General features: G+C 34.7%; 3 protein-coding genes and 1 pseudogene across 4 annotated transcripts in view; 2 read left to right on the top strand and 2 right to left on the bottom strand.

Annotated features, from left to right (window-relative positions):
* Positions 1-12215: 12215 nt before the first annotated feature.
* On the bottom strand, positions 12216-18201 carry LOC134249104 (uncharacterized). The gene is made up of 5 exons (XM_062731458.1): positions 17994-18201; positions 17166-17224; positions 14077-14235; positions 12831-13206; positions 12216-12643 (listed from the first exon to the last, which is right to left on the bottom strand). The coding sequence occupies exons 3-5, from the start codon at positions 14213-14215 to the stop codon at positions 12271-12273; spliced, it is 888 nt and encodes a 295-aa protein (XP_062587442.1). The 5' UTR covers positions 14216-14235; positions 17166-17224; positions 17994-18201; the 3' UTR covers positions 12216-12270.
* A 27239-nt stretch (positions 18202-45440) lies between these two features.
* On the top strand, positions 45441-48575 carry LOC134249102 (uncharacterized; annotated as a pseudogene).
* Positions 48576-49748: 1173 nt separating this feature from the next.
* LOC134249103 (RIIa domain-containing protein 1-like) lies at positions 49749-51476 on the top strand. Its single transcript, XM_062731457.1, has 4 exons — positions 49749-49900; positions 50057-50133; positions 51135-51181; positions 51277-51476. Exons 1-4 carry the CDS (start codon positions 49784-49786, stop codon positions 51372-51374), a joined length of 339 nt encoding a protein of 112 aa, XP_062587441.1. The 5' UTR covers positions 49749-49783; the 3' UTR covers positions 51375-51476.
* Positions 51477-56164: 4688 nt separating this feature from the next.
* Positions 56165-68799, bottom strand: part of LOC134249100 (uncharacterized) — a 13627-nt gene continuing 992 nt past the window's right edge. The window contains exons 1-8 of one of the 2 annotated variants that reach the window (XM_062731455.1): positions 68143-68286; positions 66494-66773; positions 65999-66109; positions 62132-62313; positions 58077-58149; positions 57568-57805; positions 57201-57330; positions 56165-57054 (exon numbers count right to left, since the gene is read on the bottom strand). In XM_062731455.1, the coding sequence (XP_062587439.1) occupies positions 56917-57054; positions 57201-57330; positions 57568-57805; positions 58077-58149; positions 62132-62313; positions 65999-66109; positions 66494-66773; positions 68143-68148 (1158 nt within the window). In that variant the 5' untranslated portion in view covers positions 68149-68286 and the 3' untranslated portion in view covers positions 56165-56916. Of the gene's footprint in view, positions 57055-57200; positions 57331-57567; positions 57806-58076; positions 58150-62131; positions 62314-65998; positions 66110-66493; positions 66774-68142; positions 68287-68799 lie in introns of those variants that run through there. The other variant, XM_062731454.1, reaches the window with a different exon arrangement.

Genomic DNA, 68799 nt, shown 5'->3' with positions numbered 1-68799 from the left:
AAGACAAACAACCACAGGACAAACAACCACAGGGAGCGAGAGGAAGATCAAGACAAACAAGCACAGGAAAAACAACAACAAGGAGACAGAGGAAGATCAAGACAAACAACCACAGGGAGAGAGAGGGCGATCAAGACAAACAACCCAAGTGAAATAGAGGGCGATCAAGACAAACGACCCCAGGACAAACAAACACAAGAAAAGAGAGGAAGATCAAGACAAACAACCCCAGGACAAACAACCACAAGGAGAGAGAGGAAGATCAAGACAAACAACCACAGGACAAACAACCACAGGGTGAGAGAGGAAGATCAAGACAAACAACCACAGGACAAACAACCACAGGGAGCGAGATAATCAAGACAAACAACCCCAGGACAAACAACCACAGGGAGAGAGAGGGTGATCAAGACAAACAAACACAAGGAAATAGAGGGCGATCAAGACAAACATCCCCAGGACAAACAACCACAAGGAAAGAGAGGAAGATCAAGACAAACAACCACAGGGAGAGAGAGGGCGATCAAGACAAACAACCCAAGGGAGAGAGAGGGCGATCAAGACAAACAACCCAAGGGAGAGAGAGGGCGATCAAGACAGGGAAAGAGAGAAGAAGACCAAGACAAACACTTTTAATATAATCTCCAATTTACATTCCAGAATCAAGAATTAAAATTTTCACCGATTTTGAACCTTTATATTATCATGTATCTAATTTTCAGGGGAAAATCCTATCTTTTTATAAAGTAACAAACAAATAGAAATATCTTTTTAAATTTAATTAGTCTGAACTTATCAAAAATATGCCATATATGACTTTAAAGCAACAAAAAAATCACTATTGATCTCGTCAAAATTAATGGAGTTTATCAAACATGAGCTTAGCTTTTTCTATCAGAGTCATACACGTTCTAAAGTCAGAAATAGTGACATTCAAGTTTGAAACCTTTGATTTTTAGACTAGCTTATCAGAAAATCTCTATAATATTTATTATGGTATTAATTTTCATTTTTTGTCTTTAGATTAAATATTGATTTTCTTCTTCTTAAACTAATCTTTTAATTTTCTCTTTCAGTCGTAGTCAGATACAAGTTCGCTTGCTCCTGATCACTTCCAAGCTTATAGTTACCGGGTATAAAGAACAAAAACAGTTCATGATTATAATTCGACACTAATCGCCAAAAAAGTACATACAAATCATCAAACAGAAGAGCTTTCAAACATATAGGAAGTTTATCAAGAATTTGACTAAAATGTACATGTACATGTAAAATGCACACACATCCTCACACACACCCCACACACACCACCACCACCACTAGCAACTATGTTTAACCAACCCAACATTTGAATAGAAGCCACCACCAAGATCGGACTTACCTGATTGCATGGTAAAGATGATAAATGAACTGGTTAAGATCCACGTGGCATCGTCCCACGTGATTGGTCCCACACTGCTCGCACCAATCATACTGTACACAGTGTTTGGAACGGAATTCGTTTTATTGACGCCGAATGCCATATTACCTGTATAAAAAGTGAAGCTGTGAAAAAAGTTCAGAATCCTATAAAACATAGACGTATCCATATTTGAAGAATATAACAAATGGGCCTCCTCGCACATAACGAGAAAGTTGAAAGCAGAACAAAGTCCGTGATCTCTGAAAGACGCGAAAAAGTCCGTGTCAGTTTAAATGTTCTGGTACACCATAGAGACGAAAAAAGGATTATACCTAAATTTTTCATCAATCAGAAAGCGCTTCATGATCTTCGTAAAAGTTTACACAGAAACAGACTCTGAGAGGCTTCTATGGGGTAGAGTCAATACTTTGAAGAGATATTCGGGATGTGGAGATTTAGCTGGTTTTGCAACGATCGCATGCACAATTTCTAAAACGAGGTAAAAAGGTACTGACAAACAAGTTGATGAAACAAGAATTTCAGCAGTCTCGTTTAAAGTCATCATTTCGTAACCTATATGGTATACAATGACCTTGTCAGCAGATACAATTTATCACTGAATCAAATGCTGAATGACGTTTCCATACTATTTTGTATTGTATTATGGACTTTTGAGCTTGAATACTGTTCGCTGTCTTCATACATTTCAGCAGTCTTTCAACAATCGCCATCTGATTGTTAAGGTGGGTATTATTGATCGTGTTCGACTGGTTGTCCGGGCATGACAAGGTCTTAATTTTGATAGGCAGATAAAGTTTGAAAAATTAGGGTAGCTGTATAGGTGAAATTTCATTGGGGGGTGTCTACGAATACATTTTCCATATTGAATATAAAACGTACTCACATTTCTATTGGTGAACAGTATGGCTGATATAGAGGCAATTTATTATTTACTTTTTTAAGCTACCAAAAGAAAGAATAATTATGTATTTAATTAATGAATGTTTTGGATTTTTTTTAGGAATGAATCCTATCTGTCATTTATTTAAAATGCGAATCCAGTGTCTTTTGCTTTAAGATGGGCAAATCATCATCGTCGAGGTAAACAAGCTGTAAATAATAAAAAGCTGCAATGTAGACAGGCCAGTTACCAATTACATTTGTTTTCAATGTAATACAATTATTTGAAAGAATGTATAAAATTATAAGGAACAAATTAATTGCAAACCATTGGTTGTTTTTTTAAAAGGACTGAGAGTCAACGAATACTGAGTTGATGAGTGATTTATTTGTTTGTTTTTGTTAATCTTAGGTACAATTACATAAGAAAAATAGTATCTATGCGTATGTCGATGAAGGTTTGAAAATGTTTAAATAATGTGAATTAACGAAATCAGAAGATAAGAGATACACAGCCAGATCTAGTTTGCAAAATACATAGATAAGGAAGTCGGGCGGGAATGGAGGAATTCTAGGTTCCCTCGGGTCAAGGACAGCGTCTTATTGTTGTTCACGGAGGAGTTGGGATTCGTCCATTCAGCAGGGGAATGGGAACAAGCAGCATCTAAATGAAAATTCACAAGTAAAAATCACAACAAAAGACTATTCTAAAAAGCACCCACCCCCACCCCACCGTAACCTGCTTACTATGGGCCCGATAGGTTCTAACATTCAAAGATGGATCTTATAACTTGTTCTTGATAATTTTAATTAAGGTCTGCTTTTGGAGGACAGCCGTGAATTTTAGCTAGCCTTCTAAAACTTTTTTTAATTTTTCAAAAGGAATTCAATAAATGTATTATTTTGTACAGAACTGTTTGAGAGAATTTTTTGAATATATGTTTCATGCATGATGGTTTGAACATATAATTTTTTTTATTAATCATATCCATGTATAACTCACAAAAATAATTCTGCCAATTTACGAGTGTTTTCCTTGTATTATTCATTGATTTTTTTTATTTGCAAAGAACTTTAAAAAATCTTTCAACGATCATCGTGGAATACACTTTTAATTAGAAATCGTACAGAAGAAATTAAATCATTGCTTAGAAAATCACCATGGCTTTAATCTTTATAACAATGATACATTTAGGATGTAAAAAAGATTAGGGATTTTCCAGAATTAATGAACCTTTTTTTGTTCAAAGTAAACGATCACTTTTCACTAATCTAGGTATCGAACAGGCAAACAATCTGAGACTTCCTAGAGTCAGTCATTGTTAATTTTTAAAAATATAGTATAAAGAGTTTTAAACAAATGAAAAAGGTCCTCAAATCAAGCTCATGACTCTTAAACAACACATAAGAAAATGATATAAAGACGCATGTATTTTTCATCAGAATCTTGCATTGAATATAGGCTTATCGATATAGTCAATTTTGCATGTTCTTGTGAATGTCCATATATTTTTTTGTTTAAAACGTGATCAAGTTCCTACCCATGGATTGAGGAATAGAAAATCTTGAAAACATTAGAATGAATTTCTGTTATATTAATTATAATCCTGGTGTTCCCTAGAATGAAACATACGGAGATAACGAACAGTATTCATGTTGCTTAGTTCTCCTGTCAAACGACTGAGCTTGTATTTTTGTTAAAAGCAGGGAACAGTAATCAAGATCCAAAGTCCATAAAACAATACAAAATAGGAGCAGAGCAAACATGGACCTCCAAAACATCAGAGGTGGGATCAGGCAGAAGCTTTGATAATTTTTTTCCATTAAAATTTCAACATTTAATTTTGATTCTTTATTCAAGCCCTCACTCTTAAATGCTCCGTGGACCATAATTATATCATACAATCACAGGCCTTTAGATCGCTTAGAAAAAAATCGAAGTGTTGAAAAAAATTATTTTTTTTTACACATAAATTTTTTTAAGCGATCTAAAGGCCAGTGCACACAATGAAAAGGACATTGCTTGCATATTACATGTATTAACATACATGAAAAGTGGTCCAAATTATGACTCCCGTTTGTGGTTTCATCCTAGCCACGGGTTATGATCTGAACAAACTTGAATGAGCACTATACATGGAGATGCTTTTATACCAGTATGAATAATTGAAACCCTGCTGTTTCCAGGCACGATTTTTACAGACATTTCCTTACTCCGATATTAGACTATTTCCGCCTCATCCTAGCCCCATGATCCATGAAATGAACATATTGAAATTTACATTATTCATATAAGATTTTTCCTCTGTCTTTGAGATGATTTTTTAATAAAGCCAACAATTTTCTCGATCTTATTCAAGCTGAAAATGTAAAAAAAAAAAGTTTACAGACGAAGGACAAACACTTTTCTACAATCAGAAAAGCTTATTTTAGCCTTTGGCTCAGGCCAACTTAAACATTGTCATTTTTATATCATTCTAATATAATATCTAGTTAATCAAGTAGAGTTAATTAAAAATTTGCTTATTTTCGTTGAACAAACTTTGATAAATTTCATTTTATACTTTAAATGATGATGTTCATTTTGGTTCTTTCGAAAAATTTGCAAGAAAAATCTACAAGTAGTAAGAAAAACATATAGAGATGTAATTTTTGAATTTATTTTATTTCAATAACCACAGAAAATGAAGCATTTTTTCAGACTCTTGTCAATGTTTACTCTCTTGAATTTATTTAAATACTAATAACATATACTATAGTATATGAACTGCTAACTTTTATTTATGCTTTGTAATCATACGCTCTGGTATCTTTGTTTTTCCTGCAAGTGTTGCTAACCAATCCACTAAACTTTAAATAAAATGAAGAAACATTTCTTTTATTCGTATTTTTTATTTAGATCTCCATCAAGTAAATTAAAAACTAGCAAATTTAGCTTTGTTCAGGATAAAAGTGATGTTTTACCCAAACATTATAGAAATTTGTGCGTACACATTCATGCAATATAAGTGAAAAAAATATTGTCACTTTTATCTTGAACACAGCTAAATTTGCTATTTTTGAATTTACTTGATGGAGATCTAGATTAAAAATTTTTAAACCTCTATAGCAAAAGTAAGATGATGATGACTCACTTGCCGTCCCCCGTTCGCTTCTCTAACTTCATCGCTCTCTCCATTAAAAGACAGGAAATCATGGACAATCTGAAATCGATCAAGGTGCTCTTGGTGTTTAATGAAGCACAGAGATGGAACGACTTAAGTAAAATCTAATATGATACAAGTAATCTAAAATATACGTGACAGATTCATGAACTGGAAAAATATCTTAATCCAGTATGGTGGCAGGGCTTCACAATTATTGCAAATACGTGTTCGAAAAGCATCCAGAGATTTCTGTTGAAATTTGACTAATACTGCATGCTTGAATATTCAAGTTTTCTTGCACTGAAGAATAATCTATCCACTAACTGTTATATAAATGTATATTGAAGGCTTTATATAAAAATATTTTCTACAACCTTCTACACATATACAGAATTAAGAACAACAATACAATGCAAAACGTAGTTTATTTTGAATTTTTTGACTATCAAAATCGGCGAGGTCCTTCTCCAGGGTACTTCATATCAGTATAGTGTCTGATTATAAAATTTGTTTCTAAAAGAATCTCACTCACAGACCCACAAACTGGTTTGGGGGTGGGGTGGGGAATATTGGTTTCCTTTCACATCCTCACCGTGACATCAAAAGAGATCCGGTGAAAATAAAAAAAAAATGTCTCAAGTATTATTTACTTTTTTTCGTATAATAGAATTCAAATTCTATACCCTGCAGTTGTCTCTATATCATTATCATATTTTAATTAACAAAAAGCTATGTATCACAAACTATTATTAAGACGAATTAAAGTAACTGTTTGAAAAAAAAAGATATACGCCGACATAATATCTTTAAATAACAAAGTTATCAGTTCTATAAGAGAGAGAGAGAGAGAAAGAGAGAGAGTAAAATCCAATTATACGACTACATTCTACAAAACATAGACCTAAAACGTGTCATTTAAGTACAACATAAAAAGTTTTTATTCATTTTTGAATTCCTATTCCTAGTACGTTATATGGTAATTTATAAATAAAGACAAAAGTATCCTCGAAAGTTTTTGTGACAATATCTTCTTTTTCTGTATAATAATACATGTGCTTCCAAACTGAACTGGTAACGAATTCTGATTTATATGCCAGCAAAGAATCTATGGTTTGTATTCGAGTCATAAGTACAAAAGTGTTAAATGTTTTTTTCAGTATACAGTGTATTTCAAATTCAATTTTTACAACGAATAATGCTATTTTTTACGTTTTTGCTTTGCTTGTGAAGAAGATTTTTACAGATTTTTCCTATACAATGTACATGTACATATTCCTGTTTTAACTTTGAACGTCCCTTGTGGCTCTACCCTACCGCCGTGGTCATGATTTGAATCTACATTGCCTGAAGATTTTCCCCTACAAGTTTCATCTTTCCTGTCACAGTAGTTCTTGAGAATAAGGTTTTTAAAACATGCCACCAAATTTTCACTATTTATGACTTACGAGAGTTGTCCCAGAACACGTATATCTCCCCCTGAATGAGCACGCCCTCCATTTGAACAAATTTGAATCCCCTTCACCCAAGGACACTCTATGCCAAGTTTGGTTGAAATGACCCTGTAGTTCTGAAGAAGATGAAAATGTGAAAAAGTTTACGACAATGACGACGACAGACAACGGACAAATTTTAATCAGAAAAGCTCACTTGAGCCTTCATCTCAGGTGGGCTGAAAAGCAAAGTATAAAGGGAAATCTTTAAAAATCAATTCCTCGTTCAGGAGGAAGCATTGTAAAGTGAATGTCTCTCTCTTTCTATATTCATATTTCTTCTTTTCGGGCAGCTGTTAGTTTGTCACAATAGATTAGATGCGCTTAAAATATAATAATTTTATTGCAATATGTATCAGTGATGATCCTCAAATATAAAAGAAGTAGTCAGGCAAAAATGGAACAATACAAACTGGGAGAAGAATAAACAAGGGACCCGAAAAAAAAATCAGAGGTAGTATCAGGTGCTAGATAAAAATAATGGCACAACAATTTAAAAGAAAAACACCAGCCAGCATTTGAAATAACGGTAAAATACTTCTGTATGTTACGTTAATATCATAAATATACCGTCCATAGATTTTGCAAAATGTTGACTTAAAATAAGACTGTTGATTTCCTTGTTTTATCACATTATTTGTCAATAGCTTTTTTCGTTTTAGATATTGCATGTACTTGCTAATTGATTCATAAACTTTTCAAATACAGGTGCTCTTCGTATGTTGCTAATAAAATATGGGAATTTGACGATAGAAAAGTTGAAGTCATTACATTTATCGATCATAAAGTTTTGTTGTTAGGTTATCATTTGGTTCTTTTTCTTGTAAAATATCCAAATATGTAATGTATGTCAGTCTCCATCATGTCTTTTAATTTGAATTCAAAGATATATATTGGATCAAGGTAGATATGAAAATGAGTATTGTTAATTGATAAAAGTCTTCGATATATGTACTAGTATCTAAACTAGAGGTACTGCGAGCAATGAGCTAACTAATTGAACCCCCGCCTCCAATATGGTTATAATGGCAAAGTCCATGTTTTGTTCTAAGAAACCTGAAATAAGTGCCAGATCAAAAAGTAAAATAGGAGGTGCACAGTGGCAGTATGTAACTAAGAATCTGTGGAAGTATCATTTAATTTCATTTATTGGCATAGGAGTAGTTGCGATAAGAGATGGTACCCTTCAATACTACAGAAAGATTGGCCGTGTCCATGTTTTGCTCTAGGAAACCCAAAATATGTGTTCTATCTAAAAGTAAAATAGGAGGTGAACAATGGCACCATGTACAATGAAGCGCATTGAAGTGGTAAAATTTACTGTTTGGATGGAACGTTTTGAGCTATCTTTAGACACGCCCATTTCTTTTGAAAGGAAAACTCGGTGAAATGATTCAATCGAATACCTGTAGAACAGGTATTTCATAAATATAACATCCAATGAAATTGACGTTTACATAAACACCGAGTAAGCACGTGTTCGACTGATACATGTGCTATGTTAACTCCAATAAACATGATAAAATCATAATTATGGACAAATTCGTTGCAATGCGCGTTTTACATAAGCGGGAACTCTATACATAGCTCTTTCTTATTTAAAACTCTTAATTTCAATGTAACTCATGTTGCTTGTCGCGGGAAGTGTAGTGTCCTAAAACATTACGACGGATATTCCTTTCTCGTTTCTAAAGAAATGGGCGTGTCGTTATGTTATAATTGACGTTCAAAACATGACTCAGAACGTTTCGTCCAAATGGAAAATTTTACCACTTCAATGCGCTTCATTGTAACAAAGATTCTAAATGATAAAGTTTGTTGACTCATATTTAAATTCAGTTATTTTTGCTTGTTAAAGCTTTTCTGAAAGGTTGTGTCCTTCAACTGAAATTGAAACTGGATTATAACCCCCTAACACCCCCACCCAAGAAAAAAAACATACATAGAATAAAATATATATGAATTAGAATTGGTTAATAAACGCTAAAATTTCACAAGATATTTTATCAATGGCAAAGTTATTTGCTATTTCATTCAGCTCATTTTCTTCGCTTTTCCCAGTTACTGTAAACTAGTAACGTATCTCCCTCGAAAACATTCTTGGATCCGCACTTGCAATCCTATACCTATAGCTAAAGGAGTAGCATTAGTCCACATTCCTTCACTTTTAACCTTCTTGTCCTTACTGATAGATTTTATTATAAAAAATCTTCTGCAAAATGACTACTTTAAATCAGTCACGTTGCAGGGTTTATTCGACGAAATAAAATCTTCCAGAAAGGACATATTTATGGTTAAATGCAGCATCATGCACGCAAACCGTGACACTCACGTGGTTGTCAAATTAATTTGCATTTACCGCCATGATAATTACAGCAGGCGATAATTTATTGAATTGATTTATCAAACTTATTAAACTGACCGGAAGGTTTTTACGATGAGCGATCTTTGGCGTGATTTCATAAATTTTAAATAAGCCACTTTAATGAATCGAATATTAAGAGAATGTCCATGCAAACAGAACTCCTCTTAATCCTGTAACAATTCAATGTCAGGTATAGATGTATATTATATAGTCGAGGACATATTTTAAAATACAAGTTTTCCTCGGAACGCAAGTATAGACTGATTTCATTTAATAATATTTCCTTTGAATATCTTAGGACCATTATCAATATGACCAAAAGAAAATTCCATGGAGATTCAGCGGAATAATATTTTCTCATAGAAGTCATAGTCAGTATATATTTAAGCTAAAATTAAATGTCCCATTTTATCGTCGAGATTCATGAGCCTTTGTCGATGTGACAATAATGAACTAACGGAACAACTGAACATCACAAAAGCCGAGAACAACATTGGCCTTCTTGTCAAGTCGAGAAAAAAAAAATTTGCTTACTTATACAATTTTAACTCAACAGTATCCCAATGACTATAGGACAGACGGACGGATGGACAAAGGAACTGCTATAAAATCATTAGATATATAAAGTTTTTAACAAAATGGCATAGACTCTGTCTCTACCTATTTTCAACTTTATGCTTAGATATACGCACAACTTTAAAGAATATTAAAACTAAATATACTGTGAGCACTGAGCTCACTATATGATACCCCCGGGCCTCCCATATGATTATGATGGGAAGGTTCATTTTGCTCTGGAACACCCGAAATAAGTGTCAAATCAAAAAGTAAAGTAGGAGGTGCACAATTGCATTATGTAATTAAAAAACTGTGAAAGTATCATTAAATTTCAAATTGTGGTATGGGGGAGTTGCGGATAAGAGATGGATACCCCAGAGCGTAACAGACGGACGGAATGGCGGTCGGACATACCAATCACGATATACCCTCTCACTTTTTAAGCGGGGGGGGGGGGGGAGGTATAATAAATACAACCATGGGTCTTGTCTACTGCAGAAAGGCAAGAATGATAAAAGAAGGAGAAGAAGAAGAAAGGAATGTTTAAAAAAGACAACCCTATGACGTTTCTCGTGATCACTAATTTTGAAAGTGGAGGATCAAAGATTTACTCAAAAAGGAATGAATTTATATATAGCATCTGGACAAAGTTCACAAGTTATTTTAAATCCTCACAACTTCGGGGGTCTTGTATCAACTTGTTGCTGTTGGACCATTGACAAAATACGTTTGATGTCTTATGGACTGACTGCTGTGATATTTTTCGGAATTTTTTTTTTTTGATTTTTGTATCTTTAAAACATTCAAATTTAAAGTTTTGGTTGATCAACATTGTGTATTCATGCGCATTTTTAGGTGTAAATTGATTCTTCTCTGTGTATATCGACTACTTCAGTTTGATTATTACTTTTCATTAAAAGAAGAAATAAATGAATTTTAGCAGAAGTCCAAAGGCAAAGTTAACACAGGGCACCTGACATTGTGAGGAGGAACATTTGTATGCTACAAATCAAATCAAGGCGGATTAAAGTAAAGTACTAGTAATATTTTATAAGAACGGAGCACGCGAGAGGTTATCAAAGATATACGCATAAACTGAAAATGATTGTCTGAAAGTACGATAGCATTCTTATTTTGCGGTGGTAGAAAAATCCTAAGTATGTATTTATCTCAATTAAATTTAAAAAGTACTTTATATAAAATGTTAGAGCAAAAATCTTTAAAAAGGGGGACATAGTAAGTCAAATTTTGTTGATAATATTTGATAATTTAAGTGACATACCTTTTCGATCAGCCTTCGTTTAAAAAAGAGATTTCTAAAAAAGGTATTCTTTAATAAGATTTAGATAATTTGCTCAACTATTGACCATACTTTGACTAAATTTTAAGGAACCTACAGATATTTAGCGATAGAAAAAGTAACATTTCATTTCTAAAAAGTCAACTCAACAAAATTTCTGATAAATTTAAATGCTTACTTTTCAGGATCTCTATTCCAATGCCTTCTTGGAAAAAATGATTGGTGATATTTAATAAATACTGGTGTCATGTGAAAAGTCCCCAGAGAAAATAAAACCAATACTGTCGATCTGAAGGTAAACGCTGACATCAACAGAAGATATGCTCATTAAGATTATGCTGAGTTTAATATTGGAAATGCCTCTAAAAGCCTTTATTATGCATGCCTATGGTTCAACCAATAAAAGTCAACCAACACCAAGGGGTTTCACTCCTCGTCGTGTTATTGTTGTGAAAATAATATTGATAATAATAAAAAAGCCATATACATGTATAAATTGTTTTTCTTGAACAATACATTAACTTACACTGTACCAATGCATGTAGTGCTCTTCTTCCATGTAAATTCAAAATTATATGGTTTTTCAAATATTAACTTGTTATAAGAAAGATATAAAACAAGTATTTTTTTCACCACACTTGTATATCATTCTTTCAATTTTTACTAAATGTGAAGAAGTATTCTAATCAGCCAAACTCGATGCAGCTATTTATACACTTACATGTAAAATTATGCAAGGAACGCGTCAGTAGAGAAAATCTCAAAATAAAAAGAGTTTTAAAAAACAGAACACCTTAGAATTTATTTCTATTTTTCTTGCTGCTTAAAAAAGGATAAAATTTATTTGATATATGCACCATTCTACCAAAAAATAAAAAAAGAACAAAATACTCTGCATTTAAAGCTAACAGTCTTTTCTGGAATTATTTATCAGCATCAATACTGTTACACTCCATTTACATTATGAAGGACATATGAAATGCTCTCATAAAATTGTATTCAATTATTGAAGAATATAAAAATTTAAACATTTTTCATTAATCTATTTCCACAAATAAATTACAGACAAGTGCACATTTAATGACTGAAGAAAAAGAAAGAGAAGTTGGTCATCCCGAAGGTTGCAAAGAAGAAATTCTAAGTTCGAAAATTTTACTTTCAATTTCTTCCCCCTCTGCCTCCAGATCTGTTAAGTCCCTGTGAATGAACAATTTTCTTTCTGTCAAATTAGTTCTCAACTTTCCTGGTGCTTTTTGATTTGATATTTTCTCTCTCTGACTGTTTCGTAGCCTGATACTTTGTACCTTCAGTCCATCAGTCAGCCAAGAGGCTATTCTTTGTTTCACTGTTGGGTGTTTACTTATGAGATACTCGTGAAAACCACTTATCTTCCCCGTACTTCCGTCTGAGAGCATAGTCCCATTTTGTATCACATGACGAATTTGTGGTCTGTGAAAATTTTCATAAGTTTGAGTTGTTGTGCTGGAATAAATGATGACATAAACACTTAATTAATATTAAAAAGTATACCTTGCGTTACTCCGTCAATTGATATTTATTATAGCAGCATGCCTTGAATAAATTTATAAAATTGCATTCAATTTGAAATAAAAAATCAAACTGAGTAGGAAGCATGTATATATGACAAGAGGGTTTTTATAGTGATCACCTTTGTAACGGTGCATTTCTTTTTCGGTGTGGCTTGTGAACATGATGAACATTAGGCAAGTTTGTGATGTGAATACTTTGATCAAGGGGAGCCTCGTTTTGGTAGGGGGAAGCAAAGTAACTGTCCACACTTCTAGGACGTTTGAATGTGTTGAGAAGACGCAGTCGGTTAGATGCTGATGTGGGCATCCTGTTCCGGTAGCATTCCGTTTCGATCACCGCCGCCTGGATGCGCTGATTTATAGAGAAGGCCGGTTGTAATGTCGTCACTTCCGGTGAATTCTCGGTTGCGTTGTCACGATCTGTGAGTGCCCTTGCATACAGATCTGGTTCACTTACAGCTGGACCCGGTGCCATGAATGGATCCTCGTTTTCATCTTTATAAAGTGAAAAGTGTGGTATTAAACATTTTCATTAAATACTCATTGTAATGGTTTTGATAGCAAGAATTGTTCATTCATATAGTTGTTCTTATATGTTGCAATATCCTATCCTTATCCTTATGTCATCATCATCTGGTATACAGAGTGTATGGTCAGGACAGGGAACATTTGGTGCTGTGTATCAATACATGTTTAGTATCAATATGTCATTTTTAATCATTTCAATTACTTTAAATACTTGCAATTGGTCAAGAATAAACCTATAATTGTCAGTTATCAATTTTAGTTGTCAATTATCAATTTTAGCTTTTTTTCAAAATTTCTTGAATTGAAATATATGGTGATAGCGAATAGTACTTAAGCTCAAAGGTGGATTGACACAGTAACAATGGCATTCCCAATCCTCTACAATCATCATTTCTGGGATCAAGTACCATAGAGGAATAGGCATTCATTGACAATTTAAAGTGGTCTTATAAATAGTGTTAATAATATTTGTGGGCATTCGACCTTATGATTAAGTGTATTTGCTGACAAGGTCTTTGTTTCGACATTGAAAAGTCATGGCTTTAAACGAGACTGTTTATATCTTTGCTCTGTTAACTTATTTTGTCAGTAACTTGCCTTCCTTTTGAAATTGTTCGTACGCATGCTCTTGCGTATTGAATCAACTGGGAGACATAAAATTCATTCGAGAGTGATAATGGTATATTACTACTTAGGTAAGGGAATCTGATGATAGAAATATTGAAATCATAATGTTTATCATAAAATTGTGTCGTTGGGTTACCATTAAAGTCTTCTAGTAAAAACTAAATATGGATGAACTTCCCTGTACAAAACGTTAATATTTTAATGGAATACCGGGGTAAATCTTCCTAGTTTCTTCACTTAGGTCTTTAATAGCAGGGCGATACAACTCTCTTGCAGACTTAGTCTTTCGAGTAAGCATGCGCGGTGATCTAGGTGACCTTCTATCTTCCGTAGTTTTCTCCCAATGCATGATGGAGGGTTTTTTTAAGTCTAAAAAGAGAATATTACAACAGATTGCAAAACTGACAAATTTTTCATGGATTGTCCTACAAATCAATGAGTTGATAGGTCAAACAGTACTATTAATGAAATATTTATATGCTACCATATGGCCAGATACATGTACTGAGAACAGTATGTATTAAAAAATAACGCCAAAATCTTCGAGTCTCATGTTTAAAGTATAATTTCATTTGAATGAAACAAATTCCTTAACAAACAAATCAAGAATACATCTTGTTTATATGGGTGTGGAGTTTTTCCTTTTCTTAGAAACTGAATGTAAATGCTGAAGGAAGAACTTGTGCGAAATGAGACTTTACCATCTACGATCCTATTTTAAATTGATTTTTAAATGCCAAAAATAACGACGCCTCTTTTCAAACATGTGTATTACCAGAAATCTGTAGCAGTTAGAAATGTCTGACAATACTAAAGTATTGAGAATTTACAACTACATATCATTAAATGGCATTTAATGTGAAGTGGTTTATAATATATGAATTGCCTTTATATACTGAACACAGTAAAGTCCTCCATTCTAAATATTTTCTTTGGTATTTCCTTCGAGTATAGACTTCCTAAAGAATTGCAATTATGGCGCCTAATGACTATTGACTCGATAAAGATCCTAGCCAAAAAGGACATTTGTGCTTTTCTTATTTAGAAATAATTGTTCAAGACTTTTAAAATTGAATTTACCATGCCAAAATGGAACACCATATGTAAAACAGAACGTTGCTGCCAGGATCGAAATTATTAGTTTGACAATAAGAAATAATTTAAATGGCACCAACTATTGTGTATACTTTAAGTTAGTATATATTTTCAAAAGTCTTTTAAGTTTAACATTCTTTGTTTTAAGGGGGATTTCTTTTTGTTTTTACTTTCGAAAATAATCAGAACGCGTTAAAGGAGAGAGAGAGAGAGAGAGAGTCCCTCAGTTGTCTTAAACATATCTTTGAAGGATTGACAAATCCAAAGCATATAACTTTTTTCAAATAAGATGCAATAAATATCTTACCTCTGTCAGTTTAACTGATTTACATTTTAAAACCTCAGTAACATAAATTAACGAAATAATCCGTCAAGAAAACTGACACCATTCCATAAGATAACGGAGACTTTGGAGAACAGAGCTGATTTGCCTTCACGTTAAGTCTGTTTATCTACGTTCTTTTGAGTTGTAATCTAAGTCAATTTTCACCCCAATACACAGGCGGTCTACCCGAGGCTTTACCAAACCTCTATAATCCGATTCTTAGGTTCCTGCGCCCTTCTTCACAAAACGTTACCCAAATACTATTGACAAATCGATACTTATAAATTACTTTTAAATTACGAGCCAGTGAAATTTTAAACTTTGCAATTTGTGCTTTAGAATTCCAAGCAACTCATTTATGTACATATTGGTATACCTCTACTCACGTGGAAATGGCGACAAATCGGTTGTTAGATTTTACTTCAGTCAGATTTTAGTTTTATAAAAGACTTATGCCCTGTTCACACGGAGAGTTTAATTCGAATTAAACGTAAAGTTACTGCGAATTAGCTTCGCTTAGCGTTCACATGGAGAATTTAATGCGAATTAGTTTGATTCGAATTAATTTACTGCGCATTAAATTACTTCGCATTAGCTCCGTGTGAACGCTAAGCGAAGCTAATTCGAATTAAATTTTGACGCATGCGTAAGGCCAGAATTAAGTCACAGGACACGTGTTGGTGGTTATATATAGGTATTTGTGCTATATTTGGTTCAAAAATTGAGGGAAAGTATGTTAATCACGAAAATCAATGAATACCTGTAGCCACTACATGATGTATCAAAGGATGGCTCTGCATACATGACGTGATTTACAAATGACGTCATAATAGACTTACTGACGCCTGACTGTAGAAGAAAAAAATTAATTCGCATTAGTTTACTTCGCATTAGCTGTCGTGTGAACGCAATTTAATTCGCATTAATTTGATTCGCATTAGTTTACTTCGCATTAATTTACTGCGAATTAAACTCGTCGTGTGAACAGGGCATTAACAGAAAAATCAGTTCTCATTAAAAAAAAAGTATTTGCTGTTTGGACGACCTTCTGGCATTCAATCAACACCGAGACTTGAGAATATTCTTAGGGCATACTATAATACAATTATAAATGATAGCTTATTTAAAAACCAAATTAACTTTTAATGTGTTTAAGACCGGAAGACGATTAAGAAATTAATTTAAATTTAAAGTAGAATTTTAAAATCATGAACTATAATTTCTTTCAGCATTATGCTTAATGTCGATCAGATGTTTGGGTTTTCGGTGTAGTTAAAGGTTGTATTTAAAAAGAAAAAGATCTATTCTAACTGGGTATGCTTTCATGACTTCCGAAGCAAGGCGTTTTATGTTTCTCTTTTTTATTGTTTCTTGTGATTGAGTAATGAAAATCTGGGATTTGATCTACTGAAAAAAAAACCCCTGCTTATCAATATTTTACCACCCTGCGTTAAACACAAAACGTTACCATTATATACTGTTTCAAGGTTTGAGGATAGCTGAGTATATAATGCCAAAACCAAGTAGTAATCAAGAAATCCGAAACTAGAAAGACCGGTCAACATAGCAGAAGGAAATAACATTCTTCAATTAGGTTGTTTCGTGGATCATAAGAAAAAGAATCATGGAGGTTATGTGAAGTTATCCATGTCAGATTGTTTGAATTGGAATCAACATCGTTTAAAAGATCAGAGGTGGGGGTGAATTATGGAGCAGGAAGAACTATTACTCTAAAACAAACAGAGTTGATATCACCTGAAATACCTATACAATGAAACAAAATCTGATAAGTAAATATTCTCAAAGTTTTTATAGATCTATTAGTATTCATCTGGGTCGTCTTCAGATAATATGAACATGCAGTATGAAATTTATGTACCTTTGATAGATCCAAAAACCGAAATTAGGAGTTCGAGTATTGGTGCAAAGAAGGCTGAACTGAAAAATAAACAGTTCATTTGAGTGTAATTTTAACAAAACACACTAGTGCAATTGGAAATCGAAGCAATTTTAAAAAGAAATTTGTCTTTGCTTGGCAAACAGAAAAACGAATGTAAATAGATGTATATTGATCTCGCACGTGTCAAAGAATGAACGGCGGCACCCTGGATAAATACAGGCTGTTTCTAATGCTTAATCAACAAACTGCAGTAAAATTACAGAAAAACAAATACCCATTTAACATGCTTTGTAAAATGAATAAATGTTGATTATGAAACTTAATTATAGCAATCCGAGTTTTAATTGTTTCAATTTTGAAACTTAGAGAGCATATAAATTTCCCTGTGAAAAATAATACAAAATGCCAAACATGTTTTTGATAGGATTTGTATAGAAAACCAGGGTACAAATAAACGTATCAACAATCCTCGATTGAATTCTAAATAAGTTTGCATTTTTTCATATGTGCGTGAAGCCCGAGTTAAGCATTACATATCCATTGCCACCGAGAGACAGAATGTATTATAAACATACACATATTATGTACAATATAAATTTGAAGGAAATATAAATACAGAAGCATTCTGAACTTTATTTTCTGTGAACACATTTATATTACTAGTAATTTATTAAATTATAGATTCGCTGTCATGATAATAATTTTTCATCTTTAACTTTCATGAAATTCTAAATCGATTTATTTTTTTTAAAATGACGATGACAGAAAACATAAATATATTTAATCTACAAAATGTTCAACACTTACCAAGATCAATCGGTCTCCATCCCAGACAATCGGGGGACCCCGATAGCCCATATAAATGTTCTCTATATGTTTGCTAAAATCCTTCTTAAGTTGATTCGCCAAAAGTGAAGAACTATAAAACTTATCAACCGCGTGGCGAGTTTCTATTGAATTTGATTTAAACCTTAAGTTTCACTACACAAGAAATTGATACGAGCGCTTTGTGTACATAAAATACTTTTTTCACTCTTTACTCTTTTCCCAAGATTTGACAGGCAATTGAGAGACGATTTATTATCCACCATTGGCTAATGGCAGATCGAGATTGGTTTGAAGGGTGTAAAAATCTGGTTTAATTATAAATTGATCTTTCTTACGTAACAAATTAAACAATGATTTTAAATCTATGTATTTACTGTTTGTCTGGAAATTTATCAGTGTCTGATTGAAGTTTTCTTCTCAAATGAAATGAATTATTTTAAAGATCTCCAATCAATGATGGCTATACAAAGTATAAGTTGAATTATTCAAATAAGATAATATGAGAAGCGAATAAAGAGTCTAAGCAGGCCCCTAATGTATTAGTAAAACTAGAGGTACTGTGAGCACTGAGTTAAAAAGAAAAGATACCCCCGCTCATATATGAGAACAGTAGCAAAGTCCGTATTTATTGCTATATGGAAACCCCCAAATCGGTCCAGTCAGATTTAAGATAAACAAGCTAATTCAGAGAATTCATGTCCCCCGCTTAGGGAAAAAGTCGGCTCCCCCTGACTGAATTTGTAGAATTATTAAATGTATACATGTATACTGAAGCAAATAAAATACATGTATGTCAATATGCATATAAAGATTTGATTGCTTATTCTTTATTATGTGTATAGAAGATTCTTTTTATATGGAATATTTATCACACTGTAATGATGATTTTATAACCTCATAAATTTTTCATTTCACATGCTGAATACTATCATTTAGTAAAAAAAAAAAAAAGAAAAGTATTAAAAAAAACAAGCTAATTCAGGGAATTCGTGTCCCCCGCTTAGGGAAAAAGTCGGATCCCCCTGACTTATTAAATGTATATACATGTACATGTATACTGATGCAAATAAAATACATGTATGTCAATATGCGTATAAAGATTTGATTGCTTGTTCTCTATTATGTGTATAGAAGATTATTTTTATATGGAATATTTATCACACTGTAATAATGATTTTCATTACCTCATAAATTCTTCTTTTCACATGCTGAATACTATCATTTAAAAAAAAAAAAGAAAAAAAAAATTGAGTCGTCCGAGATTCGATCCCGGGACCTCTCACTTTAGAAGCGGGAGACATACCTCTAGACCACGGAGGCTCTTTAAATCCCGTCGCGTAAATGCAGAAGTGAAGTCACGTGCATGTATATATTCATGCTCGATATTGTCAAAATTTTACACAATCCATGGTGTTTGATTTATTTAGCCTTTATTAAACAGTTCTAATAGATGTTATAAGAACATAAAATCCGCCGAGAACCTGTTTTATACGCAATAACTCTCCGCACACCCCTGTGCTAAAAATAGCGACAAGTAATACTATAAATACAAATAAAACAAACGGGGCGGGGCACTTTGAGAGGGGTGAGAGAGGTCCTAGGGAGTTTTGGTATAAAATTACATTGCATAAGCTCAAAATCTTCTTGAAATATCGCCCGGAAATGATAGTGTTACACACATACAGAATGTATAAAGTTACGACCTTGAACTTTGACCTTTTGACCTCAAAATCAATAGGGGTCTTCCATAGGCCACAGGGAGTTGTTATGTAAAATTTCATTGCAATAGCTCAAATGGTTCTAGAGATATCGTGTGGAAACGAAAGTGTTATAACAGACTTTGCTTATTTATGACCTTGACCTTTGACCTTTTGACCTCAAAATCAATAGGGGTCTTCTTTAGTCCATAGGGAGTTGCTTTGCTAAATTTCATTGCCAAAGCTCAATGGGTTCTCGAGATATCGTGTGGAAACGAAAGCGTTACAGACAGACAGAAAGACGGACGGACGGACGGACAGACGGACGGACGGACGGACGGACAAACCCAAATTAATATCCCCCACTTTTCAAGCGGGGGACAAAAAAAGGATCGGCCGAGATTCGATCCCTGGACGTCTCACATTTGAAGCGAGTGACATTAACCACTAGACCACGGAGTCGCTTTACACAGAATGAAGTATGTGCAGAACTGAAGTCACATACATGTATATATTCATATTTTCATGTTCGGTATTCTCAAAATTTTACACAATCCATGGTGTTTTATTTATTTAGCGTTTATTAAACAGTTCTAATAGATGTAATAAGAACATAAAGTCCGCCGAGAACCTGTTTTATACGCAATAACTCTCCTCATGCACCTGCGCTAAAAATAGCGACATGTATAATACTAAAAATACTAATAGAATAAACTTTGAGAGGGGCGAGAGACGTCCTAGGGAGTTTTGGTATAAAATTACATCGCATAAGCTCAAAATCTTCTTGAAATATCGCCCGGAAATGATAGTGTTACACACAGACAGAATGTATAAATTTACGACCTTGAACTTTGACCTTTTGACCTCAAAATCATTAGGGGTCTTCATTAGGCCACAGGGAGTTGTTATGTAAAATTTCATTGCAATAGCTCAAATGGTTCTAGAGATATCGTGTGGAAACGAAAGTGTTTTAACAGACAGAATTTGCTTATTTATGACCTTGACCCGTGACCTTTTGACCTCAAAATCAATAGGGGTCTTCTTTAGTCCATAGGGAGTTGCTATGCTAAATTTCATTGCAAAAGCTCAAAGGGTTCTCGAGATATCGTGTGGAAACGAAAGCGTTACAGACAGAAAGACGGACGGACGGACGGACAGCTAGACGGACGAACGGACAAACCCAAATTAATATCCTCCACTTTTCAAGCGGGGGACAAAAATAGCTTAACTTCACTAATATGTATACATTTATGTATACATTTATGTATATATTTAAATGAACATGCAATTAATCATACTTATATCTTTAATTAACATGCATACCGATATATTTGATGAATCAATAAATGAAATTGAAATTGAATAATTTAGCGCTATATAGTATATAAAAGTTGGACAGGATCTGGACTGAGGGTGATTACCTCAGATAAGTGCGGCCAGTGTATCTATAAACGGGTATTAATGTTTACCCAGAACAGCACAAAAGCTCTCTGATTTAATAGCTGACCAAGGACCCCAAATGTAGCATCCCTCTGAGCCATGGTAAAGGAGTCAGTATAGTACATGCCAATGCATGCATGCTTTGCATAAACCGCTGATAGTTGAAATGGCAAAGATCAGGTAATAGTCTTGAGAAACGTCATCATATCGATGGGAGACAATAATATTTCAATCAAGAATAATTACTGATATACTAGAATATGAGTTTATTTTTATGAACAGACTACGAAATGATCGAAGCCTAAAGTGTTACCCTTCCTCGTATAGTATTCTGTTATTAATTCATCATCATTGGTATTACGGGACTTTTTATTATCCGTCTGTAACACTTTCGCCAACCCATCTCGAGCTCTTATATTTGAATTATATTTGAATTAAGCTCCTCCTACATCACTAAAAAATTTAACGAAACTTTCACAGAATCATTCTTGCATTGCATCACTGTGCATCTCCCTATTTTAAGTTACAATAAAACAAAACTTTGGGGTTTCCTCTAGAAATCATGGACACTATACAATTGTTTACACCACCGATGATACCCATTTCTTACACTGTAAAAAAATAACTAGTTAATGTCACGAAGAAAACTAGTAGATTCACTGTCCATACAATCACTACCTTAATAGTAATTTTACCAGATATTGGTATATTTTCTAGATAAGATTAGTAAATTTAGAATTGATGAGTAACTTTCACTAAGTATCTAAGTATCTATACGACCCCCGCTCCACAACTCACTATCTTAACCAGTAAACTGAAAGTTTACTAATCACGACCAACGCTTTACGAAACACACTAGTTAAATTCACTAGGTTTTTCTTTCAGTGTATCTGCAACTACTCCTACTTACCACTAAATAAAAATTATTTTAACTTTCATAAAATCTTTATTATATGGTGCCTTTGTATGCCTCCTATTTCTATTTTTTGATCGGACAGAACTTATGTTTCACATAGCAAAACCTGGCCCGGTGACCATAAACTGAGAACAGACTTAAGGATTCCCATCCTTAACCAAATTCCCTACCCTTAAATGTCCGTCAAGTACATAATACTCTGATATTATATTAAAGCAATTTATAGTGGAAAAGGATTGCCTGCGAGAATTTTTTACAAATTTCATTAATTAAGCAGTAGTTAATTAACAAAAATTGCATTGAAGTCTATGGGGAAAAGCGTTTTTCAATAAATCCTGCGGTGGAAAGATGCATCGAAACATTGAAAATAGAATGACAATTGAAAACAATTTTTTTACCATCTAAATTTTTTTAAATGATTTTTTTCATTAATTAAAGAAAGGGGAGATAACTCTTACCAAAATTCAAAGTCATAAATTAGGACACATCCCACTATACGTACTAATAGTAATATATGGGAAGCATGTCTAAATAAACTGAGTATTCAATGCCTACATATCTGTTATGTATTCAAATTCATTGAATTTGTTCCTATTAGGGATTGAAAACCTTAAGTCAAACTTTTGATTATGAATATCTAAGTTTTTATTCAATATATGTTCTGAAAATTTTGCAGTTACATGTATGTATAAAAATAAATTTCCAACAAGTGATGCAAAGAAGATGGGCGCATTTGGCGAGTGATCTGCAGGAATCATTTGTACGAAACATTTATGGTTTAAATGTCCATGATTTGGTTGGCTGAACATAGCTGGTCAGATTTTACAAACAAATCCATAAGTTTTTTTCATTTAGTTTGAAAGACCTTGTGAGAAATTTTAACATTTATGTCCGTTTTCCCTAGGGGATACAATAACATTACTAATGTTTCAAACACCTATAAAATATTTAATGCATAGATGTATGATACGTGTTCATGTACATTATAGATTAGAAGATTAAAATTGATTTTGCTCGAGAACCAAACTGAACCAAAATTTATCTAATTCAAAATTTTAATACATCAATACACAAAACGAAACAGACAAAATAAATGGTTGTTTGCATGAAAAAAAATAACGCCCTATGCCAGGCTCGAACCAAAAACTTTCCGCTTCGAGTGTACTGAACATGTGGCCCAACTTACTGAGCTATCACCGCTACACAAATAGAGATGATTTTAAAAGGACAAAGAAGCACCACATTCACACATTTGGATTTTTTGGAGAAAAGTTCATTTTTCGTGGTCTCTGGGTCTTCTCTCCATTTTTTAAAAAAGTGTATTCGTTTCTTTGAATTAAAATACACACAAATAACGTTTCAAAATCATGGAGAGAAGACCCAGAGATAGAAAAATTTAAGAAAAACGTGTTTAAAAATGTACCATTTTGTACCAAATGTCTGATTTGGCCAATTTTCAAGTTATTTTTTAGCAAACCAAAGCTTATTTCGGGAAAATATTTTCCTTTCCTGTTGCACAGGAATCCGATAAATAAAAAAAATGTTAAAATTTAATGTGACATGCCATAAAATTTTCACTTTTCAATTACGCCTAGATTCCTGCCATATGCCAATCAAAAGCGCCCTCGTTCTTTCGTTTCATTGCCTAAATTATTTCAAAAGATAATATAATTTGAAATTTTGACTTAAGTCTGTTCTCAGATTATGGTCATGGGGCCTGGACATCGTCATCCTTTCTCTATCATTGAGAGAACTCATCTTTTATCCGCGACTTCTCCTATGCATGGGGATAAAAGAACTATATGCGGTAAATTGCATATCTTTGCCCCCATAAAAGTCAAATTTTGAAAAATTCTCGATATTTGCTGAATTTTATAAATTGTATGAGAAATATAAATTAACAGATCATATCATAGTTTCAAAGTAGTTTATTGACAATTTTTGTTTTTATGACGTCACAAACTAAATCGATTTTTTTGTCATTTTTTAGAAAGAGGACAAAATGGTCAAAATTTCAACAATTTTAGCTTTAAGGTCAAGATCTAGTAAATGAAAGGTGCCTACAGATTTATCAAAATGGAGAAATGAATTCCTTTATTGATGCGTTACAACTTTAGCTTGGTCAAATAAGGTGTTTCGGGGCATATTTTGTAGGTAAACAAGATGAAAAACTGTATTTTAAACTGTCATTTTCAATGAAAAATTAAGAAAACCAGTCATGAATGTGGGAGTTTTTTTCGTATTCGGCAAAGGAAATGTATCCAGATTGCCTACAGTCTCTCAGAAAACGGTAATTAGTATGTTCATGGCCTCTTCTTTAAATTAATATCAAATTTAATATAGGTTTCCGGTTTACTTTTCATATGATTTCAAATTGAATGACATGAAAATACCCCATTTTCTACATAATTCTGCTAAAGCCGTAAAGTACGGGGAAAAGGTCAAGATCTAGTAAATAACTTGAGACTAATTTTTTGGTGCTAGATCCATTATGATGTCATAATCAATTTCAACTTTCTTTTTCCCGTACTTTACGGGATCTGTACAAATCATGGAAATTCTAAATTTACGTCATTTTCGTGACGTCATTTCAAACATATGACGTCATTGGTAAGGAAAATATTCATTGTTTTGAAGTCAGCATATATTCCCCTGTTTAAGAACGTAATTAAATATTTCTCCATCAAAGTTTGATTTTGGGGGGCAAATATTGGTTATTACCGAATCAAGTTCTTTGATGAGACTTTCACAAAATCTTTATTTATAAAATAATGTCATTTTGTGTCCTTATCAGACAAATTATTGGGAGTTTCCATGGCAAAAATGGACTTTGTTTCTATATAAATATGGGAGCGGGGGTATCATTTTCTTAATTTAGTGCTCATATTACCTCTAGGTTTTTTTTTATTGTTGTGCTTAGCCAATTGGAAATGGGTTATTTTTAATGATGTCAAGAGTACTGGTATCTGACAGAAAGATATTTAAAATTTGGTGATGCAATAAAACAGCAGAACATGGTTAATAATAATTGAATTGAAAATGGTTATGGCTTGAAAGGGTCGAAAAACTTGAGAAACATACAGGTTAAGTTAACATGCGTCAAATATGCATCAAACTCTTTGACATTGCATTCACAAACCCTCTTACAACACACATTTTTTAATCAATTAGTTGTTTTTCAATTCTATATACAACCACCCTCCACGATAAATCAAAGTCCAGGCTTTTTAGAATCATTCACAGTAGTTCCTTTTTCAATAAAAATAGAACTCGTAAATTTACTTACTCGTCCTTGGTCATTTGCAAAATTATTTTGTTAAATGCATTCTGATTGTACAGATAAATACTCCGAGGTTGAAAAAAAAATTCTATTTTCTGATTGACAATATGTCGTTTTAGGAGACCAGGTCTTCAAACAATCTGTCGGAATTACAATCAGCAGAACTATCATTGTATTCACATGAAGCAGATTATTCCAAAAAATATACCTGAGAGATGGAAGAAAATACACTGAAAGAAAAACCTAGTGAATTTAACTAGTGTGTTTCGTAAAACGTTGGTCGTGATTAGTAAACTTTCAGTTTACTGGTTAAGATAGTGAGTTGTGGAGCGGGGGTCGTATAGATACTTAAATACCTAGTGAAAGTTACTCATCATTTCTAAACTTACCAATCTTATCTAGTAAATATCTGGTAAAACTACTATTAAGGTAGTGATTGTATGGACAGTGAATTTACTAGTTTTCTTCGTGACATTAACTAGTTATTTTTTACAGTGTACTTGTTGTGGCCTCAACTCGACATTCAGATATACCGGTATCGATGACGTTTTATCAAAAAACTATTATTATTTTTATTGACGTGTCGATTCAATACTAGAATATCCCAGTAAGTTTGAAATGAAAGATATTACAGAATCTGACACACCTGTCTTATATTTTTTTTTACAAGAAAAAAACATTAATGGTATCCTAATAACAAAGCTTTACGATAAACTCGATGCTTTCACGTTTTCAGAATATATTTCACGTTTTCAATCGTCAGCTTCCCTTACTTAAGTACCACTATATATTGTTATCACCTGCATACGGGGTTTATAAATCTCAGCTGATTCGACGCTTGCATGCTTCTACGTAAGAACAATTTCGAAAATGGGGTAAGCTACTAACAAACATGATGAAACAAGAAACCAAAAGTCTCGTTTAAAGTCATCACTTCACAAGTCGATACAATGTCCTAGTTAGAAAATACTATATCTATCATAAAGTCAGATGCTGGTTGACGTTTGCATACTAATTGTAGAGATATTATTTACACAATGAATTGTCTATGGAATTTTTCGTTATTTCCCGATCATGACAAGAACCACAAAGCGGGTGTGCATGTGACCCGTCGGCAGGGATTGTTCACTCCTACATGGCACCTGCTGTTTTAGGGGTCAGTGGTTGCTCTGCTCCTGATATGTAATGTTTGAATGGACTTTTGAACTTGAAAACTGTTTCATTTTCCATATACGTCATTCATCCTTCTATCGGCCCCATGCTGATAATCAAATTTCGAAACAGTATTGCATATCTACATCACACAATCAATTCAATAGGATACCGTACAAAATGTTAGAGGAGACCACACAGCCACGTGTTTGTAGGAAAACATAATTTTTAAACCCCCGAGTCCTGTCCCTCCTGTTAAAAAATCAAAATACCGAACGTAACTTCATTGCACATCTAAACTAAATGAAATATATGGAGAAAACGAACAGTATTCAAGCTCAAAAATCCATAAAACGATACAAAATAAGAGCAGGGCAAACATGGACCTCCAAAACACCTGAGGTGGGATCAGGTGCCAGGGAGGAGTGAGCATCCCCTCCCGACAGTTCACACCCGTCGTGTGCCCCTTGTCATGATCGGGAAATAACGGAAAATCCGTCGTCGATTCAGTGTGTAAATAATGCACTAACAATTAGTATGAATAATGTCAGTCAGCATTTGCCTCAATGATAAATTGTATTTGCTGACATGGTCATTGTATCGACCATAGAATTTACGAAATGATGACTTTACACGAGACTGCTAATATTCTTGTTTCGTCAACTAGCTTGTTTGTCAATAATTTACCTCAATTTAAAGATTGTATGTACGTAGGGCATGCTCTTTCGTATCGAATCAACTCCTTATGCAGGTGATGAATGTAGATTGCTGCATAAGTAAGGGAAGTTGACGATTGAAAAGTTAAAGTCATCACATTTATCATAGAGCTTGGTTGTTACATTACAATTAACGTCTTTTTCAAGTAAAATACCCAAATATGAAACAGACCAGACTCTGTGGTATCTTTTATCTCAAGCACATCGGGATAAATCGTATCGACATAAGAATCAAAATTAACATTGTTAATTGACAATACACCGTCGATATATCTAAAGGTCGAGTTGAATTCCATTGCAAGTGTTTTCTTTTTTTTTTCATGTATAAGATTTTGGACGAATTCTGCTTTATATGAATGCAAAAATAGGTATGCTAATAACGGATCGCAATTGTTACCATAGGAATTCCAATATATTGTTGGAAGACCTGGTCTCCAAAAACCACATAGAAATTGTCGATCAGAAACTCCAGCATCTTTTTCATGTCAACTTCAGAGTACTTGTGTGTACACTCAATGTTTTTTTAACAAAATATATTTTCAAAAGACCAACGACAAGATAAGTAAATTTACGAGTTCCATTTTTATTGAGAAAGCGGCTGTCAATGATATCAAAAAGCCGGGACTTAAATTTATCGTGGGGAATGGTTTTATATAAAGTTGAAAAATTGTAAGTTTTTAAACTGTTGATTTTGGTAAAATCTTGTACCTTATGAATAGACGTCTTAAAATATTAAATAAGTTTAAGGAATCACGTTTGTTTTAGAATTTGTTTTGGTTTTTAAACCTACTATTGGTCTTAGGCTGGATATCAAACGCAGAAGGATAAAACGTACGCTGAACTAGGACCTGAGGTCCCCTGCTCAGTTCACGACTATCGGGCCTGTTTACTCCGCTACAAAATGTAGTGCGTTGCATACGTAAAGTGAAAATAGAATAAATCGTAATACTGTGAAGCCTTTAAAGTGTAAAACAAACAACTTTTTAAAAGGAATAACCATCTGATGGGTATTAGAAAAGATAGAGGGGGTGGAGGGTGGGTGCTGAGCAACATTAACTGCAATTTTATGCGATATATGATATATAAGCGTTTAACATTTATGGATTACGTTAGGTGACCTGTGGTCTCCCCTATGATTTTATTCCATGTAACGTTATAGTACACATCAGTAGGGGACAACAGTAAGGTGACCAGAGAACAAGTAATATTGTACATCAGTAGGAGGACCAGAGGTCACCTTATATTGTACATCAGTAGGGGAACATCAGTAGGGAGAGCAAAGGTCACCTTATATAGTACATAAGTAGGGGGACCAGAGGACACCTTAAACTGTACATCAGTAGGGGAACAAGAGGACACCTTAATGCACATCAGTAGGGGGACCAGAGGACACCTTATTTGTACATCAGTAGGAGGACCAGAGGACACCTAATATTGTACAACAGAAAGGGGGCCAGAGAACACCTTATATTCCACATCAGTAGGGGGACCAGAGGTCACCTTTAATTCTACATATGTAGGGGGACCAGAGGTCACCTTAAATTGTACGTCAGTGGGGGAACCAGAGGTCATCTTATACTGTACATCAGTAGGGGACATCAGTAGGAGAGCAGAGGTCACCTTATATTGTACATAAGAAGGAGGACCAGAGGTCACCTTATATTGTACATCAGTAGGGGGACCAGAGGACACCTAATTTTACACTTTAGATCAATAAGGGGACCAGAGGGCACCTTATAGTAGGGGACATTAGTAGGGGGACTAGAGGTCACCTTATATTGTACATCAGTAGGGGGACCAGAGGGCACCTTATACTGTACATCAGTAGGGGGACTAGAGGGCATTTTGAATTCTACATATGTAGGGGGACCAGAAGACACCTTATATTGTACATAAGAAGGGGACAACAGAAAGGGGGCCAGAGAACACCTTATATTCTACATCAGTAGGGGGACCAGAGGTGTCACCTTTAATTCTACATATGTAGGGGGACCAGAGGTCACCTTAACTTGTACGTCAGTGGGCGAACCAGAGGTCATTTTATACTGTACATCAGTACATCAGACTAGAGGTCACCTTATATTGTATATCAATAGGGGGACCAGAGGTAACCTTATATTGTATATCAGTAGGGGGACCAGGAGTCACCTTATATTGTACATCAGTTGGGGGACCAGAGGTCACCTTATACTGTACATCAGTAGTGGACATCAGTAGTAGAGCAGAGGTCACCTTTAATTCTACATATGTAGGGGGACCAGAGGTCACCTTATACTGTACATCAGTTGGGAGACTAAAGGTAACCTTATATTGTACATCAGTTGGGGGACCAGAGGACACCATATATCGTACATTGGTAGGGGGACTAGGGGTCACCTTATATTGTACATCAGTAGGGGGACTAGATGACATCTTATAATGTACATCAGTAGGGGGACCAGAGGGCACCTTATACTGTACATCAGTAGGGGGACCAGAGGACACTTTATATTGTACATCAGTAGGGGGACCAGAGGACTCCTAATATTACACTTTAGATCAATATGGGGACCAGAGGGCACCTTAAAGTAGGGGACATTAGTAGGGGGACTAGAGGTCACCTTATATTGTATATCAATAGGGGGACCAGAGGTAACCTTATATTGTATATCAGTAGGGGGACCAGAGGACACCATATATCGTACATTGGTAGGGGAACTAGGGGTCACCTTATATTGTACATCAGTAGGGGGGCTAGAGGACACCTTATTTGTACATCAGTAGGGGGACCAGAGGGCACCTTATATTGAACATCAGTAGGGGGACCAGAGGACACCTTATATTGTACATCAGTTGTTGAACCAGGGGACATCTTTTATTGTACACTAGTAGGGAGACCTGGGGACATCTTATATTGTACATGAGTAGGGGGACAAGGGGTCACCTTATATTGTTCATCAGTAGGGAGACCAGAGGACACTTTATATTATGCATCAGCAGGGGGACCAGGGTCATCTTATATTGTACATCAGTAGAGGGACCATAGGACTCCTTATATTGTACAACAGCAGGGTGACCAGGGTACATCTTATATTGTTCATAAGTTGGGGACATCAGTAGGGGGACCAGAGGACACCTTATATTATTCATCAGTAGGGGGACCAGGGGTTTCTTATTTTGTACACCAGTAGGGTGACCAGAGGTCACCTTATATTGTACATCAGTAGTGGGACCATAGGACACCTTTTATGTACATCAGTAGGGGGAACAAAGGTCACCTCATATTGTACATAAGTAGGGAACATCAGTAGGGGGACCAGGGGTCACCTTATATTTTACAAAAGTAGGGGGACCAGGGGTCACCTTATATAGTACAATAGTAGGGGGCCAGGGGTTACCTTATATTGTAAAACATTAGGAGGACGAAAGGACACCTTATATTGTACATCAGTAGGAGATAACAGTAGGGGGACCAATGGTCACCTTTTATTGTACATCAGTAGGGAGACAGAGCCTTCAGTTCAGTTTTAACGTTCGTTACTGGGTGGACCAGAAGTTAACTAATATTGTACAACAATAAGTTGACCAAAGATCACCTTATATGTTATTTCATTATGGAGACTTATGGTCATCTTTATATTGTACAACAGAAAGGGGACCATAGGTCACCTTATACTGTACAAAAGCAGACGTCAGATTATATTGTACATCATAAGGGGAAACGGAGGTCACCTTATACATCAATAGGGGGTCAGAGGTCACCCTATGTTGTAGATCATTATGAGGACCTTAGGTCACTCTATATTTTACATCACAAGGGGGACCAGAGGTCACCTTGTATTGTACATAAATAAGGAGACCAGTGGTCCCCTTTGTTGTACATTTTTAAAGAAATCAGACATAAAAAATATTATATGAATGCAGAGAGATAAAGCATCAACGATTCTAGACTCGTCTTAACCAACAGACACCTAAAAAGAAAACAAGGACCAGAGGGTACAGATAAAATGCATATTAACGAGATGCTACACGTTCACTAAGAACACGACAAGAGGCCTATGGATCTTATAGGTCATTTGAACATCTTGTAAAACATTAAAACTTTCATTTCAAATAAGCGGTAATAATTAGCAATAATTAGTAGTGCTCATTGACCACAAAAAGCCTCATCCTGAGGTCATACATTTCACAATTTCGAAAAAAGGACCATTGTCCATAAAAAAAAAATTGGTTTATACCAAAGAACAAATTTCAAAGCATTAATTTAATTACAGTATTTGATTAGAGCCCCCACCCTTCAATGGTACCCATGAGCCAGGGGCCTTGAAATTTATAATTCTGGAAGACACTCCCTTGCTTATCATAACTATATGTAGTTAGTTTAATTAATATCCAGGAGCAGAGAGGAAGATTTTTTTAAAGAATTAAGGAGGCTGGGGGACAAAAAATTAACCACAAATTAACCATCAGTTTTGTTTTTTTTTAGATACGGTATCATAAGCTGTCAACTATTAAAATTCATACATTTTAGTTTTTAAAATTTGATCATTTTTGTATATCTTTATATGGAGCTCTTCTTTTAAAGGAGATCAAAATAGTCTGAAAATGGCTGCCACCCCTCAGCCTCTTTAATGATTATAAACTTTACAGTTTATATAGCCCCAGCGTAACACCGGAACCCCTAACCTTTGGGTCACGAATTTCAAAACTTTGGAGAGAATACCCTTCCTCATCACAACTTTGCATGTACATAATGTAGTTAGTTTGTTTAATATCCAGGGGCAGAGGGAAATATTTTCAAAGAATAAATGCATTTCATAATTATTATTATTGTCGTTATGGGTATTTCCTGTGTGAACAGAATGGTGGATCTGTGTGGTTTTTATGTCACGTTACATGGTCATATAAATAGCAGGTGCGTGCTTAAAAAGTTACTCTACCGCTCGTACAGAACGTGTAAGGAATGGAAACCAGTAAATTAGGCACACGCACATATATATGTATGTATATAAGTATTATTTAATGATTAAAAATAACGTGTGTTGAAATGAATACAAATGTGTTAAATTTGTAATAAACGTTCTGACGAGCAGCATTCCATACATGTATATGAGTTGATTATTCTTTCAATACAGAATAAAAAGTATAATCAATTTATATTCGGACAGAAGAAGTGAGAGAGATTATAAATTAATATAAATTTTATAGCCCTGTCCTAACCCCAAGGCCCCTGACCCTGGGACAATGAATTTCACAAATTTGGTATGGAGTCAATGCTTATAATAATTATGCCAACAGTTCGACGGCTTGATGTTAATGAGTAAAGAAGATTTTTAAAGATTTCATCAATTGTAGTAATTACGCCCAAACATTCTTGCCTTAGGGGGTGGAGGACAGGGACCATGAATTAAAAAAAAATTCCCTTTCACCCATAGATGCTTTATGCCAAAATTGGTCGTAAATGGTTGAGGGATTACAGAGAAAAGCTGAAAATGTTCAAATGTTAACGCACAATGCACAGCGCACGACGCCAGAAAAAAAACTGATAGCAATAAGTCACATGCGTTGATTCAGATGACCAAATAAGGAGTCCTTTGGACTCTATATTTATGTAAAATATTAGGTATCTTCTGGTCTCCCTGTTGACTTACAATATAATATTATAAGATGACCTCTGGTCTTCTTATTGATGTAAAATATAAAGTGTCTTCCGGTTTCTTCATTGTCGTTCAAAATAGTGTTATCATCAGTTTTTAATGATGTACAATATAATGTGACCTCTTGTCCCCCTACTGATGTACAAATTACGAGGGCTGTTCAATAAATAATGTCCTGAACTGTATGACAAACAATACTAAGCTTGAATTTATAACAACTGATGTGACTACTTTTCATCACATAGTTTAATTGTGAGAAGCTGGAAAACAAGGGTATTCGAGACACTGCATTAAAAATGAATTGTAAAGAATCAGTAAACTAAAGTAAAATTAAACCGTCCATTAAAGCTGCTGTAAAATTTGTTAAGAATCCCAAAGAAATACTCACTGAAATATGTAAAAATTTACTGCAATCAATGTTTGTTTTATAGACAATTGAGCAGGTGAATTTCACTGATAAAATGTATATAATGGGCATCAAAAATGAATACCGTACTTGCAAACAAAAATTAAACAAATAATGTACTGCTTGCCAAATTTCAACAAATTATAACTGATGGTGTATGATTGACTATACGACACATAGCAAAGAATGGAGGCGTACAAGGCAAGGACAATTCCGCGCTCTGAAAAAAGATATTTCTCAATTCGAAAAGTAGTATTTTTTCAAAATTTTATGGTTTATATCATCTTTTTATTCCATTGTTTTAATAATTTATGAATAATTTATTTTTTATTCATGTTTTTATGACATTTGAAAACAAAAAAAAAAAGAAAAAGAAAAAGAAAAAGCTTGTATGATTCGAACTCTCTTCATAGCTCAGGTTTAGTCCAAGACCAACCGCTTTAACTACTACCGGTACGCTACGAAGTATATGCACTATTGACGTCTTTCAGTGTGATTTAAATGGACGGGTTTGTAACATTTCCATCATTTAAGCGTTCACGAAGAATTGAGACTTGACCCATTCATGTTCAAAATTCGTTTTTTATAGCTCTATTAAACCCATTTTCCACTAAATATGCTTAACTCTCAACTATGAAATAAATATTATCAAATGATAAGTCGTTCAGAAAAATAAAATGATAAAATATTTTGAAGATGACATTACTGAGAACATGACTTTAGAAAAATATAGCTTTTTTGTGGATTTTGAAAATTAAAAAACATTTTGTCTCAAAGCGGGGGGATTGTACACGCCTTATACGCCCTCTTTCAAAATACACATCATTTCGGGAGTAGTTCACACTGTTTTAAAAACGTTTGACAGAAAAAAAAGCTTATTACTCAAAAGTGACCCTTAAAAATGAATGAGCAAGAAAACGAAAATCTACGTGCAGAGCTCTGTGCAATCTTGAAGGAGACAGTCAACGTTGATCTACAACCAACAGATATACTGGCCATACACAGAGTCCCAGGATCGGGTGGTAATGTCGGACCACGGCCAGTCATCGCCAAATTTAGAAATACCGAGACGAAAGTGATGGTCATAAAGAATCGCTCAAATGCAGAGTTGAAGAAGCGCTTTGTGATGCACGATCACGTAACTCCTATGAATGCCAAACTTATAAAAGACTTGAACGAGGACGAGCGTATTAAAAGTGCTTGGTACTTTAATGGCAAAGTGTTTGCGTTGGACTACGATGGAGACAGACACCGTTTTGACATCCTGGACAGTGTGTCTGACAAACTTAAACACAAATAGCACGATTTATGCATAAACAGCTGGAGCACGAAAAACTTTTAAGATCGGGATCGGGAAGCAGTAAACTTTGTGATCGGGATTGATTGAAGCGAGAGAATGCGAAAGTGTGTGACATGGTATGTGTGTGAAGATTATCCACTTTTCTTTTGTTTTGTTGCTTATTTCTCCAAAAACTATATACTTCAATCGTCATCCGCTTTTTTGTCTAAGTATTATTCTTTTATTTTGTATCAGATTTAATGTCAGATAATATAAAAGTTGTTACAGTGAACTGTCAGGGCCTTGCAACACCATCAAAACGACTAGATGTTTTAAATTTTTACAGAAAAAAAGGATATTCAATTATATGTCTGCAAGATACTCATTTTACTACAGAAATTGAACCATATGTTGAAGCACAGTGGGGTTTCAAATGTATATTTAATTCTTTTAAATCTAATGCAAGAGGGGTTGCTATAATGTTTAATAATAATTTTGAATTTGAAATACACAGTATAAAACGGGATAATAGTGGGAATATGCTGGCATTAGACATTACAATTGAAGATAATAGAACTACTATCATAAACATATATGGTCCTAATTCTGATAATCCAGAATTTTATGATATAGTTAGAGAAACTTTTCTTGAATTTGATAATGAATATCTGTTACTTTGTGGTGACTTTAATCTTGCTTTAAACCCTTCTTTAGATACTTTCAATTATCGTAGTGTCAGTAACCCAAAAGCACGTGAGAAACTATTAGAGATTATGGAAGATATTCAGTTAATTGACTACTATAGAATTTTAAACCCAGACAAAAAAATATATACCTGGTTGAAAAAAAATCCATTAAAACAAGGTCGCCTTGACTATATTCTTATTTCAGAAAGTCTTTCAAATTTGGTTGAAAACTTTGCTATTAAACCTGGTTACAGGTCTGACCATTCTTCAGTTATAATGGAATTAAAATTTAATTCTTTTGAAAGAGGGCGAGGTCTATGGAAATTCAATAACAGCTTATTAACAGATAAAACATATGTTGGAAAAGTAAAAGAAACTATAGAAAAGGTAGTTGCCCAATATTTACATGTTCCAAATAATGACGGTAATCAATGTAATGTTCAAATTGACGACAGTCTGTTTTTTGAAGTTCTTTTGATGGAAATTCGAGGGGTTACTATTTCTTATTCATCTTTCAGAAAAAAAGAAAGACAAAATTCAGAAAAATTATTACTAGAGGAAATTGAACATTTAGAAACAATGACAGAAATTAATTTTGAACTTTTAGAAGAAAAAAAGCTGAGTCTTGAAAATTTGAGAAAAGAAAAATTGCAGGGGCATATCATAAGATCACGAGCTCGATGGATTGAAGAAGGGGAAAAACCGACAAAGTATTTTTGTAATTTAGAAGCCAGGAATTTTTTAAATAAAACTATTAAAAAGGTAGAAGTAGAGAGTGAGGGTACAATATATAATCAGGCAGAGATCTTAAATCATGTGAAATTATTCTATAAGAATTTATATACAAGTTCAGATTCTGAGCTCTTAGATATTAATTTAGAAGAAATTATTCAAGGACAAGATGTCCCAAAGTTAGATAAGCATACATCTGAGAAACTTGAGTGTGATATTAATGAAAAGGAAGTAGCAGAAGTGCTTAAAAATATGAAAAATAACAAATCTCCAGGTAGTGATGGTTACACGGTTGAATTTTTTAAATTCTTTTGGAATGATTTAAAGGCTTATTTACTTAAGGCAATTAAATGTATTTTTATAAATAACGAGCTCCCAATATCACAAAGATTAGGTATAATTTCATGTATTCCAAAAGGTGATAAACCTAGACAGTTTCTAAGAAATTGGCGCCCAATAACACTTCTAAATGTTTTATATAAAATAATATCAGGATGTCTCGCACAAAGAATTAAAACAACATTAGATTATTTAATATCAGATACTCAATCAGGATTTATGAAAGGGAGGTATATAGGTGAAAATACAAGATTCATGTATGACTTAATCCACTACACAGATTCCAAAAGCATCCCAGGTCTATTAGTTTTGATTGACTTCGAAAAAGCCTTTGATTCAATTTCATGGACATTTACATATAAAGTTTTGAAGTATTTTGGTTTTGGTTCAAAGATTATAAATTGGGTCAAGATTCTAAATTTTAATTTTAAAGCTTCTATTTTACAAAGTGGATTTTTATCTGATCAGTTTGATATACAAAGAGGTTGCAGACAAGGTGACCCTGTTTCTCCATATTTATTTATTCTATGTGCAGAAATTCTGGCAATTCTAATTAAACAGAATAAGGACGTTAAAGGTATTGTGGTAGATAATAAAGAACATAAATTATCTCAGTATGCTGATGACACTTTTCTTGCTTTAGATGGTTCACAAAAATCCCTTTTTGCTGCTCTTGATACCATTGATTTTTATTCAAAACTTTCAGGATTGAAAATTAACATATCAAAAACTAAAATAGTGTGGATTGGATCAAAAAAGTATTCAAAAGAAGTTTTCCATCACACAAGGTGGAAACTAGAATGGGGAACTACAACTTTCAACTTACTAGGAATTCAGTTCTCAGTTCATCTTAAAGAAACTGTTGATATTAATTATGACTTACAACTACCTAAAATAAGAGCTTTGATTAAACAATGGAAGCGAAGAATCCTAACTCCAATTGGTCGCATAACCGTTGTTAAGATGCTTATCCTACCTAAGCTTAATCATTTATTTATTTCTTTGCCATCTCCTAGAAAACAGCTTTTAGTTGATTTGCAAAAAGATATTTTTGAATTTATATGGAAGTCCAAATCTGATAAGATAAAGCGATCCCTTGTCACACAAGACTATCTTTCTGGAGGTTTAAAAATGGTCAACTTAGACATTTTTATAATTGCTTTAAAATCTTCTTGGATGAAAAGGTTAACTCAAAAACAAAAGCCATGGATGGATTTCTTTTTTGCATTAAATGGAAAAGATGTTATTGAGAAGTTATTTCATTTTGGGGATCTGTTTATTTCAGAGCATTTACTTCCTAAAAACAATTTTTTCTGGCAAGATGTATTAAAATCATGGCTGGAAGTCATGAAGTGTTTAAATAATTGTAAACATGTAAAAAGTAATTTTTTAAATATCCCAGTGTGGTACAATTCTAATATCTTGGTTGGCAAACGGTCTGTTTTTATCAAAAATTGGTATGAGAAGGGTATCAGAGTAATAGGAGATTTTTTAGATAGCGAAGGAAAATTTTTATGCTTTGATTCTTTACAAAAAAGATTTTGCCTCTCACAAACGGATACAAATAAGCAGATTATGCAATATAATAGTGTTCTTACTGCAGTATCAAAATATTTGAAATGTATGTCTATTGACAACCACTTATTCACAAAATCTTACAATACACTTATGCCCTTTTATTATGAATTGTTGTTACAGTCAGAAAAATGCACTAAGCCAATTTACTCCATATTAAACACAAATAATGTTAAACCTACATCTATATCAAAATGGATTTCCATTTTGAGTGTCTATGGGCAGTGTAATTTTGAAATACATGATGTTTTTAAAGTTTGTTTTAAAGTAACAAGTGATACAGCTGTTCAATGGCTGCAGTTTAGAATACTGCATAGGATTCTTCCTGTAGGTTACTATCTTAAAAAGATTAATATAAAAACTACTGATTTGTGTACCTTTTGTAAGAATGAAAGTGAAACAATCCAACATGTATTTTTATTTTGTAATAATATTTTGGCATTGTGGAGTAGTCTTAGCCAACATATATATAGAGCTACTTCAAAAAGGGTCGGATTTAACATTAATAATGTTATATTAGGAGAGATTCCTTTGTCAAAAAATAATAGAGCTGTGAATTTTATTATATTATACACTAAACAATATATCTTTACTTGTTTGATGCAGAAGAAAATGCCAAATCTCAGTGCACTCTTATGTCATCTAAAAATCAAATATAATGTTGAAAAATTTGTTTCAATCCAAAAGAATAAAATTGTGTATTTTAATTATATATGGTCTACATGGAAACCTGTTTTTGAGGAGTGACAGTTCAGATGGCATTGATCACTATTGTTGCTGTCTTTTCTTTTCTTTTTTATCTGCATATTGATAAAAGAAATAAGTATAATTCAAATAATTTAGGCACAATGTTATAAGGTGTTGGAGGAAATAGTGACGAATTGAATTTACATTTATTATCTTTTTTTTATCTCTATTTTTTAATATTATCTATAGATGGATAGTGGATAGTGTGAAAGGGTGAGTGTGTTTGTGTGTAAGGCATAAATGTAAATATGTTCATCTATCTCTTTGTTTATTATGAGAAAAAATATAAATAAAAAAAAAAAAAAAAAAAAAAAAAAAAAAACCCTTAAAAATTGTGTGAAAACGACTGCATATAAGACTATATGAACAATTATTAAAAATATCAGTAATTGTAGTTATCCACGTTTATTTGAATTTCAAACAGATAATGAAACTTGAATCTATTGCTTAAAACCCTCAAAACAAATTTACAATAAGCACAAGGATAGATTTATAGGCATTTTTCTTAAATATTAGTGGTCTTATCGTTCAAATTCGTATTCGGGGATGCAGTTTAATTTCTGGAGGTATCTAGAAAGCAATTTTTTGGCAAAAAATCAAAAGGTTAATGAGAATAAGGAATCCACAACATAAGATTTTTTCCATGACAGCGTCCAAACCGAAAGCCCTGAAGAGTAAAGGAGTCTTGGGGATAAACAAAAGTTAATGTTCATTCACGTTAACAATATTCGCCAGATCTTTCGCCTTTTGACTTGTTCCATTTGCCAAACTTGAGAAAACGCCTTTCAGAAGGAAGAAACAAGTCCAGGAAATCATAGGATCTGCAATAATCCAGTATACAAAAGTTCATACCAGAAAATGAGTTCGAAAAACAATTGAAAATGAATCAGAAATTGGATAAAAATGTTACTTACATGTGTTTTAATGAAAAGATAATTTTAGGTTAAATCATTAAAACTGAATTATTGAAAAGCGACTTTTGTTTCTTTCCGAGCATCGAAGACATTATTAAACGACCCTTGTATAAGGTGACCTACCGATGTACAATATCAGGTGTCCTCTGGTCCCCCTACTGATGTACAATATGAGGTGACCTCTAGTCCCCCTACTGATGTACAATATACGGTGACCTTTGGTCCCCCTACTGATGTGCAATATAAAGTGGCCTCTGATCCACTTACTGATGTACAATACAAGGTGACATCTGGTCCCCCTTTTGATGTACAATATGAGGTGACCACTGGAGTTTTATGAAGAGACTTACTTTTACAATCGACTACTGACTTTTACAATTTAAACAATGACTTACTCCATTACTTAAAATGTAAAAGTCAGCTGTCTAATGTAAAAGTAAGTCTCTTCATAAAACTCCATTAGTCCTCCTACTGATGTATAATATAAGGTGACCTCTGGTCCCCTTACTGGGCCCCTACTGATGTACAATATGAGGTGACCTCTGGTCCCCCTACTAGTGTACAATATAAGGTGGCCTCTGGTCCTACTGATTCACAATATAAGGTGACCCCTGGTCCCCCTGCTGATGTACAATATGAAGTGTCCTTTGATCTCCTTACTGATGTGCAATATGAGGTGACCTCTGGTCCCCTTCTGATGTTCAATTAAAGGCGACCTCTGGTCCCCCTACTGATATACAATAAAAAATGGCCTCAGGTCCCCCTACTGATGTACAATATAAGATGTCCTCTGGTCCCCTTTTAATGTACAATGTAAGGTGACCTCTGGTCCCCCTGCCAATGTACAATATAAGGTGACCCCTGGTATCCCTGCTGATGATCAATATGAAGTGACCTCTCATCCCCTTACTGATGTACAATATAAGGTGACCTCTAGTCCCCCTTCTGGTGTTAAATATAAGGTGTACTCTGGTCCCCCTTTTGATGTACAATATAAAATGGTCCCTCTGCTGATGTACAATATAAGGTGACTTCTGGTCCCCTTTCTGATGTTAGATATAAGGTGACCTCTGGTCCCCCTTTTGTTGTTAGATATTAGGTGACCTCTGGTCCCCCTTGCTGATGAACAATATAAGGTAGCCTCTGGTCCCCCTACCGATGCACAATATAAGGTGACCTCTGGTCCCCTTCTGATGATCAATATGAAGTGACCTCTCATTCCCTTACTGATGTACAATATAAGGTGACCTCTAGTCCCCCTTTTGCTGTTAAATATAAGGTGACCTCTGGTCCCCCTTACTGATGAACAATATAAGGTAGCCTCTGGTCCCCCTACCGATGCACAATATAAGGTGACCTCTGGTCCCCTTCTGATGTTCAATTAAAGGTGACCTCTGGTCCCCCTACTGATATACAATAAAAAATGGCCTCAGATCCCCCTACTGATGTACAATATAAGATGTCCTCTGGTCCCCTTTTATTGTACAATGTAAGGTGACCTCTGGTCCCCCTGACAATGCACAATATAACGTGACCCTTGGTATCCCTGCTGATGATCAATATGAAAAGACCTCTCATCCCCTTACTGATGTACAAAATAAGGTGACCTCTAGTCCCCTTCTGGAGTTAAATATAAGGTGACCTCTGGTCCCCCTTTTGATGTACAATATAAAGTGGTCTCTGGTCCCCCTACTGATGTACAATATAAGATGACCTCTGGTCCCCATTCTGATTTTAAATATAAGGTGACCCCTGGTCCCCCTTTTGATGTACAATATAAAGTGGTCTCTGGTCCCCCTACTGATGTACAATATAAGATGACCTCTGGTCCCCCTTCTGATTTTAGATATATGGTGACCCCTGGTCCCCCTGCTGATATACTATAAAAAGTGGCCTCTGGTGCCTCTACTGATGTACAATATAAGGCGACCTCTGGTCCCCCTTCTGATGTTAGATATAAGGTGACCTCTGGTCCCCCTTCTGTTGTTACATATAAGGTGACCTCTGGTCCCCCTTACTGATGAACAATATAAGGTAGCCTCTGGCCCCCCTACCGATGCACAATATAAGGTGACCTCTGGTCCTCTTTCTGATGTACAATATAAGGTGACCTCTGGTCATCCAACTGATGTTAAATATAAGGTGACCTCTGGTCCCCTTACTTATGTATAATATAAGGTGACCTCTGGTCCCCCTACTTATGTACAATATAAGCTGACCTCTGGTCCTTCTGCTGATGAACAATATAAGATGACCTCTGGTCCTACTACTGATGTACAATATTAGGTGTCCTCTGGTCCCCTTATTGATGTTCTATATAAGGTGACCTCTGATCCCTCTACTGATGTACAGCAAAATATTAGGTGACCACTAGTCTCCGTGCTCATGAAAAAATATCGGATGACGTCTGGTCCCCGTACTGATGTACAATATAAGGTGTCCTCTGGTCACCCTACTGATGTACAATATAAGGTGAACCCTGGTACAACTGCTGATGATCAATATAAAGTGACCTCTCATCCCCTTACTGATGTACAATATAAGGTGACCTCTAGTCCCCTTTTTGGTGTTAAATATAAGGTGTACTCTGGTCCTGCTACAGATGTACAGTACAATATTAGGTGACCACTATTCCCCGTACAATATAAAATGACGTCTGGTCATCCTTCTGATGTTAAATATAAGGTGATCTCTGGTCTCCCTACTGATGTACAATAAAAGGTGACCTAAGGTACCCCTGCTGATGTACATAAGTAACTTCTGGTCATCCTTCTGATGTTTAATCTAAGGTGACCTCTGGCCCCCCCCCTATTTATGTACAATATAAAGTGACCTCTGGTTCCCCCTACTGATGTTCAATATAAGGTGAACTCTGTTTCTCTTTTTGATGTACAATATAAGGTGACCTCTTGTCCCCCTACTGATGGACAATACAAGGTGTCCTCTGGTCCCCCTACTGATGTACAATATAAGGTGTCCTCTGGTTCCCTTATTGGTGTACAATATAAGGTGACTACTGGCCCCTCTACTGATGTACAGTACAATATAAGGTGACCACTAGCCCCCGTATTAATGTAAAATATCGGGTGACCTCTGGTCCACGTAATGATGTACAAAATAAGGTGACCTCTTGTCCCCCTACTGATGTACAATAAAAGGTGACCCCTTTTCCCCCACTGATACATAATATAAGGTGTCCTCTGGTCCCCCTAGAGATGTATAGTATAAGGTGTCCTCTGGTCCCCCTACTGATATACAAGAGAGGACCTCAGGTCCTTCTGCTGATGTACAATATAAGATGACCTCTGGTCCTACTACTAATGTAAAATATCCTCTGGTCCCGCTACAGATAAACAGTACAATATTAGATGACCAATAGTCCCCGTACTAATGTAAAATATCGGGTGACCTCTGGTCCCCGTATTGATGTACAATATAAGGTGTCCACTGGTCCCCCTACTGATGTATAGTATAAGGTGTCCTCCCCCCTCCCACTGATGCACAATATAAGGTGCCCTCTGGTCTCCCTACTGATGACAATATAAGGTGTCCTCTGGTCCCTCTACTTATGTACAGTACAATATTAGGTTACCTGTAGTCCCTCTACTGATGTACATTATAGGGTGACCTCTGGTCCCCCAAATGATGTACGATATAAGGTATCCCCAGGTCCCCCTATTATGTGCAATAAAAGATAACCTTTGGACCCCTATTGATTTAAAATGTTACCTATGTCCCTCTGATGATGTTAAATATAAGGTGACAACTGGTCTCCCTGATGATTTTAAATATCAGGTGGCCTCTGGTCCCCCTACTGATGTACAATGTAAGGTGATCTTTGGTCCCCCTATTGATGTAAAATATTAGGTTACCTCTGGTCACCCTTTATTATTTTCACGTTTCTGTTAATATATATATTAGAAAGTTGATCTTTATAAAGTTATAAATATGATTATTTTGGAGTAAGACAAAGGAAATTGTCTATCATATAAAATTCAATTAATATGTAAGGTGACCTGAGGTCTCCGTATTGATGATATCGATGAATTGACTTTTGTGCCTTTAATGCCTGGAGAGTTCCTAGAATGTTTTATTACTACGCAAAATGACGAACTATTTGCGGGGGACCCCAGGTCCTAGTTCAGCGTACGTTTTATCCTTCTGCATATCAAACAGGACACCACCAATCGTTCTCCAAATTAGAATAGGCTTCTGAACAAAATAAATTAGTTTTTTTGTACGTAAACATTTTTTAACCTCAATTCTCCCCTGGGATAAAAATCAAAATTCTGAAATTTTATTCCAAAATATGAAGAGATTACTGCAAAAATGGAAGATGAGGTAGGGAAACGGGTTTCCGTAGGAAAAAGGTCATTTTGAGCCCCATTCTCTGCACAGAATGAACATCAAAATTCTGAAAGCTTAATCCACATTTACAGGACACCACCAATGATATTCCACAATCTATATGGACAACTTCAAAAATTTAAGAAAAGTTAGGGGGGTTATGTTTTTGTTGGAATGAAATATGTGGAGGTAACAAACAGAACTCGGGCTTAAAAGTCCATTGAAAATTACAAAATAGGAGCGGAGCAAACATGTACCTCTAAAACATCGTATTTCAACATGCATCCCAGTTGCCCCCATGCAGGTTGAATATTGAAAATCCAAAACTATACAGTATAGCATAATTCATATTTCAAAATATGATAGGTTTACTGCGAAAAACGGAAGGGATTTTTAAAAAAAATCCGGTTTTTGTACTTAAAATGATTTTGATTCTTATTTGATCCTTAGTTAAAAATTATAAAGCAAAGCCATATCGCACATGTTTTGGACAACACCAATCGTATTCCAAACGATTGGTTGGCCACTGCCTGAAATATAAATTATAACTCAATTGTAGATACTTTGGACTTTCTTAGCAAATACAACCTGTCGATAGGTCGAATGCACACTGTCATCGTTCTTTTACACTCCGTTTGCCTAAGGGCACACAGCAGGTGTGACGGGTCGACAGGAGATGCTTTTTTCTTCATGATCCATGACCCAGTCTTGTTTCATTGAACTCTTAAGCATGGTTTATATCATTTTTCGCATTTAATTCTATACCAAGGCTCCAATGAAAAGGAATTTTGGCAATAGAGAGTTGGACACTTAATTCAACTATTTATACAAATAAATTAAAACATGCATCACTCAGATTATGTCACCAACCATGATAATCATTATACATTGAGGAATCAAATGAGTGCAAACTTAAAAGAATGAACATTTTTATGATTTCAAAAGTCTCTTGGTTGAGTAAATTGAGATATCCTTTCTAGTCGCAACCAAATACGAACATTTTCATAAGGAAAGCAACTTTCAAAAAAAAAAACTGTTAGTTAAGGACATATGCAAGGTACCTTACCAACTGATAATTTTTCAAGATACTTAAATTTATAATACATGTACCATATTATATATTTTTAGAAAAAAAATCAGCATGCATTTCCAGGGATTTTGAAAAGGTATTAAAGTTTGAAATTTTTTTTTTTTGCATTATTCAAAGAAAAATGTACAGAAATTATAAAACATAAATTCCAAAATTTTTTTTCCATCAAAATTGTTTTGAAGAGAATTACAAATCCACATATAGACAATAAAAACATTGCACACAGGTCCTTCATTTAGTGGACCTCTTCAACTCCAGAGAAGAACCCAATAAAGTATAAACTACGTTGCGTATGACCTTAAAGAAAAATGTAGTAAAAAACTCTATACTCGGTAAACAACAACACCCCCCTTTCCCTTGGTTATACGCGTCTAGACTGAACGTTCTGTTCATTTATTTTTTAAAATCATACCTGTGGTGTATTGAATAAGAATTAATTGAAAGAAGGCATAGAAAAAAGCTTTTGTCCAGGAAATGGGGAGGGGGAGAGATCCTGTTCACAACAACCCGTGGTAAATTAACAGTTTAGTGTTTGCTGTTTATCATCTTTGATCTTGCAAGTGAATTTGATTTTTAAAAAATCCTTCAAATGGCAATCCTTTCCAATAAAATCTTACGACTAATTATTAAAAAAAAATGGGGTCAAAGGCTGGTAAAGGTCTCGAAGGTCTCGAAGGGTGTAACTGATGTCACTAATGTACACTATAAAAACTTCGAGTTAATGCCTACCGTCTCAAATAGGTTCTGCCAGCAAGTCACATGTCACACCTCCTGTTGGTGACCCTGAAAATGCTTAGGTAGCTGAGTGACAGTGGTAAAAAGGCGAGTCTTTGGCGCCTTTAAATAACTGAAACCTGTGACTAGGGGAAGGAAAATCCCAAAGGAAAACCACCGGCCCTCCGGGTCAAGGGCGTTGTGTGTAGGGTTAGCACCCCCGCCATGTAAAACAACAACCGCTACAGAAACGCAAACAAGATTTAGTCGAGACTGCTCAAATTCTGGAAGAGAAGGTTTTCCAAAAGGAAGACGAAGGACGACATGTGGTGAAAGCCAGAGACAGAAGGAAAATACAAAGCCGAAACCCCTTCTCGGACCCAGAATTATCAATCTAGGAACTTGGAGCGTAAGAACCATGTACGAAGCAGGGAAAAACGGCACAAATTGCAGCAGAGATGAGAAACTACAATCTTACACTGCTTGGCATAAGTGAGACAAGATGGATTCAATCAGGATAGTGCAGACTTCCTACAGGTGAATCACTCCTCTATTCCGGACATGAAGAAGAAAATTCACCGCATTCTCAAGGAGTGGCACTCATGATATCCAAAACAGCATGGGAAGCATAATAGGCTGGGAAGCACATGGCCCAAGGATCATAAAGGCATCTTTAAAAATTAAAACAAAACCTAAAGGATTAACACAAATATTATACAATGCTATGCTCCAACAAATGATACTGAGGAAGAAAAAAAGATGAGTTCTACAACAGACTTCAAAGCGTTGTTGACATCAGTAGAGAAAGAGATGTTACCATCATGATGGGAGACCTTAATGTAAATACTGGAAATGATAACACCGGATATGGCGAAGTCATGGGACAGCATGAACTGGGCCGAATGAATGAAAATGGTGAAAGATTAGCAAACTTATGTGCATGCAACAAACTAGTTATTGGTGGCACTTTATTCCAACACAAAAGAATCCACAAAGCCACCTGCGTATCACCAGACCAGATAATTGAAAATCAGATAGACCATATATGTATCAATAAAAAGTTAAGAAGATCTTTGTAGGATACCAGAGTCAAACGAGCAGCAGATGTAGCCTCAGCATCACCATCTACTGACAGGCAGCATCAAACTAAAGCTCAAGAAAATGAAAACAGAAGGAAACTCTCAGAGAATCAGATATAACGCCAGGTTTCTCTAAGATACTCAAATCTTACAGGAGTACAAGATTGCGGTGAATAACAAATACCAAGCCCTACAGGAAATAGGTGAACTAACAACAGTTGAAGATCATTGGAAAGGAATAAAAAAAAACCATCACAATAATAAAAGCTGCCATGAAATACTTGGAGTGAAAAAGTATCATCATAAAAAATGGACCACAAATGACACATTTAAGAAAGTACAGAAGAGGAAGGATAAGAGGGCTGTGGTCAATTCAAGCAGAACAAGAGCTGAAACAGCAAAAGCAAAAAGAGTACGCAGAGGCCAACAAGTGAAAAAAACAAAGTATTAAAGCTGACAAAAGAATACAAGAGAGGTAATAAAAGATTAAAAAAAAAAGCTGACAAAAGAAGGTACATCGAGGAACTAGCAACAGAAGTAGAACAAAATGCAAAAGCAGGAAACATGAAAGAGCTGTATCACATCACAAAGAATCTAGCTGGGAAGCGAAGTAACAAGAAAGGTCATTGAAAGACAAAATAGGGAAACAACAAGGGGAAAAAGAAGGAGATGGAAAGAACATTTTGAAGAACTTTTGAGTAGGCCAGTTCCACCTAACCCTCCTAACATTACACCAACAGACGAAGAACTAGACATAGACTGGGGATCTCCTACTAAGGAGGAAATCAAAATAGCCCTTAAACAGATGAGGAATGACAAGTCAGCAGGGCCTGATAATATTCCGGCCGAGGCACTCAAAGCTGATTTTGACAACTCAGCCAATATACTCCACCCACTTTTTCTGAAAATATGGGAGGCAGAAACAATCCCAGAAGAATGGAAATAAGGATATCTCATCAAGCTTCCAAAAAAGGAGACTTCAGCGATTGTGCTAACTGTAGGGGAATAACACTTTTGGATGTTCCAGGGAAGGTATTTAACAGGATCATACTGAACAGAATGAAAGAAGAAGTGGATGATAAGTTATGTGACCAGCAAACTGGATTTCGTAAAAACAGATTTTGTACGGACCAGATAGCAACGTTGCGCATTATCATCTAGCAATGTGCTGAATGGAACTCCTCCCTCTATGTAGGCTTCATAGATTACGAGAAAGCCTTTGACAGTGTTGACAGGGAGACAATATGAAAACTTCTGCGACATTATGGAGTTCCTTTTAAACTGGTAAATATCATCCGCAACACTTATGAACACATGACATGCATTGTCATACATGGAGGACAACTGACGGAACCATTCGAAGTAAAAACAGGAGTCTGTCAGGGATGATTTTTGTCATCCCTTCTGTTTCTTCTTGCAATAGACAATAGATGAAATGGATTACAGTGGACGCCATGGTCACAGCTAGACGACCTAGACTTTGCGGATGACCTGGCACTCCTATCACATACCCACGCACAAATGCAGGAGAAAAATTACAATAGTGGCAGAATTATCAGCACGGATAGTACTCAACATCAATATCGCAAAAACAAAGATCTTGAGAGCAAACACACCATCACATGCTCCATTAAATATAGAAGGTCATGAAATAGAGGAATTAGAATATTTCACCTACCTTGGCAGTATAGTGGACCAACAAGGAGGAACAGAAGCTGACATAAAAGCAAGAATAGGAAAGGCAAGAGTAGGATTCCTGCAACTTGGAAACATCTGGAAGACCAAGGGACTAACAACACGCACCAAAGTACTTTAGGATTTTCAACACCTATAGAAGCAGAAATAATGCAGAGAAAGTGGAGGTGGATAGGGCTTACTCTACGCAAGCCACATAAGAACATCACAATGCAAGCCCTATCCTGGAACCCCCAAGGAAAACGTAAGAGAGGGGGGAGGGGGCTAAAGAACACTTGGCGGAGAAATTGGGGGATAGACGTCAAAAGAATGGGGGAGAATTACTGCATGGAAGAAGGTATAGAAAGCATTGCTCGAGATACATGAGATAGAGAGCCTGGAGGGATGTTGTAAGCGGCATATTCCCCAAAAGGGGTAGCAGGCATAAGTAAGTAAGTAATTATAAAATAAAAACTCATTTGACTAACTCTGACTTTGTAACTTTTATTTTTTTTATAAGATGTTTTAACCCCCCCCCCCCCCTTCCAGTCCTTGTAATTGAAACATTGATTTTATAGGTATTATTTTTTATTCCGTCGATGAATTTGAATTCAAGTTAAACACAGAATAAAACAAGATGTGTTTGTGAAACACTATGCGCCCGGCGACAAAAAGTTCAAAAAAGCTATTTTTAGCATATAGATTACAGTCAAGGTCACAAGGTCATTGACCTTGGTATCGTTTGAAAGCACTTAATTAGTGAAGTCTACATACTAAATATAAAGTCTCGACCTCAAATGGTTTAAAAGTTATAGCGAAAGATCGAAAAATCTATTTTTAGCATATAGGTCACAGTTAAGGTCACAAGGTCATTGTCCTTGGTGTCAGTTAAAAGTGTTTAACTAGTGGAGTATGCATTACAAATATGAAGTCTCTATCTCTCATGGTTCAAAAGTTATGGCGAAAGTTCGAAAAAGCTATTTTTAGAATAAAGGTCACAGTCAAGGTGAAAAGGTCAGTGACCTTGGTGTCAGATGAAAGTGCTTAATTAGTGGAGTATGCATACCAAATATGTAGTCTCTATCTCTCACGGTTCAAAAGTTATGGCGAAGGTTAAAGTTGACAACAGACAGACAAACAGATAAACAGACAAACAGACAGACAGGACAAAACAATATGCGCCCCGAAAAAATTCGGGCGCATAACAATCGAACAACAAGAAACATCATTAATTTTACATTATTTGGAACTTTGATCCACCACCAAATCTTACCTCTACCAGAGGGCGCGCTTAACACATAAAAGAAGGAAAGACAACTCGCAGCATATCCTGTTTATTTTTCCTTAGCGATGGCGGACAAACCACAACACAGACCTCCTCATGGTATGGAGCCATACGATCTTGGAGGGGAAAATAATCTAGGTGCTCTAAGTCAGGAACAACAAGAGAAACTCAATAAATTCAAGGTAATGCACACATAATCCATAAATGTTTATCAATAAGTAAACTTGCCATATTTATATTCAGTCCGAAAATCCTCAGTTAAAATATTAATTATTTAATGACTTGTTATGTTTGTTAGTTAGAGAATAAACAAGTTTGAATGTTCCTTAAATTGAAAGGTCAAGACACGAATGGAAAATGAGAAATATCTAAGAGATCACCCTGAAGTTGAATGCCTCATAGCAGGTTTTCTTGGGTAAGTTATTCTGTACATTTGTTTCTGGTTACCCCTTCCCTAGCCTTTAGGCTTTATCCTATTCGGTCAACGGATACAGAAATTTCCTCTTAGCAAGTGTTATGGCTAATGAATTTTGAGAAGGATAGCTTCGTTAACTGGCATTTTTAAACATATTGAGAACCTGTGACATTTTCTTGAAAGTGTATTAACCACAGAAACTGAAAAAATATATTCTGAAGCATTTCGAAATCACTTGGCCTCTTCTTTCTACCAAGAAAAGATATTCATTTTTTTTTTTTTTTACTTGACAGAAAAAAGCAAGAAAGGACTGGCATAATTACGCAAAGTTTACATAAATAAATGCATTACTTTAATGAATAAAGGAGTAACTTTTGCTAATAAATAGAAAACTTTTGTATATAAGCATGTAACCTTTGCATTATAAGGCAAACCATTTGCTGTAAACCAAGATACTGCATAAGTTTCGATTTTATCTTGATTTTTTGATCCTGTTTATTTATGACAATGAAAAACAAACTGGCATTTTGAATTTGGACCATCACAAGCTGCAATTTTAAAGTTTTTTCTTACCATCCAATGTCTTTTTCCTCTTCCTAAATCTTTTAACCATCACATTTTGTCTTATTTAACACTGCAAACAATTGTAAGTTGAAAGTTTAAGTCTCTGCGAATTTTTTTCAAAGTGAAACTCAATAAATAATGAATTTTGGGAAAAAGATCACCCCTTTTTTGTCAGTATTTATACAATCTCTATAGAATTTGAAATAAAATTGAATTTTCAGAAAATTGACAAAATGAGATAAATTTATTAATTAAAAGTGAAATTTTGTGTACAAAATTTATGCATTATGTTAAGATTAGCTTAAGCCCAAAACACAGTAGAAAATAAGGTTAATAAAGATGGGAGAAGTGATTCAAACTGCTAAGTACTGTCAAATACCAGAACAGTAGTAAAAGGAGCTGGTAAAATTTTGAGTTCCTTTTTTCTTCTCTTTCAGTGATGTCCTCAGTCAGCGACCAGAACACATCAAAGATTTTGCAGCAGGTAAAGAAATCTGTTGAGGAAAATTAATTTTAAATTTTTTTTGTATATTTTATAAAAGCCTTTAAAACTGGTGATTGATAATATGTTTTTTCCAGATTATTTTACCAACCCTGAACTTCCTGAACAGCTCCAACAGCAGTTACAGCTCAGACAAACTCGTATCAAACAGAACCGTGTTCTCCAGAAAATCTAACTCTCCTGGCTGTACATTTGTATATATATTGTGTGTACATATTATTTACTGTTTTTTACCATGTTTATAAGTTTTGTCTCAATTAAAATGTTAGAATCTCTTTATACTTTAATATTTCAATGCATAATGATATCTTACATGTACCTTCACCCATCCTACATGTATTGACTGAAAAGGGCCCAACTCAAAACTTTTTTTTAAACTTTCAAGAAACAACTTTTTTTATTGTAATATTCCAAATTTGTTCTCATGCTGTCAACAAATGTGTTAAGTTTTGAATTTTATTTTAACCTTCATTTCAATAAATTTTGAAAATTTAGCATTGAAATTGAAGTATACCTACTACTTACCACTCTTTTATGCTGAGTTGGGAGAAGGCATAGAAACTTTTTTTTTTTTTAAAGTTGGATTCATTTTCTTGACCCTCTCCAAATTATGATCGTATGAGGAATTCAGGCCCCAAGAACATAAAGCACTTTAAACTTCTAGTCAAAAGAATGGAGGCGTTCAAGGCGCAGACAATCCCCCACTCTGAAAAAAGACATTTCTCAATTCTAAAAGTAATATTTTTTCAAAATTTTATGGTTTATATCATCTTTTACATATAAAATTCTGTATTTCATTGTTTTAATAATTTATTAATAATTTATTTTTTACTCATGTTTTTAAGACATTTGAAAACAAAAAAAAAAAAGAAAAAGCTTCATGTATGATTCGAATTCTCTCCATAGCGCAGGTTTGGTCCAAGACCAACCGCTTTAACCACTATGCTACGAAGTACATGTATTATTGACGTCTTTCAGTGTGATTTAAATGAACGGGTTTGTTGAAGCGTAAATTTTTTCAGAAAAGTTCGATTTTCACATAGAATGGGTTCAGATTCCATTTTTTTGACAAATGAAATAGATTTCACATTTACATTTCCATCATTTAAGCATTCACAAAGAATGGAGACTTGACCCATTCATGTTCAAAATTCTTTTTTTATAGCTCTATTAAACCCATTTTCCACTAAATATGCTTAACTGTCAACTTTGAAATAAAGATTATCAAATGATAAGTCGTTTTGTTAAATAAAATAATAAAATGTTTTGGAGATGACATTACTGAGAACATGATTTTAGAAAAATATAACTTTTTTGTGAATTTTGAAAATTGAGAAACATTTTGTCTCAGAGCGGGGGATTGTACACGCCTTATACGCCCTCTTTCTTTTTGTACATTGTCTTCGGGTTCATCATTAAATCATTTTAAAACGTTTTTTTTCTAATAATGTTTATTATACCCCCCGCAAACGAAGTTTGGGGGGGTATATAGGAATCACCTTGTCTGTCTGTCCGTCTGTCTGTGCAATCGTGTCCGGTCCATATCTTTCTTACAGAGGGACATTAGATGTCTAAGGGTGTGTCATGTTTTGGGATTGACACTGTTTCTTCGTGTCCGGTCCAGAATAAACTTGGTAGGTTCTCATTTCACACAAAGATTGCTCAAATGTGTCAACCTTGGGTTTTTTGAAGAAAAATTTCGTAAATTTTTTTTCAGAATGAAGTTCATGACCTTTTATTTGGGGAAGTTCAAGGTCACTGGAAGAAAAATGTGTCCGGTCTTTATCTTTCTTATGGATAAACTTGGTAGGTTCTCATTTCACACAAAGATTGACCCAAGGATGTCATGATTGAGATTTTTGGGAACTTCACATTTTTCATAATTCGTGTTTGGTCCATATCTTTCTTATGGATAAACTTGGTAGGTTCTCATTTCACACAAAGATTTCCATGATTTTTTGGGAAGCATTGGAATTTGAAAGTAAAATTCATAATTTTTGTCAGGTCCATATCTTTCTTATGGATAAACTTGGTAGGTTCTCATTTCACATAAAGAATGAGGTCATTTGGGGAAGTTCAAGGTCACTTGATATCCCATTTCACACAAAGATTGCCCATGACCCAAGGGTGTGTCGTGATGTATGGGGAACTCAAACTGGAAGAAAAATTTCATAATTCATGTTTTTTTTATTGGTTTACTTCTGAAAAACCCAGCGGGGGGTATTTTGTCCCGTTTGGACAGTTCTAGTTTAAATTTCCAAGTGTCAGTAATACAACAATAATTAATTCTTTTTATGAATGACTGAATTGTTGATTTGAGAATCTATAGACTGTTTTATGATCCAAGTTACTCTCTACCATTGCTTTGTACTATTATCTCAATCACTGGGATAAGTACGAGAAGGGAACGTTTTTAATTCATTATTTTTGAACGCCTGCACTAATGTTTGTCCATTATGATAGATATTTACTAAAAAGATCAAGAACAAATGTTTGAATTGAAATAACCCTTGAAATATTTTTTGTTAAATGCATGCCGAACGACCACTCTTCTAGCTATAGGGAGACAAGTTTACACAATGCGGAACAACAGTTGAAGTAGCAGTTTTCTCTCTTTGTATTGTGCTATCAGGTACTACATGCATAAATTCTCAAACCATAGGATAATTGCATAATACATGTAATATCTTAAATTGAAGTTGTACCCCCAATGAGTGATTTAGAGTAAGCAATCTATTTTAAAGCCTTTGAAAAGTTGCTTATGTGTAAAGTTTACAGACGGGAGAACAAGAAAAATACGACAAATATTATAAAAAAAGTAATTAACTGTGTCGTGTTGTGTGTAAGCCCATCTCAGCAAACGAGCAAAAGTGGTTATCATTCAACTTGAAGTACCTAATAACATCGTAGTTTTAAAAGGGATTCAAAGCCAAACATTTTCTCTTAATGGCACTTCTGCTATAGCTGCAGAACTGCAGCTCTCCGAAAAAAATATTGACAGACCAGTCACCCATCCGAATTTTTCTTTCAGACCAGGGAGCTACAGATCTGCAGCTTTCTCTACTACACTACCAGCAATGACAGATTTAACGTGTATATATGTGAGTGTAATGGTGGGTGTGTATGTGGGGGGTCTTATAGACTCTATCCAAGCCCCGAATAGAGACACCTTGTATAAAATTTTCAGATAGAGTAAATCTTTTTGATACCCGAGCATTCGTCAGTATATAAGCAACAATTTTTCGAGAAATGATATCCGAAAACATGTACAAATGCTTAGTCGACATTGCAACTCACCAATCCTTCAAGCTCGAAAAAGATTATACATAGGCGTCGGAACCGGGGAGGGGGGGGGCTAGGGGGGGGGCTTAGCCCCTCCACTTTTTTTCCAAATATAGATTTAGTATAGACATTAAACATTGTTTCGTAGGTTTAGCCCCCCCCCCCACTTTCCACGGACACGACACAGCATAGGTTAAGAATGGGGAAAGTGGTGGTGTTTTGGAAAAAAATTTTGGTACTGAAGATCGAACTTACCCCCCCCCCCCCCCCCCCCCCCGCACGAAATAGGATTTTCGTGTTTGGGAAATGGACATTCCCCCCTCCCCCCCCCCTTTTTTTTTTTTTTTTTGCTTGTCAGGTTTTTTTGTGTGGAAGGTATAAAGGTATAAACATTTTTTTTACACTTAGCCCCCCCCCCCTTTCAATTTGCTTCCGACGCCAATGTTATAGAAAACGAAATAACTTTATAAGCATTTATTTATTTGCTAAAAACATTTATAACAAAGTTTTCATTTTAGCTATCCCCATTCTTTACAACCAACTCTCCAATACAACTTTTCTTTCATATCTCTATTAAAATTTAAAGTGAAAAAATTACAAAATTGAAATTTAACAAACTATCCATTTCTATTTTTTCTGAATAACGATTTCGCAATGGCGGATTTAGAGGGGACAGGAGCCCCCCCCCCTTTTGAGCCCAAAATATACATGTACATATAAGATTTAATAAATCATTTTTTTGGTGCCACGGTGGCTGTGGGCCCTTACCCCGATCCTCCCCCTTCTTTCAAGATTCCTGGATCCACCAGTTTCGTGTGTTTGTGATTGCTTACGTTATCAACTTATCACTATATACCGGGGTATACAAAAAGGAATTTGTATTGATTACGTAAAATCAAATATAGTATGTTACCGGTCCCTGTGACTGTCTCCGTGCTTAGCTTTGAAAACTTGATTTATCAATAATGAAACTTGCATCTATTAAACCAAATCCCTATTACATACAATGCCCCCTTCGAAGAGGGTAGGGCATATTGCTTTGCTGCTGTCTGTCTGTCTTTCTGTTCACTTTCTTTGCAGAGGTTGCACATTGTGAAATGAATGGTATTATCATATTTATCATAATAATATTATAAAACTAGTTCAGGCTGTTTTGGGTACGATATTTTCTATGCAGATTAAGTTGCACACACGTGCCTTTAGATCGCTTCGAAAAAAATTGAGGTGTGAAAAAATATCTTTTTTTTACACACACAATTTTTTAAGCGATCCAAAAGCCTGTGGACGCACATACTGAAGTAAAATTCAGTATACAGTTTATCATGAGAATATCTAAGTCAAGTTCTGTTTTGGGTGTGATCGAGCAATTTTGGACAGAGTTATGCCTCCTGGACTTAGAAAAACTATAGTTTTCGTTCATTTTCTTTGCAGAGGTTACACACACCGAAATGACATTTGGTATACGGATTTCCTAGGCCAAAATCTGTTTGGTGAGCGATCGAGCAATTTTGGACAGAGTAATGCCTCTCGAACTTCTCTTGTTTTAACAACTTATCATATATACACTTTTCTTTGATTAATCTATACTGTATATTTTACTGGATCAAAAATCACATCCACTGGTTGTCTCACTCCTCAACTCGACAACGCCATTGTACATAAAAGGAATAAACAATAACAAACTTATTGATAAATATATTCGTATTTTATTCATTTATCTTCGTATTTCGGGAAATAACAAAATACAGCTAACGTGATATCTACTGCGACACAAACCTAATTTACAAAAGTAATACTGATATAGGTAAAAGAGTCACGTGATAGTCGACTAATCACATGATCAAACCGAAAGCTTCTAACACCAGTGGGGTGATACAAAACATAAGTAAAATAATAATTTAATAAAAATATAACTTAAAAAACAAAGAGTTGGTGCGCATTTCTCAGATGCTATCTGTGTGGACGCTCATAAAACAAGTTTCCTTACATTTCTTCGTTTTGTTAATGATTGTGCATTAGATCTTTAAATAAAAAGAAGTAAAGGGGTGCATCAAGACAGACGATAAATATCACAGTGTATGTAACACAAGAAAAGCGAGTATTTCTATTCACTCAATAAAACACACACAAGGAGACTAGATTAAATAACATCAGCACCTCAGCCGGATGCGGAAATAAAAATAGCGACACTGTCACCAAGGAGACATGCTTCTCCTTAGATTTCGAAAGGAATGTCGGGAAATGGGGTTGTAGACATCACAGCAACATAGACACACTCAGTATGTTGGTAGTTGATCCAAGCATGACTTACGCATCAACAGCAGTTTCAGTCATAACTTTAACATGGTCAGATTGTACAAGTGCAAAAATTCGTTAAATTTGTTAAACTCTAACAATAATAAATAACTATAACTGTGATTAACGGCTAGCTAGATCTAGTATTCCTCCGAAGTCCCGTATCGGAGACCGTTCCTAACTTTTCTGTTGGCTAGATTCATCCTCTTTTTCGTGAGTCGTTCTGACACCCAGTCTGGATGAATGATAAAGTGACCACGTATCAAGGGTTGTGTTGTCTACAAAAAAACCGAATTAATAAGTGATTAAAAAGTTCATTTTATCTTCGTGGAACATACCATCAATACGCCATCATTTGTCATATGCAGGTTGAAAAATTATTTTTTAAAAAGGGAATAAGGATAAGTGGCTGCTTTCTACTCACCATAAACATACTATGTTCATGTACATACTCCTCAGACTTGGGGTAGCGTATGATGCGTCTCTGCATTGGGCGCATGTCCATACATGTGTTACTACGCTGTAACATTGGTAATTGTGGTAAGGTGTCACTTCTGCAATTGAAATCAGAAACGTTTTACATATATTCTGAAATTCACATTACTAATCACCTTTTATTTGTTAATTTTTTTTAAAATGTAAAATTAAGAGTATTTTGGCCAATGGTGTTACATTGATTCAGAGGATGTGATTAAAACGTGATGCAAAAATTCTTAAATGAAGCATCAATTACTTCCTTCATTGTCAAGAAGGATAGACCTTGTAAATGCATCAACAGCAATGGAACTTACGCTGACAGTCGTTTATCCATTTCTCTGACTCTTCTGTCATTTGAGGCATTCATGTCTTCGTACAATGGCATCCAAGACTGTGCATAGAACCCCCGGGGGTCGGGAACTGTTCTGTACTGGTTCTTGCGAGTACTTCCGAATGTGAATGTGGCCTGTCTCTGGGGCCTCAGGGCTTCCGGGGGGAGGGGAGGAGCTAGGGATCCGTACATTGCCATTATTCTAGCAGCTGTTTCTCTGTCTACAAAAATACAGTTCCTGCATTCAGTTAACGACTTTTTTGACCAGACATTATTTTAATGATAATATTTAAAGACAGTGATAAATGTATCTTTAGTAACAGGCTGTGATAATATCTTATACTTTCACGCTTTTTCTTTTCAGAGGCTTTCTGATTTATTACAATATGCAATAAAGCATACAGCTGATAAGAAGATTTAAACAAGATAACGTATCGGCTATTTTTTCCAGACTGAGTAAATGCCCGCCTGTGCTGTCTCTATACGACATACCGTAGTCGGTGGTGGCGTTCACCCACGAATGAAGTTCTGGAACAAACGTTAAAGGCGCTCCGCGTGCAGATTCCTGAAAATACAAGAATTTCAAACAATTACGACAACTCACCATAGTCTGCAGAGCCTGAAACAAAATAAGCCATTCCTTGCTACAGGATGAACGAGAATCGCGTAAGGCTTTCTCAATTTGAACATTGAAAATGAAATTAGTGTGAAATACTCCAGTATATTATTTGTACATGTTAAGATATATTTTCAAACACTCCCAAAAGAGTGGTTGATATTCGGTAATAGCTTCATGCATGCTGAGAAAAGAGCTTTTAAAATGACATTGGCAAAAAATTTATTACATAAAGATATCTTGTGTTCCCGTGATATTCCCTCAATGAAGGGTTAACGAGAAGTAATCATAAATGTGTTACTACTGACAGTCCCTTTTGTGTGGACTCTTCAATATTCTTCTCTGTCTGAGAAGCTGTTTGGAATTGCATTATGTTACATAATGGGCTTGTCAATTCTACCTTTTGTGATCGTTTTAAAGATTTGTTTATTACTCTTTTGACAACTTCAAGTTTGATTGCCGTTACATAATCTACAAAACTCCAAGCAACGTTTTCCCGATGCACAAACTTATCCACCGCCCTACTACGTCTTCTCTGATGTTGAACCTCAAGTACCAAGTGCAATATGTTTCTACACGCGATTACTTTTTGCTGGCAATAACTAAGTATTTTGCATTGTCATTGTCACAAACTATTGTTTCAGAGAGGTATTTAATCAGAAATTACATACCAGTTGATAAATAGTGTATTTATCCATCTTGTAATCCAATAAATTCAATTTAATGTTCGCTACAAGAAACGTTAACCAAAACTGAAACCCAATCTCAATGAGATTTGCCAATGCAGCTTATTTTCATATTGTTGTATTATTTCCTTTATTTATCAAACTTGTATGCTAGAGGGTAATCTTCGTTACCGTCGACAGATGTTAATACCTAATTACTGGTAATTATATCTGAGAAACTGAATATTTCTTCTATTGTAGTTATGGAAAAAATTACTGGAGAAAAAAAATGACACCAGTATAGAAAAAAAAATGGAGAAAACCACAAGAAAGACATGCAATCCCCTTGAAGTGCCTTTGTGTATTCCTATCTTTTCATCACATTTATAAAATAGCGCTGAAACGTGCACTTTAAAATCTGACCCAATTGTCTACGTAGATATATCGCAATGAGACAATCGTGAACTTTGGTGACCCGTATCGTGGAACATGGTCGACATGACAATGGTTCTTATTGTAGAATAGAATGCCTTTCAAACACATTCTAGCCATAATACCAATACACACCGTCACATTTAACTGTTATGTTAAAAAGCTAAAAAAAAACGCCCCACATTTAAATTTCAATCGGACAAGACGATGTCCTTAAATGGTCTTTTATTTTCTTTTAGTTTAATTCGTCATAAAACTTTACACAGTGACCTTACCCAGTTACCATTCAGAAATCTGCAAATATTTGATAATTTGTAGTAAATAGTACACTTCTGAGTCCCTATGCTCCTTTCTACGATTATTAATGAGGAATCCAAGACCAAAATACATAATAATGTAATTGCATATACCCGTTACTTTTCGGTATCAAACAGAAGATCTAAAGTTTCCAGGTTTGGTGTAGGGTGTAGGCAATGGCCTTCTCGTGTTAACTAATCTTACAAAACTTCGTTTTAAAGGGAAAAAGTTAAGTAAACACCATATAAAGAAAATTCATTAGAAAAAAGCAAAACTGAAGTTAGAGATTCATCTGCTTTAAGTGCTTTTATATATATATTTCCAAACCAAGTATATGTTCTAGACTTGCTGTTTGATCATCTTTGGATTTAGATCAATATCCACTTATTATGGCTTAGAGTAAGGCGATATGTTAGCTATAACATTCAGCACCTTGCCATAAATTAAAGTTTGATTTAATTAACATAATAAAAAGAGAGTCTTCAAGTCACCATTTAAAGCTTGCCAAGAACAAACAGGAGTGTTTAGCTGTGGTGTTTCTGTATGGCTGCTGCTTTTTGCTTGACCGCTGGTATGGTTTAAATTGGGAAATGCAACGCATTAAAAGGGTAAGTGCTTTCGACTATGTTTTACATTTTATGATAAATCGGTATAACTTTCCATCGAAAAAGCTGCGATTTATTAACAATAATTGACAGATATTCTTTATTAATACGTGTGGATTGCTGTGTTTATATTCTTAAAGCCAGGTTGTCATTCATTTCAACAATTCCAGATTATGAATAATGGCGATGTCATGTGTCTTTGTCTCAAATTTAAAAAATCACCCAAACAGTTGGGGGTAGTGTTGATCTTGAAGACATTTGGTCAATTTAAATGTAAGGCATCACTCTGTCAAACAATGAATTATGGGTTTGCAAATGACCTATCGTTAAGTATGGATTATCTTTCTACGCTTATGCAATATAACATAGTTTTGATGAAGTCTTTTCTCCCATCTGGTCTCGATTGGAACAATGAAACTAATTTACATATGACTTACTTCTCAAAGAATTCTGAAATAAGAATATAGGGAGGCAATTTCTTTAAATGCCAAATTAAACTGATCTGTAAGATACTCTATAAATAATATTTGTATTAAGTTATTCTGCCAAAATATTTTGAGGTAGAAAGATGAATGTTTACGATCAAACTGCGCCGTCTCTTCAAACCACAATTTTCTATTTATTTTAAAAGTGAATTCTTTCTGATCTTTTGTTGGGCACTTAAACACTGTAAGTGAAAAGATTATATACAAATAATCTTCAAGTGTTCTTTTCGTTGATTCTAATCATGTCCAATTTTTAAGGTTCTACTCTATTTGGTAAATGTGAAACAATGAAAAATGATTGTGTTTGGAGCCTCAGCGCGGAGACCAGAGCACCCCAGACCGCTCTCTATACAACCCTCTGTTTACCGGCATGTGGTAAGTTTTCTTTTTCAATAAACCGAAGAATCGATACTGTAAATATGGAAAGTTAAGAGGTTTGATAATTACTAATCAATTCCATATCTTAAAGTTGGTTTAACAGTTAGAGTACATGCATGTTTAAACATTTGCAAAATATGAAAACAAACATTTTCTTTGTTTCATTCAGGATTATTTCTTTCCTTTAAAAGTGCTCACACAATGCTGAATTATGCAGCTGAAAAGTATTAAAATATTTATTTATTTTTATATTGTTAACTGATACCCCTAAACATTCATATCAATTGAATTGATTAATACCATTTTTTTATGCTAAATTGTCTACGAGTTGACTTGAAAATCAATTTAAAACTTTTTTCGGTGTGCGACTACTTTTCTTTATTGCAAACGTGAATCGTATGATGTCAGCATCTTCCTTGGTAACTATTCAAATCTTCATTAATATTGATATCGTTTAACAATATGGCACAACGATGGAGCAATTGTTGGGCAAAGACTTCAGCACGCAACCACGCGAAATGCTAGATATCATTATCAAAGTACCATAATTAAATACCATATGTACTGTACGTACTAAAATAAAGTAAATTAAATAAATTTTCTCTGGACTCTTGTTATCCGTTACAGAAATCTACCAGGTCATTAATATTACATCGGACATCTCGAGGACTATGAACTATTAGAAAACCATGCGTAAAATCAAAGCTTCAGCTCCATTTCATAGTTTGAGTCCCTCTTATCAAGTTTAAAGATTGCTTATCCTATAAGCCGGATTAAGCCCTTCAAATCATTTTGATTTATTAAAGCTCACTACCTCCTCTCTTTTTAAGTAGTTTTCCCTGAAAAACCTATACTAGACATTGTATTTTCAGCAAGTCTTCGACTATTTCTGTGCATATATGTTCACTGAGAGTAAATTAACTTCAAGCCAAAATTTAACAAATAAATTCTCCGTCTGTATAAAGCATAAATATATTTCAATGATGTGTGCATGTCTGCAAGTCTGTCGAAAAAAAATCCTTAAAAACCGAATACACAAAATTCCACATCAAGAACCCCCATGACTTACCCGTTGCTGAGTTGGGTTAATGCTGCCTGTGTCCGCACCCTTTACGTCGGAGCTGTGGACGCCTAGCACTGTGTTGGGTCGTTTGGGTAGGTCTTTTTGTCCCTCTGGTTCTGGCCAGCAAATCCAATGAAGTTCCTGTGCTGGCGTCTTTGGTCTCTGCTCGACAACTGGCCCTCTCTCAACTGAAAATAGGCATATAATCGTAGTGGGGGACCAAATTGAAAATATACACCTTTCTATCGATACGTGTTATTAAGTCTTTTGTTCTAACGATCTAAAGAATACGGTCCGTCAATGGCGTTAGATGCCGGTACTGGTGGGCCGTTGATACACTGTTCGTTTTGGGTTACAACAAACTGATTTATTCACTTTTTTTTACTGGAGATTAAAAAAGGGGAGAATCGATATGGACGTATTTATAATTTATATAGTTTTGCCGCAAACGTCTGTGACCACAGTGCAAAAGCTTACGAAAAAATAATAAAAAGTATATGAAACATGGGTACTCCTGATTTTAATTCCACTTGAAACAATTTTTGTTGTAGAACACTGACAAAATGACAATGCCGCTTTAAAATGCTTGACACATACACTTAATGCTAAGAAGTTACACGCATATGATAAAATATTTATTCTACAGGTAGATCAACTTCAAAACACTTCTTAAGAAAAATACCATCTTTATATGTTTTCACACTCAATAAAGTTTCACCATTTTTTTTTTACAAGTTCTTGACCGAAATAACAACCAGTAAAATCTCATAGGAACATCTATATAGCAGAAAAATTGAGTCTTTTATAGCTTGCATGGCTGTTCTTTATTGGGATTAATATTTAATTTAACAAATTAGGAAAAAAGGTAGAAACAGGAGAATTTACAATATTGCCTTACCGACAAGTTCCCAGTAGCTCTAACGGACTCAGAATGAATCAAGATCGAACCTTGGTTACGATGTCTAGCGCAAGAGGTTGCAATACAGTTCAACATTTGTTTAATCTGGGGAATTATAGAATAAACTGATTACCCGCCTATGTATCGCTTGACCTGAAATGTCTACAAGCTTTTCGATTTTAACAATGAGTGATTAAATAACCGTACTGCATTAAAAGCTCTTGGTGGTTGTTTTTTCTGCATAGGTTTATGATAACGTTTTCATTTGGGCGCAGTATGTAAAGAAAAAGTATATGGCAAATCACAGAGAACGTGCTTTCAATAAAATGCTCTCTACTATTTAATACAAAAGTTTCACATCAACGTGAATAATAAATAGGCCTTGATAAAAAGTTTATTTGATAAGAGTGAAGTAAAAAGAGCACAAAAGCGTGTTCGAAAACACGGTGTTACTGCAGATAAAAATTCAATATAAATGGATTAGTCGTTCCAAACTGTTATTGGTGAGAAGGTGCATATAAGTATATCCAGTATATCGAAATAGATCCAACTAAAATCTTAGCTTACCATCATCTTCATCTGCAATGTGACAAAACAAACCTAGGTTATCTATTCAATATGTCACAAACCCAAACCAATTGAATCGTTGGTGGCTTAATACTAAAAATGGGTGTGGTTTAGCTTGATGAGACAAAAAAGAGTGCCACGTGTCAACGACTGTATCTATTCTTGCCATCTCCGGAGACTGTTTAGGGATGAAATTTACAAAATCACAAAAGATTCACAATTTTAAAATTACTTATATATGTTGGTTTATACCAACCAATAAATAATACAGATGGCCACAGGAGGTACTTTTAGATTCTTAAAGTAGAAATAATAACATTTAAAGGCAGATTATTTTCAACTATTGATAAATCAAAAGGAATAAATATAGTTTGAACGTAAAAAAGTGATCGTTTGGTTGGATGATTTTTGTTTTACATCCCTTGCGAGAATTGTTCACTCACTAGAGCTACGTCATCATATATACCGCGAAGAGCTTCAGATTTAGAAATTAATCCAGTACTTAAAAGGTCTTTGTAGTAAAGATTCTTTAGCGAACCAACAATTGCTACCAAAATATCTTGATGCAGCGCCGGGAACGAGGGTCGAACATAGAATCTACCGACCATGAAGTGAACGCCATATTACTAAACTAACACAACCGGTAAACATAAAGAATTTATAAACATTGATTGATTGATTATATATGTCGTTTAAAGTCCAAATTCGATGATTGTTCACCATTACATTTACAGACCCAGAGTGCATGTACCGTTTGAGACCCAGACCCAGAGTGCATGTACCGTACGCCGGTGAAGGGCTTCAGATTGAGATTTGTACTCGACACTCAAGATCTTTGAGCAGTGATGGTTCTTTATCGTGCCAACGCCTACCGTGACATGCTTTTCATGTCTCATTCGAAAGAATCACAAGAATTAGAAAGAATCGAAAGAAAGCACTTCTAGTGCCGAACACTTGTCGAAAAACGTTGTTTTGTTTAAGGCGGCGCTGGGAATGAGAATCGAACCTAGTACCTCGAACCGATCACGAAGCGAACTCCTTACCACTAGAGATTACCGCGATCGATGAACATAAGAAGTATAGAGAAAATCATATAGATTTATATTATTCATATCCAAGAGTAAAGTTTATCTACTTAGAACACGAACTATGTATAATTTACAGGGATTAATCAATTTCAGTTTAATAGTTTTAAGTTATTCCTAATCTCTTTAAGTTTTCTGGATTATCCCATACAAAATAACGCACAGCATTATATAAAATTATTTAGAGTAATTTGACAGTAATGAAATGGAGAAATATATCAATATACAGGCATCCTGATTAACTAAATCCAGACTCTTACCGGTAGGATAAAATGTAGCCGGGGACGGGTTCCGGAGGATGGGTTTACGGTTTGATTTAGGTGGTATATGGACTGTGGTTACCTTCATCGTCACTGGTCATTTATCCAAACATGCACAGACGGCATTAATTCCAGACTAGCGTACCTTCAAAGTCCATATAGCCATGCGGTAATAACTTTAACACTTTCTGTCTAATTTTAGAGAGGTCGAATTTAAAAATTAATGAAGTTATCCCTAGTCGACACTGGCCTTGATTTGGTATTGTGAATGCCTAAGTATACGTAATCCTTGGATTTGCAACTTTTAAGACCTCTCTCCTCGCCTCCTTATCAACAGGTGCCTGTTTCGGTACCCGAGGATAATTCACTTAAAAAATATCACCCCAAAGAAGGTTTAAAACATAAATTGTTACAGTTGATTCACGACGGAAAAACGTTGGGCTTTTACCAGCAATTGTGTGATAAATTATGAACAAATTCAAACGTCTTTATCATAAAAGCTACTTCAATGCCAGAAAATCCATTGATTTTATTGAAAAAGATCTAGATTAAATAGAGGATAAACCTTGTTGACAAAGTGAATTTTACTTTTCATTGTCCTTTTAAACCGAAACGATCTTAATAAAAAATTAAATTCTTTCTCCTCTTTTCAAAGTAAAAAAATAAGCCCTTACATTATGCATATTTTAGTAATCATCTATTTTTTCTACACTACATGTCAATATTTAAAAACCCAGACATGTCAAATTCTGCAGCGCCAACTTGCTGAGTTTCAATTAAGTTTTTAGTTCATTGCAGGTAGTCTTTACAGGAAGAATAGTTTTGTTGTCTATATAATGGAGTGTAAACTTATTTTATTTGTTGTGTATATGTCCTAAATACAATAAAATCTTGAAAATATTGAAATATCAAAATGCTATAGGGTGGTTGTTTGAAAAAAGTTTTTACAATCTTGATAACACGACATTAATTAATAGTAGTATGTCTCTAGATCTTTTCCAGAAGGTTTGTCCAATTTTAATTAATTAAATCTGGATCCGCCACCTTGGTTTTCAATACTCACCTTCTTCTTCCTTCTTTTCCTCTGCCTTTTCTTCTTCTTTTCCCTCCTCTTCTTCTTTTTTAGCCATTGCTTGCTCGTACAACTCTATCAGGTATTGTTTCGAGATCTCTTCTGTTGAAAAGGAAAACAAAATTGCGCAGTTGCATCATTTGATGTAATGTCAACCGTTTTGAATTACTTTGATTTTCTCTGTTTATTTGCAAATATAACCTATATATAAACTACAAATATATTTTCACAAACTACAAATATAACCTATATATAAACTACAAATATAATCTATTTCAATTTTTTTTCTTCGTGTAAAATTAATAACTGCTTCTTTTTGTAAGTCATTTTCTACTATTCAATATGTTGCAAAACATGGTCCAAAAGAATTATTTCAATAGCCGTATTACTGTATTTGTACTCTCTTGAAATAGGTTGCACCAACCATATATTTTTTTTTAAGTTCAATAAACTTTATTCGCTGAAACATTACAAGTATGTTCTTACTGTTGTTCAAAATGATCTTCTCCCCCGATATCTGTAGGTCTGTGGGTGGGGCCGGTGTGTGTACGCGGCTGGGGTAAGGGGAAGGGTAAGGACTGACATAATTTTCCATAAATGTCCCCTGGTAAGGACCAATTTCTTCATTTAACATGTTACTGAAGCTGTCGATGAATGGACTAGCTTCGTCACTGGCACGTGATCGTTCCTCCAAATTCTTCTGTGCCTTTTTTATATACCAAGAGTTTGTACCTGCTGTTTTTGGTCTTCTGGAGTCCAGAAAGTCCTAATGAATTTTGGGGGAAAATTGTGAATTGGTATCATTGCAGATGTTAAAATATTCGATACTTGAATATTTTCTTCCTACTGCAAATTTCACCCATAATGAGGATAGTTTTAAACATTCTATTTTTTCTCTCTCTGTTGCTCAGTACTCTGATCAGCTTCTATTTAAAAAGGTATGCATGTATGTCGTTTGAATGAAACTTTGTAGAAAATGAAAAAAAAAAACAGAAAAGAAACATTCTTTAATAACAAAAATTTGTTTTTACTGAAACAGTTACAGGAAATGAGTTTTACAAGGCTCTTGGAGGTATTTAATGGTGTGTAGGAAACTGGATCCTTGAATCTAATGAACTACTTGTTGTAATCTATTTACACAAATAGTACTCTAAAAAGTTATTATATGCACATTATCACTTTTCATTTTCAGTAAACATTGAAAAATTAAGGTTTAAAATAAGAATCCGTTTTGAAATATGTTTTTCTTTAAAATGCTAGTGGTTAAAAGACATTTTTATAAATGTTCTTTAAAGCTTTCATACAATTTCATTGGCTAAACTTTAAACATCTTGCTTTATAAAACGGGGTGTAATAAACGTTGACACAATGCGCAGAATGAAATTTCCGGTTAATCCCTTTCCATAAATTATATTGACTTTCTTTTCTTCTCAAATATCCCCATATCGTTATCAAATCGTCGATTTATGAGCGATATTGTATAATCTAAAAAAAACTATTTTACCTCACATCAGGATATATTAATAATTAAATTTTGATTAAATTATTTTAGAACTTGCCAATATTGACGTAAAAACTGGATTGTAAATTCAAATATCATAAATATGAAATAAGACTTCTCTAAATTACATGTAATAACCGTAGAAATGATTTTAACTATAATCATTATTCTCTCGCAACGGATTTACACCATTGTGTGTGTGTGTTTGTTTGTTTGTGGGTTATGTACTGTGCGAAACGGAAATGACGTATTTGCATCGGGATCGATGTCGAATACTGTCTTGATTTATAGATAGAATTATGCTCTTTGCGAGGGGATGCTTCGCTTTGCGGTACCCTTGTTAAATTGTGTATTTGTGGCTTACATTTGTATATGTACATATTTTTGTAAGTTGTCCTGGATTACATGTAAAGATATAGTTTACTCTGGCTCTTTAGAAAGCGAATAATCAGACAGAGAGTGATCGAGGTGATCTCTCGATAGATTATATTGAAATCCGATTAAGATTCCTTACAACTGTTGACTGAGAACTACGGTTTACAAAACAAATGTTCAAAAAGTTAAATGACCAATTCAAATATCCAAAGGCGAAGCGCGTCATCACAACAAAAGAGTATAGACAATGCCAATTTACCGTCATTTCACAGATATGATGGTTCCAAACACAATTTCCACGTATTATCCTTCCCCTTTGTTTGACTATTTATTATTAGTTGAAATTGCTTTCAAGTGACTAGGTTGGTGATTAGACATTGTCACGATAGCTAGTAAAAAGCTTCTGGACTGTTATTTTTTAACCATGATATCATCAGTATGCGGCTTACTAATAAACGACTTAACAAACTCATATTCCCATTTTCAGCTTAACAATTATCTAAGGTATGAAAATGCAACATTTATGCAAGCAACATGCAAAAATGGGTGTTTTCCAATAGATAAAGTTTGTATAAATAAAAAAAATCTCGACATAATCCGATAGAGCAATAGGAATCAATATTAAATGTATGGAAAAGTAAATATCCACCCGGTCCGTAATTTGTTTTAAAAATTGCTTGAAAACTAAGTGACAGTTTGATAAAAAATAATTAAAGTTTTATCTTTGAAGAAGAACCCTGTACATGATAATCAATATGAAGAGATTGTAAAGTACTTGGGATTAATGTAACAATAAACTTATTGAGTGTTGAAGGCGTGTGTCGCATAAGAACTTCCAAATACCCCAAGTACCTACGTAATCCTCTGCTTGCAAAATATTGATAACACATGATCAGCCAATTGTGTACAGTTCACC

This window comes from Saccostrea cucullata, unplaced genomic scaffold, assembly GCF_032062105.1.
Source record: "Saccostrea cucullata isolate Sc308-1 unplaced genomic scaffold, CSIRO_AGI_Scuc_v1 ctg3745, whole genome shotgun sequence".
In the NCBI taxonomy this organism is placed as follows: domain Eukaryota; kingdom Metazoa; phylum Mollusca; class Bivalvia; order Ostreida; family Ostreidae; genus Saccostrea; species Saccostrea cuccullata.
The sequence above is the reverse complement of the archived record's forward strand: the minus strand, read 5'-3'. Positions and strand labels throughout refer to the sequence as shown.

Coding starts and splice junctions, on each gene's coding strand:
- LOC134249104 (XM_062731458.1), bottom strand. CDS start 14,215: ATGCATTGGGAGAAAACTACGGAAGATAGAAGGTCACCTAGATCACCG. Junction 13,207..14,076: donor AACTAGGAAGATTTACCCCG/GTATTCCATTAA, acceptor CACTTTATAAAG/ATGAAAACGAGGATCCATTC. Junction 12,644..12,830: donor AGAAATGCACCGTTACAAAG/GTGATCACTATA, acceptor CATTTATTCCAG/CACAACAACTCAAACTTATG.
- LOC134249103 (XM_062731457.1), top strand. CDS start 49,784: ATGGCGGACAAACCACAACACAGACCTCCTCATGGTATGGAGCCATAC. Junction 49,901..50,056: donor AGAAACTCAATAAATTCAAG/GTAATGCACACA, acceptor TTAAATTGAAAG/GTCAAGACACGAATGGAAAA. Junction 50,134..51,134: donor CTCATAGCAGGTTTTCTTGG/GTAAGTTATTCT, acceptor CTTCTCTTTCAG/TGATGTCCTCAGTCAGCGAC.